This window comes from Protomyctophum bolini (genome assembly GCF_963924005.1).
Source record: "Protomyctophum bolini genome assembly, chromosome: 6".
Taxonomy (NCBI): Eukaryota; Metazoa; Chordata; class Actinopteri; order Myctophiformes; family Myctophidae; genus Protomyctophum; species Protomyctophum bolini.
In genome coordinates, this window is record NC_137867.1 from 7163281 (window position 1) to 7235369 (window position 72089).

The following is a 72089-nucleotide window of genomic DNA, read 5'->3' on the forward strand; positions in this document are numbered from 1 at the left end:
CTTATTTCTAATTATTTAATCTATCATGGTTAAAATGGCGTTTGAAGTTACAAACGTGTTTGAAAGTGAAGTCTATAGCACCACGTTACGAATTGCCACGCAGATTAGTGGGTAGCATGGGTCCGCCCCAAACAGAGTTTTTTTTTTAGCAAGGCGAAACGCATCCAAAATCCATTGGGAAGAAGATGCAAGTTGGAACATCATCTGTGTAGAGCACTTGAAAATGTTCTCAGTCCTTCTGCAACACAGCGCAACTCCTCTGTGATTAAACTCTCGGGGCGGTGCGAGTGACTGACAAACATAATTGCTAATCTGAATACCAAGGTTATTTTGGCGTTAACCGAGCATCGGGTCCGGTCGAGACCAGACGGTCGGTCAGACCGGGTCTAATACATTTGAATTATCCTCTGTTTGAAATTATTTCGGACCGGGTCCGGTTTTCCGCTGTCCCATGTCAGACAGTATTTAGTGCAGGTTCATTCACGTGCGTTTATCTAAAACCGAAAACGACTTTGACCCGACTTTGTGAGTTTCAGTGATGCAAATAGCCTGCATCCTTGCATCCTTATACTCACTAAATTGAGTAAAGACTCAATCATGTCACCCTCCTGGTCCTGGGATGCAATACTGTACTCAGTAATGTAATTATAGTATAGGACTCATAAAATGTCCCTGGGACCCATCTAAAAGACCACCTCTGGGTCCCGGGACCCATTACATTGAACAGCTATTTACATCACTCGGGTTTCATTTATCCACGGGTCCGTTTCGGTCTGCACCATGTTTATCTACGGGTGAACATTTGACTAACAGCAGATCTACAAGCTCACAATGCTCGCACGATTTGAGCTTGTAGATCGACTATTTTTTGGCCAAGAGACTTGCCGTAGACCGGCCTGGTCAACTAAATAGATACAGTAGAGTGAAGTGTATAAAGTTGGGTCTGAACTTGAAGGCAGATTGATGCACGAATCCAGCTCTTATCAGATCTATGTTTTCTACCTCAGATACCCGTCCAGACCAGGACCTACCTACACCAAGACGCTGCTGTGACCAATGTGGAAAAGGCTTCACTTCAGTTTACAATCTCAAAATCCACCAAAGAATTCACACTGGAGAGAGGCCTTACGGCTGTGATCAATGTGGGGAAAGCTTTGCTAAAAGGTTTACCCTGAAGACACACAAGATAATTCACACTGGAGAGAGGCCTTACAGTTGTGATCAATGTGGGACAAAGTTCACTCACATGTCTAACCTGCAGACACACAAGAGAATTCACACTGGAGAGAGGCCTTACAGTTGTGATCAATGTGGGACAAAGTTCACTCAACTGTCTAACCTGCAGACACACAAGAGAATGCACACTGGAGAGAGGCCTTACAGCTGTGACCAATGTGGTAAAAAGTTCAGCCACATGCATGTCCTCCAGCGTCACAAGAGAACGCACACTGGAGAGAGGCCTTACAGTTGTGATCAATGTGGGGAAAGCTTCGCTTTAATGTCTACCCTGAAGACACACAAGAGAATGCACACTGGAGAGAGGCCTTACAGCTGTGACCAATGTGGGTCAAAGTTCACTCAAATGTCTAACCTGCAGACACACAAGAGAATGCACACTGGAGAGAGGCCTTACAGTTGTGATCAATGTGGGACAAAGTTCACTCAAATGTCTAACCTGCAGACACACAAGAGAATGCACACTGGAGAGAGGCCTTACAGCTGTGACCAATGTGGTAAAAAGTTCAGCCACATGCATGTCCTCCAGAGTCACAAGAGAACGCACACTGGAGAGAGGCCTTACAGCTGTGACCAATGTGGGACAAAGTTCACTCAAATGTCTACCCTGAAGACACACAAGAGAATGCACACTGGAGAGAGGCCTTACAGCTGTGACCAATGTGGGACAAAGTTCACTCAAATGTCTCACCTGAAGACACACAAGAGAATGCACACTGGAGAGAGGCCTTACAGCTGTGATCAATGTGGGACAAAGTTCGCCACAATGTCTCAACTCAAGACACACAAGAGAATTCACACTGGAGAGAGGCCTTACAGCTGTGATCAATGTGGGACAAAGTTCACTCAACTGTCTAACCTGCAGACACACAAGAGAATGCACACTGGAGAGAGGCCTTACAGCTGTGACCAATGTGGTAAAAAGTTCAGCCACATGCATGTCCTCCAGAGTCACAAGAGAACGCACACTGGAGAGAGGCCTTACAGTTGTGATCAATGTGGGGAAAGCTTCGCTTTAATGTCTACCCTGAAGACACACAAGAGAATGCACACTGGAGAGAGGCCTTACAGCTGTGACCAATGTGGGTCAAAGTTCACTCAAATGTCTAACCTGCAGACACACAAGAGAATGCACACTGGAGAGAGGCCTTACAGTTGTGATCAATGTGGGACAAAGTTCACTCAAATGTCTAACCTGCAGACACACAAGAGAATGCACACTGGAGAGAGGCCTTACAGCTGTGACCAATGTGGTAAAAAGTTCAGCCACATGCATGTCCTCCAGAGTCACAAGAGAACGCACACTGGAGAGAGGCCTTACAGCTGTGACCAATGTGGGACAAAGTTCACTCAAATGTCTCACCTGAAGACACACAAGAGAATGCACACTGGAGAGAGGCCTTACAGCTGTGATCAATGTGGGACAAAGTTCACTCAAATGTCTCACCTGAAGACACACAAGAGAATGCACACTGGAGAGAGGCCTTACAGCTGTGATCAATGTGGGACAAAGTTCGCCACAATGTCTCAACTCAAGACACACAAGAGAATTCACACTGGAGAGAGGCCTTACAGCTGTGATCAATGTGGGTCAAAGTTCACTCACATGTCCACCCTGAAGACACACAAGATAATTCACACTGGAGAGAGGCCTTACAGCTGTGACCAATGTGGTAAAAAGTTCAGCCAAATGCATGTCCTCCAGAGTCACAAGAGAACGCACACTGGAGAGAGGCCTTACAGCTGTGACCAATGTGGGGAAAGCTTCGCTTTAATGTCTACCCTGAAGACACACAAGAGAATTCACACTGGAGAGAGGCCTTACAGCTGTGACCAATGTAGGAAAAGCTTCACTCAACTGAATCACCTTGTGACCCACAAGAGAATTCACAGAGGAGAGAAGCCTTTTGGGTGTGATAAATGTGGAAAGTTTTTTACTCAGTATGGATCATTAAAAACTCATCGGTGCATCCATGCTGGATAGTGAAGCTTTCTGCAAAAGGACAAGGCTGTAAAGGACAGTCTGAACTCTAAGAAAATCACACCCATGTGCCCAGTTGATGGGCGCTCTTATCATTATACATCTCATGAACAACAGAATGTATGTGATTGTTTAGGCGATTTCCTCGTCTACATATTCATTGTCAATGGCATTTAATGTTCGTGTTGCCACAAATTTATGCCATATTTGGTGGACATTTGACCTAATTTCTCCTTTCATTGTCCATGGCAAATATTGAGAATTGTGAGGACAAAAGCTGTATATAGAAATAGGATAGTGATTTGATGCTTGTTGTTATGACACTTTGTATCATTCTTAAAGTGCATTTAGATTTGTGTTGTTCCTCCCCCCCCCCCCCCCCCTTGATGTTTAAAACTTTTAATACTCTATAAACTTTATACTCTATAAAGGGACACACACTGCAAAGTAGCTTAATTTCACTTCACTTGACCAAAAGAGAAATGAGTGTGGAAAATTTGGTTTGCACAATTTAGGAAATTGTTTGCCCTCTATACATCCACTCCTCTGACACTTTGTCTTTGTTTGTTTGTGAACCTGTTAAGATTTTCAAAATAATTCAAAAGATTCAAAAAGAGTTTCAGGTATATATTCTGTAAGTAAAACTTAGTTTGTGATGTCTCTGAAATGGTGCATCCTGTCAGGTATCAATAACAATAAAGTGTTTGGTGAGGTTTGTATTAACAGCTATATTTGATTTGCAAGTTAAAGTGCCCATTTCTATTGCCTCTAAATGTACCCACATTTTAAACGGCTTCATGCTGCCCGTTGCACTAAATTGATATGGGCAATATTTTCAGGCAAAGGGGTTTGTTTAGTATTGTCTTGAGCAGTGATGGCTTAGTGGGCAATGATGACCCAAATCAAATGCATGAGGATAACGTAATAGGCTGACAAACGCAATTGATCATGAATGTTTAGGAGATGCGACATTTTATCAGGCTTTTTCATGTAGTTGAGGACTTTCTTAGCATTCCCATTAACCCACGCACCGTGAATTAGCACTAAACTACACTGAGTGACACAAGCCATAGGCTAACTGTCTAGTATTTGCTGCAACGTAAATTCTGATAAAATATCTTGTTCACTGTACATCTGCTTGATTGATCTTTGTCTATTAACATAATATCATTGATAGATTGCATAGATTGCTGTCTGTGTATCTTGGCCTTAACTCAGTCCTGAATGATGTCTGTTGATTTGAATAAAGCAAAAGTTCATCTGTTTGTACCAAATTATTTGACTTATTAAGGTTCCGTATGATCTGACATGATCTGACATGCTAAAAACACTGTTTGCTTGCTATTTGCTCTGCATTATTCCAGCATAAGTATGTGATTTTTAAAATGGTGGACCCTGTTGTAAACAAGTGTAATGCTGTATGGTAACAGTGACATGTACCCATACATGCATACTGTCACGAATGGGGGTGAATTAGCAGAGAGGCTGTTTACAACCAGAGACACAGGCTCTAATAAAACTTTATTGTACAACAAAGGTGTTACAAAAAATGTCACTAAATTAGTATTGTGTGGCTTTTAATGCTGCTGTTCATGTTCAACAGTATAGGCGGTTTATTAGCTAGGCTACATTCAAATATGCATCATAAACGTGTGATATTAATTTTAAACGTTTTTTTTTTTTTTTCATAATCGGCCTTTTAACACCCCTGGTGGTCCGCGGACCTTACGTTGAGTTTCCTTTGTTTAGCCTATGTTGTTTCTTTTCTTAAAAGGCTAGGCAAAATAAGCTTCGGCTTCAGCCGAGACCCTTTCGGTGCCACCTTTTTGTAATTAACTTAAATGCAAATGATGAAACTTATCATGTAACTGTACAGCACCGAAATAAACTATTCATTCATTCAGACTAAGAACCACTGTTACTATTAAAGGAGAATTCCATACTAAAAGGCTTTCTTACCTTTCTTTGTAGTTGTTACGTCCCCATCAAAGAGGTCCAGGTGTTATTTTGTGCAAAAGCTCCTTATTGGCTATTTCCCCTACCATAAGCCCTAAATGAATTGCATTGAATTGAATGGGATGTATGGGGTGTTGTGCTAATTCGCTTATTTCCATCGCTCAAAATTATAATTTCTTTGTATATCCTCTCTTCATAATGTAAATAATAACCCAAGCGGCACACTTTACTACTTATTTCGATGGAAATAAGGAAATTAGCACAACACCCCATACATCCCATTCAATTCAATGCAATTCATTTAGGGCTTATGGTAGGGGAAATAGCCAATAAGGAGCTTTTGCACAAAATAACACCTGGACCTCTTTGATGGGGACGTAACAACTACAAAGAAAGGTAAGAAAGCCTTTTAGTATGGAATTATCCTTTAATGCATTACGCATTTTAACCTTCGTGCAGTAGCGCTTGTCAACCACTAGGTGTCCTACCAGACTACAGCATGTAATGTCTCAGTAGAAGAGCAGGGAGACTTACAGCAGCACCTTTCCAAATAATTAGAATATCATTGTAAAGTTGGTTTATTTCCATAATTCCATTCAAGAAGTTTACCGGTAACTTTCATAGATTATAGATTCAGTGCACACAACATAAATTATTTCAAGTATTTATTTGTTTATCTCAACAGGTTCTCAACCCCAACTCGTCTTTTTATGCAGGGTTGTCACCCTACCCGACCCGTCAAATGTTATTTATGTGGTTGTATTCTGTGATGTGGTCCTATACTGTGACATGACTTTCTGCCCTGGTATGAAGTGGTACGTGCGCCCTGCGCAGCGCCCTGTGCATCGCCCAGATGGATGGCACCGTGAGCCTGGGCGGATGCAGAGCGCGGTGGACAGCCGTGATTGGTGGAGAAGGCCTGAGTCCACACAAGACATCTCAGTAGCTAACGAGGGTGGCCTTTCCCCTACTTAAGAGAGATGAGCAGAGGAGAGTGCGGCACGCAGGGGACAGACCTGTCTTCCTCGGCTCCCAACCGGCCACCGCCCTTCCTTAGTTATGTTTGGTTAATATGAGTTTTGGTTGCGTTGTTGTCCAAGCCTGAATAGGGGATTTTGAGTTTCGTTGCCCGTTAAAGTTCTGTTTAAAGTTAAGGAGGTAAGCTCATGTTTTGTTTCGTTAGGGAAGATAATTTTGTTTCTAGTTATTTTCTTATTTAAACTTGTTTTCTTATTTAAACTATCAGTTGCTTTAAACTCCTTTACCCCTTTTGTAAATATCATTTTCGTTAATAAATATATATTTGCTTTTTCAACCCTTGTTTGAGTGGCTGCTTGGGAGTTGGGGAAGGCGGGAGCGTCATATTTCATGTTGTGTATCAGACCCCTAGACTGGTGCATAACAGTATGCCTAACAAATAACTCCATATAATTGGCATACAAGGGGACACAGCTAACATATGGCCTCTGCCCGGGCCAGACTCCATATTTGGGCATGCCTAAATACGGGTTTGTGCCACCGACTTCTGCCATCATTCTGACATCTGTATAGACTCCATATTCACCCCATATTTGGCCAGACTCCATATCGCCACAAAAGGCCTCTGCCAGGGTCAGACTCCATATTGGGCATGTCTAACAAACCTCTCCATATATATGGGCATAAAAGGGGAAACAGCTGACATCACATGCCTCTGCCCATGAGGCCAGACTCCATATTTCGGCAAGCCTAAATACGGGTTCGTCCCTTTTGTTTAAGTCCTCAAAACAAAATCTTTATTCTCTTTATTCTCTTTATTGTCTATATAGCGTTTTCTTAAACTAACATCGTTGAAAGACAAACATTAAAGCCATATATAGAGAGAGGCTAGCGCCCCTCAAAAATAAAAATAAACAGACATTAAAACCATACTGTGGCAAGTTTATTCATATACAAGTAAGACGTGCAAACGCGGGAAGCGAACGCAGCTGAGACCCTGCAGATCATGTCTGTCTGTCTACATGTGTCTGTCCCGCTGTTACTGTATATGTGGACCTGGCCCCTTTTGTGCCCATATATGGAGCTGAGTGATTTGTTTGTGATTGATGCAACACACTCCATATTTTGGACGTATAGCGGGACAGACACACACACAGACAGACATGATCTGCTATAGGTCTCATAGTTCGCAATCACTGCGTTCGCAATTATGTCACAGAATCGTGGTGGATGGAGGTTGAGGTTGAAGGTGGAATATGAGGCCCGCGGTCCGTTGGTCATTCTGTGGCCGTCAGCGTGTAGGCGTAGTGCAGCGTGCCGCCGCTCTCCAGGAAGCAGTCGTGGCGGTGCGTGCCGATCTGGATGACGCGCTGACACACGCCCAGCAAGTCGTCGAAGCCGTAGTCACTGTCGTACATATCCAGCCTCAACACCTCTTTCTCCTGCATGGGCCAATTAAGAACAAGGTTTATCGCAAAACTATAACCAAATAAAGAAACTCGAATATTTGAAAAACAAACAAACAAAAGAACTGTCTAAAAATGTCATTAAAACCAACTATACAATCATACACTGGAAATGCCCTCTAATGTTTTTAGTCTTTACTTGCGCAAGCAGAGCGCGCAAGTAATAGTTTCGCTTGGTCTCTTCGAAGTGAAGCCAAGTTTTCTTCAACGGTAAATCTGTGCCTGGTTTGCTGGGACTAGTTACAACATTACGTCATCCTTGAGAGAGTACATGGTGTGTATATGACGTAATGTTACAAGTTACAAGTTACAAGTTACAACATTACGTCATATACACACCATGTACTCTCTCAAGGATGACGTAATGTTGTAACTAGTCCCAGCAAACCAGGCACAGATTTACCGTTGAAGAAAACTTGTCTTCACTTTTTGGAACCAAGTAACCACAGTATACTGCTAATCAAATTACAACTACATACTAATCAAATTAATCAAATTGCTAATCAAATTACAACTACATACTCTGTATGTAGTTGTAATGTGATTTTTAATTTGTAAATCTGTGCCTGGTCTGCTGGGAACAGACTACACAGATGACCATATCTCTTACGTCATCACTGAGAGCTAGTCATACATATACACACACCATGTACTCTGGTCCCAGTTCTCAACGATGACGTAATGTTGTAACTGGTCCCAGCAAACCAGGCACAGACTTACGGTTGAAAAAAACTTGGCTTCACTTTTTGGAACCAAGTAACCACGGTATACTGCTAATCAAATTACAACTACAGATTTCGGAAGTATTTTAGATCATGTATATTTCAACAAATTTGAAAGTATTATTACAGAAATTGAAGTTAGAGACACATATTACTCTGATCATGATTTAGTATTAATATCACTATAGTACAAAATGAAATACATTTAAAACAATTGACAATTTACAATAAGTAATAAAATAATTATACTGTATAATATATTTTAATTCAGTTTATATACCTTTTCTTTTTCATCACATATCAATGATTCATTTTTCTGTAAAAAAGTAGTTAGGTAGCAAATAGTTACACGTAATGATTATACATTTCAAACGTTCCTTCACAGAGATACTGAGATGTGATACTTTCCAGCGGTCGAAAGTACTTGCACGCTCTGCTTGCGCACTAGTAGGCCATTTATGGCCTACTAGTGAGCAACAAGCAAGTATGCACTCGGCAGAGTGCAGTTCTAGTTGTTATTGTATTCCATACATTCAGAATGTGCCAGTTCTTTTTTTCCCCCTTTTTTGACAGCTTTTGTCCCCACACGTCTCATAATTGCCATTGACAATGAAAGGAGAAATTAGGTCATAAGTCCGTCAAAAATGACGTACATTTTGTGGCTACACAAACATTAAATGCCGTTGACAATGAAGGGAAAGTTTACGTCATATGACATATGTAGACGAGCAACCAATCACAAAATTCAGTTGTTGAGATGATGTATGATGATGTAAAATGATAAGAGCGCCCCTCGCTTCACAGGTGTGATTTTTTTTAAAGATATTTTTGGGGACCTGTGTTACTGCCTTTTATTGCAGAAGACTGACAGGAAATGGGGAGAGACAAGGCTACGCCAGCCGTCCGGGCTATAGTTTAAAATAAATACATAAATGAATGGTTTCCCTTATAGAAATACCCTATTGTGAATTAAAAAAAATGCTTCACAAAATAAAATCTATACCGTACAAAAAATATATATATATTCTGAAATTTAAACTATTGAAACAAATGAAACAATGAAACAAAAATGATAATCATGATAAAAAACCTGGGCCATGAAGTGGGTGAAGTCCTCCTCCCACCACGGGTTTTCGTTGTCGTTGCGAACGGACGTTGTGCCGAGGTCAGCGGGACCGCAGAACACTCTGACGTAACCGTCGGTGGTGCCCAGGATGTTGCTGGGCAGGTCACTGGCACGCAGGTCGAACACCTTCAGCTGGGCATGGGCCGTGACGCTCAGGGATAGCAGCAGCAGGAGGACCGCAGAGGATTCCATGCTGTTCAACTTATAACAACAAAGAAAAGAACAAGGATGGTTGGTTGTTGGGACATACCAGTAAGACGCGCAAACGCGGGAAGCGAACGCAGCTGAGACCCTGCAGATCATGTCTGTCTGTCTGTTACTGTATATGTGGACCTGGCCCCTTTTGTGCCCATATATGGAGCTGAGTGATTCGTTTGTTGATGCAACACTTTTGTGCCCATATATGGAGCTGAGTGATTGTTTTGATGCAACACACTCCATATTTGGACGTATAGCGGGACAGACAGACACACAGACACACAGACAGACAGACAGACAGACAGACAGACAGACAGGATCTGCTAGGTCTCATATAAAGTGCTCAATGCGTTCGCAATTATGCAATATGCATATGTTTTTGTTGCGACTGTAGGTCGTGTTTACTGTATGAAAACCTGCATTTCCCGCCTCCATATGATGATTACGCCTTGTGACATCACACCTCCATATAGGGTCACGCCTTGTGACATCACACCTCCATATATGGTCACGCTTCGTGACATCATGCCTCCATATATGGTCACGCCTCGTGACATCACACCTCCATATATGGTCACGCTTCGTGACATCACGCCTCCATATATGGTCACGCCTTGTGACATCATGCCTATATATTTTACTTTCTGATAGTGCTGGTCACGCCTTGTGACATCATGCCTCCATATATTTTATACATTCTGATAGTAGTGCTGCAGTCAAACAAGTCTATGAATCTATCTATGAAAGGTAAGTCCAGGGCTGCTGCATAATATATTTGGAATTCATCAATATCACTTGAGTTTAACAACTTTGATCCTCTCAATACTGAATAAAACAGACTTGCGTTAATTGCCCTTTCCTCCAGTGCGTTCTTTTTCAATCCACACTAAATCTCTTCACCAGAAATAGCTGATCTACAAACTCAAAATGAGCTTGTAGACCCAGGTCCTGGGTTCAATTCCCGCTGGGGACGCTGTTGGCACTGGCTCCTCCGCGTCATCAGTGCCCATACCCGAGGCAGGGTTGGTGAAAGGGCATTTCTGTGTGTGGAGTTTGCATGTTCTCCCTGTGTCCCCTAGGGTACCCTCACAAAAAAAGGAACTGGTTGGAATAACGTGTTCCTTCCACGCGCTACGTCCAACCATGGAAACTCCCCCCTGTCAGGTGTAAAGGAGCGAAGTTGGCTGTATTTTGCGTGTCTTAAGTACCAGGTCTTATTACCTAACTTGAGTAAACTAAAGACCTGGAGGCGTGATCAATGCTCTTTGGCCACTCAGAATAGCCAAAGAGCATTGATCACGCCTCCAGGTCTTTAGTTTACTCAAGTTAGGTAATAAGACCTGGTACTTAAGACACGCAAAATACAGCCCTCAGTCATGAAGGAAGCATGAGTTCAAGTCCATTGCTCTCCCCATGTCCCCCATATATGGGGACTAGGTTGGCTGGCGGAGGGTGTGTAGAGCCCAGGATCACATTAGATAATTGACACGGGTGAAAAATGGGTTACAAAATCGTGGGATAAAAATTATAGATAAAAGAAAAAGCTGCTATATAAAGTATAGCAATGTGATTCAGGGGTGCCTTGGATTAAAGCGTTATTCACAGGGGATCCCTGAGCCAACAATGTTTGAGAACGACTGAAGTAGAGGGTGGTCGATGCTTCATGCCTATCGATCTCTCAGCTAAGATGAGAACGACTGAAGCAGAGGGTGGCCGATGCTTCATGCCTATCGATCTCTCAGCTAAGATGAGAACGACTGAAGCAGAGGGTGGTCGATGCTTCATGCCTATCGATCTCTCAGCTAAGATGAGAACGACTGAAGTAGAGGGTGGTCGATGCTTCATGCCTATCGATCTCTCAGCTAAGATGAGAACGACTGAAGCAGAGGGTGGCCGATGCTTCATGCCTATCGATCTCTCAGCTAAGATGAGAACGACTGAAGCAGAGGGTGGTCGATGCTTCATGCCTATCGATCTCTCAGCTAAGATGAGAACGACTGAAGCAGAGGGTGGCCGATGCTTCATGTCTATCGATCTCTCAGCTAAGATGAGAACGACTGAAGCAGAGGGTGGCCGATGCTTCATGTCTATCGATCTCTCAGCTAAGATGAGAACGACTGAAGTAGAGGGTCGATGCTTCATGTCTATATCGAATCTGATATTTTCCAAATATATTTATACATTTCATCGTACTTTAAGTACATTTTGATAGCAATACTTTGAATTCCGGACTTTTACTTGTGACAGAGTATTTCAATAATGCAGAATTGATACGTTTACTTACTGTAAGTACAAAAGGTGAGTATTTTTTCCACCACTGAGTGTGTGAAAAGACTCTCCCACAGAAAGTGTTGTGACTGATGTCCAGTATACTGTAGGCCTACTCAAGCACTGTACTTCTAACTTCTAAGTAGAATTTTAAGATATTTTCTTATTTACTTCACTTACTTCCAATGTATTTAATTTACTATTATAAAATGTATTTATGCTTCTACTGCTCTACATCTTAGAGGAAAATGTACTTTTAACTTTAATCACAAGTTACTTAATAGATTCCGATTATCATATACACAAAATACTGTACACAGTACAAATTTGACACTTTGCCTTTAAAAAATTGCCGATCTGTACAACGGCTATTTTTGAAGAAAAAAAATAATTCCTTGTAGTATTTCTACATGGTGGTATTTGTACTTTGACCTTCTGACTCCACTGCAAGCAGAGTTGCTGTGAAGTCTCCAGATGCAAATTGTATATCATCTTCTATGCTATGGAAACAGGTGGGAACATTCACACACACTGTAAAAAAACATGTTCTAAAAATATATACCTCTGGAGCAGGGGTCTTCAATGTTTGTTTTTTTCCACCCTCAGGTCAAGGACGCGCCGGGGACCCTCCCTTGGGCCTTACTACATATAGGCTATTGTACAAAATTGTGTTGCAGAATTGAGTTGCAGATTAAACGTTTCCATATACTGTAGGTTTCATAGACAGCTCATAGACTTGTTTGACAGCACTGTCAAGCGTTGTGCATGCATTCAAGTTAATGTGTATTTTCAGACATTTAACCACTTAAACCATTAATACTTACACCTTTCACTCTGTACCTGGTCTGCTTTTCTTCGTACAACAAACCTCTTCCCAAAAATAGTCGATCTATAGCTTGTAGATCTGCTATTTTTTGGGTAAAGTTCTCCTCAAAATTGGGATGCAGGGTTCAAGGGGTTAATGCAAAAAAAGAGCAGTGGCTCTCAAAGTGGGTTCGGAGCACCCGTAGGGGTCCTTGGGGGAGTTTCAGGGGGTCCCCAGCAAAATGAGTTCATATAGCATCAAGTTGTGACCTTGCAGATGGAATATTAAAAAAATTACACTCGTGTGAAGTGCTTTTGTAGGCCTACTTTTTGCTTTTATCCATCCTGGCTTGTTTCTTGTTTGAAAGAAACATTTATTACATGACGTTTAGTGCCATAAACCAGCATTAAAGTCCATAGACTTGGCTGGCAAACGATTAAGTGCCCTTGGTAAACAAACAATAAAATCCATAGACTTGAAGTGATTTACCGGTATACGTCAGAAATGCTCTCAAACAAACGTGAGGGACTATAGTGCCCTTTCAAAAATATATTTTCAGATGGGGGAGTTTGCAGCCTAACCCATATAGATTTGAGGTCCCGCAGCCAAAACCATATAGATTTGAGGACCCGCAGCCAAAACCATATAGATTTGAGGGCCCGCAGCCAAAACCATATAGATTTGAGGGCCCGCAGCCAAAACCATATAGATTTGAGGTTCTTGAAAAAGCTTGAAAACCACTGCTCTAGATCATAAAGTCTGCGATAGCTATTCTCATTAAGTTTGGGGCCCGGGTCGGGATGCTTTCCTAAAAGAATATATACTGGATTTGAAAACAAAAACAAATACTCAAAAACAAGTAGCATATACATTGCTTAAGTAAATGGACTTTGTTACTACACCACTGCTTGCATCTTTTCACACAGCTATAGCATCAGCAATAAACCTCGCCGGACAAGTATTTACATTATTTGAGCATTACCTGAATAGAACTCTCATTGCTCAACAATTGCCTACTGTTGAATTACAATGAAAACCTTCAATTTTACACCCGATAGGCTACTGAATGTGGAAATGTGGAAGTGGAAAAGCATTTCAGAACAGTGGAGGGAAATGAAATGAAAGATTAAAGCTGAATGAGGTTCCACTGAGCGTGTTTACCTGTGCTGTAGTGGTCCTGCGTTGAACGACAACTCCTCACAATCTGTGGCAAGTCTCTTTAAAGCCACTCACGCACGCACGCACGCGCACGCACGCACACACACGCACACGCACACACACACAGTCACACACACACACACACACACACACACACACACACACACACACACACACACACACACACACACACACACACACACACACACACACACACACACACCTCTAACTCTCTCTCTCTCTCTCTCTCTCTCTCTCTCTCAGTTCTGTAATTGAATGTGGTGTGACCGGACAAGATGATGTTCTGCCAAGGTGAGCTGATAAAGTAAATATGTTGCACATATTAGTGGGACAATGGCAGTGGTTCTCAAGGTTGCAACGCAGCCCTGAGTAATATAGTCAATTAGGAATTTAGGACTGTTGAGATGTCAGCCCATCCTATACAGTATCTGTCTGTCATGTCTGTCTGAGGATCTCCTTCTTACTGTAAAACTGTGAGGGCTCTATAGCTCCTTTTTGAGTGGTGCAACCACTCCTATACAACCATGCGCCCCAACCAGGGGGGCAGTCAGACGGATATTTTGTGAAGCCACTAAGGAAATGAAAGTTCATATAATGGCCTGTTGTGGCGCTCTCATTGGGCTCAAAAAAACCCATAGCCCCATAGAAGTCCATGTATTTGGGCCCAACTTCACCTAGACTGTATTACCTTAATAAACATGGTCATGAATACTTTTTGCTTCCAGTCACTAGTTTAAAGTCTCATTTCTAATGTCATAATATTCTTTTTGGAAAATTATGGTCCCATTTATTAGAAAAATGACCATAAAGTCGCGCATGTTCTGAGGGGCGTGGCTACCGTTACAGTCTATGAACGGGATCCCCCACCCACTCGAGTCAAAATAAAAACCAACGAAGAAGAAGGGAGAAGTCCCGCCTCGTTGTCTGGGCCAGCCAATGGGCCAGCTGGCCTGAACTGGGCCAAAACGGATCTAGAAAGATGGCGACTTCCATTGCAAGGACTGACAGGCTTCATTTTACGTTCACGTTAGACCCGCGGAACGCTTTGTCCATATTTTTTACAGTCTATAGCCCCAACACAATTTTGCCTTGACATTTAGTCTAAATTAACTTTAAGAGGATTTGATTTTTAAAATGCTGTTATACAAATTAAATGCATCATGATTAAATAAATGACAATTTGAATTGAATGTCAATAAATCCATTACAATTTTTTGGGGCGGTTCTGGACAACTGAATATACAGAAATATAACTTATTTGGCTGCATATTTTGTGCACTGTTTTATGTTTGACTATGAGAAAGGAGGAGAGACCCGCACACCGCCACTTGCTGGTTCAAGAAGTTTATTTTGATAAGAGTCTATATACCACCTGATGAATTTATCATGGATTTAGCTTAATATGTCTTGAAGTATACAACTACTTTAGTTTTGCCAACAAATTGTATTTGCAAGTATCTGGTACATCTATGGGTTAGATTTTTGCTAACCTGTTTAAACATTATTAAATGGTATCGATTTGTTGATGATATTTCCTGTGTCTTTAAAGGTAATTCAGATGAAGTCCAACACTTTGTGACATTACTAAATGGCTTTGACTCCAATCTAAAGTTCACTATGGAATGTAGTCAGTCCCGGGTACACTTTTTAGATATGTGGATAAAGTTAAACGATGGCAATCTGTCGACCACCCTATATCAGAAAGAAACTGATCGAAATACTCTATTATTGGCCACTAGTAATCACCCCCCTGCTCTCATCAAGTCTCATCACGTCTGAGACGTGTTTGTTCCGACCTCTACTGAGGACTTTATTGACAAATCGTCACTTCCATAAATGTTGCCCAGCTTGTTCCACACCTGCACTTTGCTAAACTGTCACATTTATGCCACCCCAGACACATGTGTATGAGTGATTGATTGATTGATTGAATGAATGAATGAATTAACGAATGAACGAATGAACGAATGAACGAAACTCCACTTGTAATTTTCTGACAGATACTTCAGGCCACTTTTGGAAAGAAAAGCCAGAGATTCACATGGTTGCATTTGTTGTTGTGCTAAATTTGGAGGCAGACATGTTCTGCTGGAAATTCCTTGCAGATTATTTTTTGAGTGGTGCAACCACTCCAAGGAACAGCAATGTCTGTGACGTTCACCCACCCATGCACCTACAGTATGTGACTGTGAGCACGAGTATGACAATTAGTACCAGTAGGGGCGCTCTTTGCCAGAAACAGAGAGAGAGATAGTGCTGCACTTTGGCTGCTAATGAGAGAGAGAGAGAGAGAGAGAGAGAGAGAGAGAGAGAGAGGGGGGGGGGGGGGGGGGGAGAGGTGAGTTGCACAACTCAGTTCACACGGGTGTGATTTTTCGAAGTGCTCGTTGACTGTCACTCAACGGCCCATGCGTACCACCTGTTTTGAATGCACATAATGCAGGAGGCAGCAGGAGGTTGCTTTACTGATAACGAGCGCTTCCATGCTCTGATACTTAGAAAATAATAATCTGCAAGGAATTTCTTGACAGGAAGTAGCTCATAAAATGTCTACGGTGGATTTTTATTATACAAAAACTTTACAGATTGAAAGAGAATAATTCAAGCTTTCCCTACAGCTGTAATGTTAGTGATTTTGACGTTGTTTAATATAATTAGAGAGGTAAGCAAAGCAAAGTTACCATGTTTACCCAAGGTAACTGGACTAAGCTCAAGAACTTGTTTACAGCCAGGCCCTGCTCATAGAACATTTCATGGTAGGGGTTCAATGCCTTGCTCAAGGGCACTTGACTGTCTATATGGTGTGTCTATGGTGTGTCACCTAGGTATCACCTTGCTGGCAAGATGGCTGCGGTCTGAATATGGAGAATTGCAATTTATTTTGGGTCAAATCTATAGATTGACTGGCCTACATCTGGCAAAACCTGCTGAGCTTGTTGTCAAAGGTCAAAAAATACCCTGTGTTACTTGTACAACAAGGGACGCACTGCGCACGCGCGCGACACTCAACGATGATGACCGCGACGAGAAGATGGCGGATCGTGAGGAGCTTCGGGTAGGCGAAAAGAACAACACAACACTGCCGGGCCGTTCCGATCCCCTAAAAAACACGGACATAGTGCCAGATAACGTAACGCGCGGCACGACAACAACGTGTGACATTTTCGACGAGCCAACGTTCATGTAAAGTAAACGCACGCTCAGCCCAGACGACCGCTAGCTAGCCGCCTAGCTGTTGTGCTAACAATATTCCTGTTATAGGTTCACCAGCGGCTAACCTGCTAGCTAGTCACCGAGCTGACGATGTTTGTTGTTGCTGTATTTGCACTTGTGTATGTGCCATTTAACTAATCCTAGTTAACGTCGTTGCAGAGTATAGGCTAGCAGGCTACAGTTGCGTAACTTGTGTTGCAGAGATGTTGAAAAGTGGAGGAGAAGGATATGCGACAGTGATGTCACAACTAAGCGTCATCTGTAAGCGGGAGTATTTCAAATTTTGACAGCAAATTCTATTTTTTAGTCTTGCACAACATTTAGTTTTAGTCCGAAAATGTTCAACTCAACATGCTGGTGTCCCTGTTTTGGGCATATAATTGGAGGACAAGAATTAATAGGTACATAATTAATAGATACAGCAATAAAACTTTTCCAGAATTAGCTGGGACCCCATGGAAGTTCAAACCCCCTAAAGGACTCCCAGACTCAGCCAATCGATCAATCAAAAGCCATTGAAGACGACAGAGTCTACATAGTCTTCCATTGGCGAAGAGCATTGCGAAGAGTGACAAAGTTCTGGACCAGAAGTTGGCAGAATGCACTAGACTCAGGAAACAGCCCAGCTTTAATGATCTCAAATCCCTTTATTTTAGATCGTTTTTTAGTAATAGTACAACATAAACATTACGAAGGATTTTGTTGTTACTGTACAATACTCTAAAACTGTTGCCAGTTGCCTGTCTCACATGCCTACAATTGCTGATATTCGCACTGCCCTCCTTTAAAAACAATGTATTTCAAACTCCAGCTTGTCACTCCAGGGCTGCATGAGCACTCGAGCACTGTTTTCTGCATAACTCAATGGCTCTGCCCAGACTATTGACAATGCAATTAGGACATCACTGAGTTATCCTTATTTATTATATCCATATTGAGTATTGACCTTAAGCTGCTGCCATATGATATTAAACGTTGCTGCTAACAACACAACGCTTTAATCAACACTTGTCTTAAATACTACGTTAATGTCTAATTTCCTAAAGTCAGAAACCACAGATTCAAATCTATATAGCTGCTGGCTATATTAAACTTAGCTTGGGCCTAAACTCAAACATTGTATGGGGCAAAGGTTGAAGTGCTTTTTTCCCCCCTTTCAGGAAGTTCCCAGGTTCACAGATATCGAGTTATTAGTCTTTAAGACTTAAACCATCATTAGTTTCATGAACATTCAGTCGTGTCACGTGTAATTCCCCTTTTCTATGCACTGTTTATATTATGATTCTAGCTCTGGAAACCTTTGCAGACCCCATAATACGATTCCGTCTATACACTCTGTTTTTAACGGCGTAGTATTTAATTTAGTACTTTGCCCTGTGTTACTCTGCTTGCATAATAAAACGATAAATACTTTTTTACCCATCAGTTTCCCTCTATGCCAGCAGTCAGAAGCCGCTGGAGTAGTGTGCGCGGTGTTAACCTTTTGGTCTTTCACTGTTTGTTGTGGTAGCCCCCGGTCTACCAAAACAGTGAAAAAAACCAAAACACAGAGAGACGGCAATGTGTTTTGTGCAGGTTAAAACCCATTTTGACCTGAGATCAGATTCTAACAGTTCTAATCTAACGATTTTTCAAAAATAGAAGACCTACAAGCTCGTAGCGTGCTACTCTGTGGCACGCTATGAGCTTGTAGATCTGCTATTTTTCAATAGCTAAAGCATAACAATGCCAACACCAAAAAGGTTTCCTGCACAAAATTGGTTTTAACACCGCCACACTACAACTGGCTGATAACTGCTGGTATAGAGGAGAGGGAAACAATTAGATTTATATATATATATATATATATATATATATATGTATGTGTGTGTGTATATATATATATATATGTGTAACACAAGGCAAAGTTACATACTGTGCCCGTTTCTTGTTGCTTATAACTATATAATACCTGTCTTTTTTTCACCCCCAACTTTAGCTGCTCCACTGCTTGTCATTTATCTGCCTTGTCTCATGCTCCATGTTTTTTTTATTTTTATCTAATGGGTCTCGATATTATTCTCAACATTTTAGATTCGTAACGGGCACATATGTTAAGGATTTGTAAGAGAAAAAGGATATTCACGTAAGACCAATCCAGCATGGACCATATAATGAAGGGTCAGTAGGGGTTTTCTTACCTTTCTCTGGGGTTGGTCACTCTGTGGGAGGTTGTTGACTTGATCAAATATTGCTTGGTACATAAAATTGCACGAGCGGTTTTTGCTTAAACTCTTGCTAATTCCATATAATTTAAGGTTAACTGGCATTGTTTTCTTTATCGGTTCATCAGTCATTGCTGTCCCGCAGAAACCTTATTTGTTGCATACTTTTCTTTTCCAATCCAAGCGATAGTCTCTCACCTAGTCAAGACTATCAGAGATATCCTTACTGATACATCTGGGGTAATCGAATGACATTGAATGGGCTTGGATGGCAAAATACACACACACACAAAATCTACCCCAATGTGTTTGCAGTTTGTATTGGTTCTGTAAAGCTGCTATTTTTGTTTGTTGTATATTTTTAGTCGATCTGGTGATCCTCTCGCTAGGTGTGCCAAAGATGACATGAACTAGCAGCAAGTAACAAAACGATAGAAGCAACATACAAATTTGCTTTTAGAAAGTGTCATTACACCAAGGCTAATCCAATATATATGACACTAAGCCAGATCTTCTCCAGTACTGGACATACAAGGTTTCTGCATGACCAATGTATCGGGTTGTTATATTCTTTTTTGCAATTGATTTGTAGCTTCTTAATTGGCTTGCTAACATAACCTGATTATTTGAGCACATACTACAAAGTAAGCTTGGACTAAACCTTTAACTTGGTCTGGTTGCTGCTGAAGCGTTTTTTGTGTTGTTGCTGTAGCTTTTTGCACTTTTCTGTAGTATTCAACAGTTATTTTTAATATACACGTGCCGCACATTTTTGCTGTACCTAATCATTCTGTTGCGGTTTTCTTTCTTCTCCCAGAGTATGGTATCAAGTTTCAGAGTGTCTGAATTACAAGTGTTACTGGGCTTCGCCGGCCACAACAAAAGCGGGCGCAAGGAGGAGCTCCAGGTGAGGGCGCTGCATTTGTTGAAGAGCGACTGCAGCCCTGCGGTGCGAGGCAAAATCAGGGAACTGTATCGCCACCGCTACCCCAGGATCCTGGACGCCTGCATCCCCGACTTGGCCACCATCAAGTCGCTGCTGTTCGCCGCTGCGGAGGGTGCCGGCGGAAGTGTGGCGAACTCTGACGTCCCTTCTCGAAGTGGGAGACCGCTCGTCTTCCACGAGTCCAAATTCAGCATGAATCTGCAGCAGCCCGCGCCCCTCATCCCCCCGGTCCACCCGGATGTCCAGATGAAGTCGCTCCCCTTTTACGACGTCCTGGATGTTCTCATCAAACCGTCAAGCCTAGGTCGGTTTTCTTGTTTTAGGCTTGTTGCAGCAGGGTCCTCCCCGTCCCCAAGAGATGTGTATTTTGCCACGGACAGCGAACGATTCTGTACCAGGGGCAGATTTGAGTTGTATGTTTTTGTTGTTTATGTTCAAAATGAAACGCTGTTTCACGTTCAAATCTGCTGCCGAGCCAATGAAACGAAGCTTCTACAAACCTGAGGCTACAATTACGCACAGAGCCTATTCTGGGTGCAAACATTTGGTCAGAATAGCATTGTGAGCTTTTTTTTGCTTTTTTTCATTCAAGTGGTTTAAGCATAAACAAATCACCAATCTTGTCACCCTTTGAACAAACTGGAGCACCTTTATATTGATGGCTGATTTCCTGCAATCATACAAGGATTGAGCTTAATCTGTTCCAAAACGAGAAAATGCATGATAGTGTATAATTTTGGAAAACCAAGGTGAATGTTCTCAGTGAATTTGTGCTATGTCATAGAGAAACGACATTTCTGAGACGTTGACGCTCAATGGAATGAAACCTGCAGAACTGGTCAAGGTGTGATTGTGACTTTGGCTGTTTTTCAGGAGCGAGCCAAGTTCAGAGATACCACCAAGAAAAGTACTTCATCTTTGCATTGACGCCGCAACAAGTCCGAGAAGTATGCATATCCAGGTATATTCACACCACTTACTACCTAATCATCTAATCTATGTCATTACTAGACATGCAGCAGCCAAATAATTGATTATAAAAAGAATTATCGCTAAAATAATCACATTGAAAATAGCCGATCTACAAGCTCACAACTCATCATGATTCGACCTGTTGTGTGCTTATAGATATGCTTTTTTTCACACCCTTGTCCAAAGAAAAGATGTATGAAATAGGTCGCAAGTGTTTAGACTAGGTGGTCTACATAGTCAATAAATTATGAAATATCCATTCCAATCTTTCTGCGTTGATTCACTATTAGACAAAGAAAACAATCTCCCCAAAAATGTGCTCTTCGATTATTCAATTAATTGATAAAGTAATTGATTAAATAATCGCTATCGTTATTTGGTAGTCAAGTAGCCAATCAGCATCTGCGCTCACTGCCCTGTGATTGACGTACGCTGACTGGATCTTCCACTTTTTGGTTTCTGTAAAAATGCCCACCCAGCACTCGGGGCCAGAAAACCGGTCTGCAGAAAACAATGATACGGTGAATTCACGTGACCGGGATGGTTTACTTACTAACCGGTAAGGGTATGTTAAGTCTGAAATGTACGTTTCCTTTCTTTTTTCAGGGACTTCCTACCAGGTGGCAGGAGGGACTACATGGTTCAAATTCAAATGAGGTAAGAATGTGTTAAATGTTGACTGCTGTACATATCCACGGTCACCAGCCTTAAAAACCTTCATAGTTGTTCACAGGCCACCAGGTTTGTTTTCGTAATATTTGCATAATGGGGATTTGACGTTGTTGTCGTCTTGAAACTGACATTATATGCACTACAGCCAGCTCCATGTAAGTACCATGGATTTGTAGAGCTCCTTTCACAAGCCTTGACAGTTCACATTTCTACCATTTCTAGAACCTTGAACTTGATACTAAAATGTATTGGGAGCCAGTTCAAGGAGGCCAGAATGGGGGTGACTGATCAGTAGCCTGGCAGCAGCATTTTGGGTTTGGCTGAGTGACATATCGGCCATTATTTGACATCTGTGTCCGCAAGTGTGCAGCCAACAAATGCGGCTAACAAATGTGATTTGTTAGCCGCAATTTGCAACTCTAGAGTTTTTGAAAGGTGCAACCACTCCGAGGAACAGCAATGTCCGTGTTCACCTATGTACCGATGTGGCATGTCCGTGTTCACATATGTGGCCATGAGCACCAGTATATGACTATTAGTACCAGTAGGGGCGCTGTTTGCCAGAAACACAGAGAGAGAGAGAGAGATAGTATTAGTGCTGCACTGTTGCCTGCTAATGAGAGAGAGAGAGGGGAGTTGCACCACTCGGTTCACACGGGTGTGATTTTTTTATAATGGGATGAATCTAGAGTTGCAATACCCTCCATTGACTCCCCACACTCATCCAATTTGGTTTGCGATCTGCTTGTCTTAAACAACGTTAAACTCTCCAACATTGCAGCTGTAGTCCAAGCTTGAATTTTCCTATTTCAATCTGCCGAGCTTGTTTTTCATCAAAATCCACCGTAGACATGTTATGAGCTACTTTCTGTCAAGAAATTATGTGCAGGTGATTCTTTTTCTAAGTGCTGGAGTTTGGAAGCACTCGTCTTATGTCACTGAACGGCCCTGCGTACCACCTGTTTCGAATTCGCACATAATGCAGCAGCCGCGACCCGTTAACAAAAGCGAGTGCTTCCAAACTGCAACACTTAGAAAAAGAATCACCTGCAGAGGATGTCTTGACAGAAAGTAGCTCATAACATGTCTACGGGGGATTTTTATGACAAAAAAGCTTGGCAGATTGAAAGAGGATAATTCAAGCTTGGACTACAGCTACATACATTTTGTAACCGGCGATTCATATCGTTTAGACTTTAGAGAAATGAGACGCAATTCAAGCCTTTGATCCAAAAAGAAGAATCCGAGATATTACGATTTCTAAAAACTGCGTTCCCATACTTCACTTCCGGTGTTCAGGGAAAACATTTGGTGTCGAGGGGAATGGCCTAGTGTGGGTCTACGGCGGGTGGGGTTTAGGTGGTTGAGTTGTTTGTTTGCTTGACCTGCTTAAAGTTTCAGCACATTTCTCTTCTATTTTTAGATTTTGCCTGTCGGAGACGAGTTGTCCTCAGGAGGACAATTACCCAAACAGTCTGTGTATAAAAGTCAATGGGAAACTCTTTCCTTTGCCAGTAAGTGCTCACATTGGCAAAGATTGGACTTAATTCAAAGTACATTTTCATGCATATGCATACTAACACTGGGGACATGTGTGTGTGTGTGTGTGTGTGTGTGTGTGTGTAGGGTTATGCACCGCCACCTAAAAACGGAGTGGAACAGAAGAGGCCGGGAAGACCTCTGAACATCACCTCATTGGTCAGACTGTCGTCTGCCGTACCCAATCAGATTTCGGTTACGTGGGCACCTGAAATTGGAAAAGTAAATACTAACCACTCATGAAATCAACTCTTCTGCAGTTTGGGGTCAAAGTAGGGGAAATGGCCAGTCTACATGCTCGCACAGCGTTGAGAATGTAGTGTGTTTTTATTTCCTGCAGACGTACTCCATGTCTGTATATCTGGTGAGACAGCTGACGTCACCGCTGCTTCTACAAAGACTGCGAATGAAGGGCATCAGAAACCCTGATCACTCCAGAGCACTGAGTAAGTGCTCTTCAATGTGAGGCCACCGCCGCCAGGGAGGCCAGTTAGCCCATTCTGACCTGAGATCAGATTAAAAAAAATGTCTTCTATGTCAAGTCGCTCTTCGATTTTTCAAAGATAGCAGACCTACAAGCTCGCTGTGAGCTTGTAGATCTGCTGTTTTTCAATAGCTAAAGCATAACATAATTCTAACACCAAAAATGGGTTAGAAAGGATGGAAAATTATATAAATAAATGAAGGATATTTCAATTCATATTCAGTTTTCACTTTAAAATTGAAGTTGTTACATTATATTTTTTCATAATTAAACGTTTTTGGAAATGAGATTTGGTGTAGAGGTAAAATGCAAAGAATGCATAAGTGGATATGCCCTACATACTTTTTTTAGACTAGCCAAACTACAAGCTCACAAGCTTGTTGCTCTAGCTATTGTTTAGAAAGATGAAAAAACGTTTTTATATGTAATATTGTATTGTCTAATATTGGGTCTAGATAGAATAAATGGCCGTTGTTTAATTTTGACTAACCATGAACCACAATGGTGACATAGTTTTCAGTTGCATTTGGGTACTCTGATCACTGAACAAAATCCTACCTCTACCGATCTCATGTTTTTCCTAAAGTGTATTTTCAATTCCGTTCACTTTGTGTTTCAGTTAAAGAGAAGCTTACTGCAGACCCAGACAGTGAGATCGCTACGACCAGTCTAAGGGTGTCGCTCATGTGCCCGGTAAGACAATTATATCACATTCTCTACAAATGTAAGTGGTTGACAGTGAAGTCACAATTTAAGGCCTTTATAATGAAAGAAAGAAAAGTAATAAGACCGTCAAACCATCAAAAGCAATCAACAGATACTATACTATAAAAACTGGTCAAACATGACCAAATTGTCAAGTAATCTAAGAAAATAGCTGATCTACAAGCTCACAGTCACAACCCCTAGCCTTGCAAGCAATGTTCCCTCTAATGTTTTTTCGGTCTGAGCAAACACTCAAACCTCCTGATCAGCAACTACTGAGCAAACATACGTCCCCTTGACACCAACTATCCAAACGTTAGATAATGTGAATTGAGCGCCCCTCACTTCACACAGGTGTGATTCTTTCCCCCCAAATTGGTTTTGTTATAAGAGTGAATCAATGAATAGTTACATAAGGTTACGCAAGTTAAAACATTTTTATTTTATATCAAGGTGGTAGGCTAGCAATTTTAGGAATATTCAGTTAGTCTACAGATCAGTGGTTCTCAACCTTTTCAGGCTGTGACCCACTAAAGTAATCATATTTGAACTGGGGACCCCCCACCCAGACAAGCAACAGAATGGTTCTACAGATAAATACGGACGGACGACAGACGGACGGACGGACGACACCTTTTTATTTTTTACACCAGCGTCCTGTGCGCGACAGATCTCAGTTGTGCGCGAGAGCATTTGGCCATGTGCACCTTGGGGGGGGAAACATAGCTTGCAAGCTATTTTCACCATATTTATCCGTGGGACTGAGACAATGTAATGTCCCACATTTCCAAGTGATTGTTGTTCAAATGTTTAAATGTGCACTATAAATATGATCATTTTGGGGCCGGTCCCCAGTTCAAATATGATCATTTTGGGGCCGGTCCCCAGTTCAAATATGATCATTTTGGGGCTGGTCCCCAGTTCAAATATGATCATTTTGGGGCCGGTCCCCAGTTCAAATATGATCATTTTGGGGCCGGTCCCCAGTTCAAATATGATCATTTTGGGGCCGGTCCCCAGTTCAAATATGATTATGTTGGTGGTCTCGCGGCCTGAAAAGGTTGAGGAACCACTGCTGTAAGTGACGCTTTTTTGTTTGTGGACTGTGTGAGCGGTCCAGCTGGGTAAGATGCGTCTGACGGTGCCATGCAGAGCGGTCACCTGCTCTCACCTGCAGTGCTTCGACGCTGCCCTCTACCTGCAGATGAACGAGAAGAAGCCAACGTGGATATGTCCCGTCTGCGACAAAAAGGCAGCGTACGAGAGCCTCATCATCGACGGGTCAGTGGGCTCGTTCACTCCTTCACGAGCTTTGTCGTGGCGGCCATTTTGAAACTTGGCGTCCCCGATTCCGAACATTAGGTCAAACATAGACAAAAGACTTGATGAAATTAATGATTATTCACCACCAGTTCCATTAACACGATCCGTGCCGGGAATTCCTTCAAAATAGAAGCTCTGGGGTGCCGGAAAGACATGGCCGCTTTTACTCTGAAACCCCCCCCCCCCCCCGGTTAAATGATTATCGATTATAATTATTCATTAGGTGATTGATGTAACTGTCTGTCTTCAGCTTATTCATGGAGATTCTGAATGAGTGCTCGGATGTGGATGAAATCAAGTTCCAGGAGGATGGCAGCTGGTGTCCCATGAGACCCAAGAAAGAGTCGGTCAAGGTGTCCTCCCAGTCCATTCCAAAACTGGAGCGTAAGTGCAACTTTATTTGTGTTTTGTTGAAAGTTCTCAGTGGCCATTCCCTAGAAGGCGCCTCACACACTGAAATTCTGCTATCTACAAGATGGCCTATCTTGGGTTAGTGTGTGTGTTTTGTTCTTTTCTATCTGTATTGATAGTAGAGAGAGACAGGAAACTGGGACAGATGGGGAGTGGCACACAGCCATGGTCGTCGGGCCCGGAAATCGCACCTGCGACTCGCTATCGTGCTGCTTTAGAACCTATATATATGTGGTATGCGCCTTAACCGCTAGCCCAGCGGTGCTCCAGTTATTAGTTATTCTTTACATAAGAGTATTTGATGTGGTGAAGGTTTAAGGTCACAGTCTGCATTTGGCTGGTTGCATGGCTACCAAAACATCATCATTTGACATATTGTGCTCATTGTTTATGAAACGGGAGCACTAATGTGTAGGCATAGGGTCTCCTAGGGTCGCGTCGTGAGATTTTACTTTGCTCTCGTCCATGGAAACTTTAGTCATAGTTGTCTTAACCCACTAAGACCTGGAACGCATCTGTATCACCTTAGCGACCACATGAACCATTATTTTATACTTTAGCTGTTGAGAAGAAAAGGGTCTGTTGAAAAAGAACAGATCTACAAGCTTGTAGCTCTGCTATTTTTGAACAATCGTGAAAGTGTGAGCAAATCTTTGAATTTATATTCTTTCACTTGCTTCTGGGGGAACAACGTATGTTTAGATGGCGGTCGGCGGCCGAATCCATATCATTTTCGGAGTCCTTGACATGAAATAGTTTCCATTACCGCTGAGAATAGGAACGTGGGTCTTTCAGAAAACTGTCACGATTTAGAATGGCATTTGTAGAACCTGGTCTCGGGGCCTTAATGGGTCCCACATACCTCACTCCCGTCACCCCACAGCGTCCACTCCCGTGCGACAGTGTGCGGTGGCGCTGCCCGGGTCCGGCGAGTCCGGCTCCGCCAAGAAGGCCGACGTCATCGACCTGACGCTAGAGAGCTCGTCGGAGGAGGAGGACGACGAGGAGCCCGACCCGCCCATGAAGAAGCGCTGCGTGTACATGACCAAGACGGAGGAGATCCACAGCAAGGGGTCAGTGCAGTGGTGTGCATCGTTTGTCTCCAGATCAGGTCTGACACAAACGGGCAATATAGACCGTATTCACACAGCGGCCATCTTGCCGTTAAGTTAATAGCAGGGTGGCGAGTTGGCAACTCGCCCACCCTGCTATTAACTAGGGATGCCAGAAAGTGACCGTCGGCCCAATCGAATAATCGACGGCTCTGCCGATTTAATAATCGATTAATTGAAACCCCCCCCCCCAAAAAATAAATATATATATTATGCACATGCCATGGTCACATAACCATTATATGCAGGCATGCTTTGATGGTTACAGTTTTATAATGAGTTTTGATGAGTAAACCTTTGTGTGGAGACCTTCTCAGTTCTCATTGTATGCTAGTTACTGCCATTCAGGATGGAAGATAAAATCCATTTGGATTTGGGGAGAAGTAGTTTCATATAAGGGGCTGGTATGAAGTACTTGATATAAACGGAGAACGTTCAGTTCACCAGTCTACACACTCTACAACTGCCTTCATTTCATCCGATTGGCTGTCTGGCAGGCACTTGACAAGCGATCGTTAACTGTGTCTGTTAGAGAGAGGGGCAGAGAAGAGTGGCTTTGCTCAACTTGATTAATACTTGTATTCTCCACTGATTATGAAGGTACATGTTCGATATATCATGCAGCCTAGATTTCAGAGGCCCCGACAATTCATCGGTGGCATCCCTACTATTAACTTGATGGCAAGATGGCCGCCGTCTGAAATGTAGGAATATGGACTGTTGGCATGCTGTACAGAAACAGACCGCAGAGTCACACTGTTGTAGCTGTTGTAGCTGTTGTAGTAATCAACCACTTCCACACCCCAGCTATAGGCTCAGGCTGCACTAGCTAGTTGGCCTGGAAACTAGACAAAACTGCCGGTGCAAAGACAAAAATGGCCCATGGAAGAATTACGTTTTTCTAATGTTTTTTAATGGTTTTTTTAAGGTAGACCACACCAATGCAACTCATTGCAACTCAATGAGTTGTATTGGTGTTGTTTAACCTTAAAAAAACATTTTGTCCCGACCTGACCCTTTGGTGTGGTTTGGGCTTTAGTCTGTCGAGTTGCATCGGTGTGGTCTACCTAAAAAAAAACATTTTGTCCCGACCTGACCCTTTGGTATGGTTTGGGCTTTAGTCTGTCGAGTTGCATCGGTGTGGTCTACCTCAAAAAAAACATTTTGTCCCGACCTGACCCTTTGGTGTGCTTTGGGCTTTAGTCTGTCGCCGCTCTGTGATTAGATTTAGCTGCCCCCGAAATTGTGTGGGGCACCAATCGGGGACCAGTGTGCAATGTTGCGGCGGGTTTATCACCAGAGGCCTTTTTGTTACTCCGCCCCCTGGAAGGTTGCAGGTTTCACACAGAGATTCCAAAATATTAAGAAACTCCACGCAACACTACACTGCCAAAATGACAATTTAATAGCATTCTAGGGCCAATTTCCCCAGGTGTTTAATCGGTTTATACGATGTGGTTCTTTTTATACAGTTATACCAGTTGTAAAGGGTCTGGTGATGTTGAGCCAAACTCGTTGCATACGAGTTGCATGGCATACTAAATAATTTCCTTTATTTCTACTATTGGACGTCTGAGCTAAAGTTGGCTGAGACCAGCATACGTCTGTGCAATCCACAGTGCATAAACAATGGACGATTCAATCGGTGCCATGTCTTTTTACCCACAACACATCTTATCGTTTGTCTGTCTCTCCAGGGTGCTGACCTACCAGCCCTCCACGGTGCGAGTGCCAAACGTCCAGACTTTGGACACGCCCTACCTGACGTCCTCGCTGTCGGACTACCCTTTCCACCACTCCACCCTGGCTACCATACCTGCTGACATGCAGAGTGAGTGGCAACGTAACCTCATGTGCTGACTGCATGTCTCCCACGGGAATAAGGAGTTAAATATGTGACCCTCTATGCCAGTGGTTCTCAAAGTGGGTGTCAAAGTCCAGCGGCACCGCAGAATGCTCTGATAATATTTGGAATTTTATTAATATATTACCGGTATCTTCAGTTGAACCACTTAACACCCTCTATAACCAGGGGTGCTCAATTCTCTTGCCGAGTTGCCACTGGAACTCCCTCAAGGACCCCTGTGGGTCCCCGGATCCCACTTTGAGAACAAACTGCTGTACAGAATGCGGCACAAGACGGGCATTAAGTCCTTGGATCGCTGGTTCACATCTGCTACCGTTTGCAAAAGATTTTTTTATAATCCTCGAGTAACATTTCATAATGTCTGTTTTGGTTTCTCTTAGGTCTGGATCTGCTTTCTTTTCTTCAAGCAGATTCTCAGGTATTAATCTTTGTCTTGAATTTAGAACGTTGTCATTATTTAACCTTGTGAAGATTGTGTTGGTAATGTCCAGTCCAGGGTTGGTATTGTGTTAGTTCCACTAACAGAGGACTATCAATTAGACGGTATTTATTAATAGACACAGGAAGGTTATAAAATCCCTGTAACTAGCTCTATATCAGAAACTGTGTCAGCTTTACACAACAAGCAACGTCTAACAATAGACATGTAGGCAGAAATGTGCCGTGATGTGGAATAATTGAATGTCATCTGTGTCATGAGACGAGCGCATGGGCACTTGCACATCATTTCCAGGAGATGGTGCAAAAACACCCTGCATTCTATTTACTGCTACTTAGTTGTTTGTTGAATAACCAGTTGATGTACTGTGTCACTTGGAAGTTTTGTTTTCAAATTTAAAGTGCACTATGAACCGTGACGACTATTATTGAACGTATGAGTTTTATTAAAATTATTTCAGCATTTAGTGCCAGACAGCAGAGATATACCGATGGTAATGCTGAAATAATCGTCCAAAAATACCGATACTCCCTCATCAAAGTCGATACAGTGACTTTATACCAGGGGGGGCAGTCAGACAGATATTTTGTGAAGCCACTAAGGAAATGAAAGTTCATATAATGGCCTGTTGTGGCGCTCTCATTGGGCTCAAAAGAACCCATAGCCCCATAGAAGTCCATGTATTTTGGCCCAACTTCACCTAGACTGTATTACCTTAATAAACATGGTCATGAATACTTTTTGCTTCCAGTCACTAGTTTAAAGTCTCATTTCTAATGTCATAATATTATTTTTGGAAAATTATGGTCCCATGTATAAAAAAAATGACCATAAAGTCGCGCATGTTCTGAGGGGCGTGGCTACCGTTACAGTCTATGAACGGGATCCCCCACCCACTCGAGTCAAAATAAAAAGGGGGGAAGTCCCTCATCGTTGTCTGGGCCAGCCAATGGGCCAGCTGGGCCTGGGCCCGGATATAGAAAGATGGCTGCCTCCATGGCAAGGACTGACACATAGAGACAGGCTTCATTTTACGTTCACGTTAGACCCGCGGAACGCTTTGTCCATATTTTTTACAGTCTATGCTTTATACAGATACTTGAATATGTCCTCATATTATCGTCACTTTATGATGCATTACATGTCCCATGTATTTCCAGCATTACCGTGCTCCCATGTTCCTGGACAACCTGAGCAGCAGCCTGCAGAGCTCGGCCTCCTCCTCCACCAGCTCGGCGCTGGTCTCCTCCTCCACCAGCCACTACGAGAGCTCCGCCCACGTCGCCACCAGCTCCTCCACCCACCACGAGACCCGCGTCATCACGGGGGGCGGGGCCGGCCAGCCGCTGGGCGGCAGTGGCGGCGGCTCCGGCGGCATTTCGGACATCATCTCGCTGGACTGAGAGGCCACGAGGGTCTTTGAGGGGGGGGGGGGGGGGGTTCAGAGGGCCCTTGTACACTCCAAGTCAAATAGGCTCTATGCACACTAAGTCAATAACTCTTCCTACTTCCGGACCCCTTCCCTACTTCCTTCACAGGTGTCACTGATGATGACTAATGAAGGCTCTGTTCCATTCTGGTCAAACAGAGTCAGAGTGCTGCTATTGTGCGTTGTTGGCTCATTGGAAGCACTCTGCTACACCCAGTGGGTCTCAAAGTGTCCTTGCGTTTGTTCCAAATGGCCCTGTATGGTTCTGTGACTCTTGAGTGTACAAATTGAACCATTTGTACACTCAGTTATTGGGGTCCATTTGTACACTCTTGGGAGTCATGGGGGTCCTTGAAATTAAAACGTTTGAGAACAACTGTACGCTAAATGGAACGGAGCCTTAATTGCTATCATCGGTAACGCCTGTGAAGGACGTATGGGGAAGCGGCCCGGAAGGAGGAGATCTTTCCAAAATGGCGTCTGTGCATAGAGCCTATTGGAACTGAAGATTTTACAGTGTGGATTGGGGGATCCCAGAGATAAAAAACGGGGGTCCGCAGACCTCCCAACAGACCTCAACCTCGGACCCCCACCCACCACTACCGCCAGGTGATCCTTGTGATCCTGTTAATTTAACCCATTCTGACCTGAGATCAGATTCATAACGAGGTTTCCACTGGACACACACTGGGTCTGATTAACCCATTCTGACCTGAGATCAGATTCTAAAAATGTCAGTCGTTCTTCGAATTTTTCAAAAATAGCAGACCTACAAGCTCGTATCGCGCCACTCGGTGGCGCGATATGAGCTTGTAGATCTGCTATTTTTCAATAGGTAAAGCATAACATGATGCTAAACACCAAAATGGGTGCCCGGTCAGAATGGGTTAACCACATGAACACTGAGTGTCCTTATTCTCATGCTGTGAGCTCAATAGTGCGCACAATACGAGGAATTTCGGCAGAAGAAATAGGCGAAAAACATTCGGCAAAAATGTCATGATAAAATGAACAGGCGCCGTTGTGGTCACTGGAGCAGAAGCCGTTTGTGCGGTCTTCCTTTGCTTTTCAGTTCATTTATTTTAGTATTTTATTTAAGTACATTGTTTGAGTATCTGTACTTTTTAGAAACGTATGTACAGAAGTACATTTAAATACTGAGCGTAGACAAACATGCCAATTTAGCTCCCACAGAGTGAGCTCCCACACTGATTTTTTTCTATGATTGAAATTATGTAATTAATAATATTTCGTGTCGATAATGAGCAGCGATTATCAAATCCTATCAAGTGGTCAAATTGACACTCGATCACTGGTTCTCAAAGGGTTAAAAGTGGACCCTGGCTTACAGCTCTGTAACTCTGGTTGAGAGTGTACAAATCGATATGCACTTTCTGATTTTAAATCAAACCCAGGGATGAACGATATATATCGGGGCGTCCGTGGCCTATAATGCATAAGGAGCTGTGGGGGGTCCTTGAAATTAAAAAAGGCTGAGAATCACTTCACCACTGAAACCCTTCAGCATCTGCATGGTAAAGGGAAGCTTTGGCAGAAAATAGCAGATCCAACAAGCTCCCCAACGTGTTGCAGCGCATCGTCGTGTGAGCCTGTCGATCTTAAGTCATCTAAAATCGCGTAGGCGTGAAATAATTGGCTTTTACGAATGCAACAAAAATCAAGTCTACACTGTAAAATCACCAGCGTAGACTGAAGAGTGTGTGCAAAGTGGGACCAAATGGGCCGGTTAAGTTATGTGTGTGTGCGTGTGTGTGGGGGGGGGGGGGTCCGCTTGGTCTGTAGGATGGTCTCGACGTTCAGAAGCAGTGAACCCCCTCCCCCCCCTTCTCTGCTTTTGCCCCCCGCCGAACAGACTTGTTGTCAAAGCAACACCTCTTCAAACTGTTGATACTGTACACCCACACCCTGTGTGGATCGGGGACCCATCCATCCGTACTGTTGTTGTGCACCCTGTAACGGACAGAGTCAAGACGGGTGTTCTTTTTTTAACTCACTCCACTCTCCTCTGCCTCGCCCCCTTGGACCCAGAGAAATGGGGCGAGGGAGGGAGGCGAGGAAAAAGATACATTTTGTGTTTTTTTTGTTTTGTGGGGTTTTTTTTTTGTTTTGTTATCGGCTACGACGACGGCGGCTGTCAGTCGGAACGGGCGATCGATCCCCTTTGACGGAGTCGAATCACGTGGCAGCTCATTTGTTCTACTAACTAAGAGATCTATTTATGTTTTCCTTAAAACCCATTAAGACCCGAGGGCCAATTCTACAAATGCCTTCTAAACCACGCTTTACACGGCCATCGAAAATAGCAGACGTGCAAGCTCCCAGCATGGCACGACGTGTACGAGCTGTGAGCTTGTATATCTGCTGTTTTTGAATAGCCCAATGCAAAAAAATGTAAAATCACACAGATCCTTTCCCAGTTTTAATGGGTTCATTCACCTGATCTGGGGGGCTGGCTATATCTTTAGGACATTTTGTGGTATCGGAACCTTGAGTATTGTTTAATTTTTATTGTGCAAATGATATGAAAGCAATTGAAGCAACTTAAAGGTGCTGTGAGTGATTTTGTTTTGTTAAAATAAAACTGTTGAAAACTATATTCTAAAGGTAATCATCGCTGTAGACTATAGAGTTCTTTCAGGAGCAAGGGTCTCTCCGGCTAGTAAACATGCATTTTCTAGTCGGTATACCAATTGCGTCTACCTGGGAGAGAACACTCCTACAGGGTGCTGTAAAATAGACGTTTATTGTTGCTGAACAGACTAGCAATGATTACTGTTATAATATAGAGCATAACCTTAATATCACTTACACTACCTTTTAAATTCTATTTTGTTTTCCTTTTTAAGTCGGATATAAGTTAATATGGAGGGCTAATCTTTAGAAAAGCCTTTAATCGTGCAATTATCATCATTGTGACATTTTAACTGATTAACCATCTCTTGAACAAAGTTGTTTAGATGGAGTTAATTTAGTTCGAATATACTTACTAGACTCAGATGCCACTTTGAAAGCTCTCCGTCCCCTCAGCTGGGTCCCGACTCTAGGAATGCATGGCAGTGGTTCTCAAAATTAGAAAAATGATCTGATCTACAACGTGTCACTGCAGCACATTTCTTGTGAACATTGTAACAGACGCAAATCTTTTATGGGGGTCACGCTGGTATACGAGATATTTTCAGATGGCTAATTCGGGGTCCTTGACACGGAGAAGGTTTGATAACCACTGCTCTAAGCAGACTTGAGACTATCGGGATCTGGCTACGGAGTCCACAGCTGCTGCTTTTCACAGAGGACGTGAACGCCTGCCGGAGGGACACGCTATCCCTCCCAGGTCTGCGCCCCGCTTTGAGTCACCGGCGTCTGGCATCCGAGCTACACGAAGCACGGCCGGGTCGGCTCTGTGACTCCCAGGTTACCAGAAGGTGGCACACGCATTCCCTGATCCCAGTTCAGTGTTCCATAGCTTTGGTTTGATGGGCTTTGCAGCGGCACCTTTGTGCGTCCACTGTTCAAATCTACTGCAGAGCCAATCAAATGAAATATCAGGAAAACGGAATGTATGCCACCTAGTTCGTCTGGGAAATGGGCCCCGAGATCTGTTTAAACTGATATTTGGAAATGGAGGAGGAATGGACCCACAGACTCGACGGTGGTGGGCAGGTTTACCCCCCTATACCACCCTCTCTGTAAAATGAACACTTTTTAATTTGCTGTGCACCATCAAGTGGCCGAGCCGTTGCTAGCATGTTGGTTGTAGCGACCTGGCCTGGCTGTGGTGTTGACACATGTCACAGTACCGTTTCAAGTTTAACTCTTGGTTACCTTTTTGTTTTGATACCGTCTTTTGTTATAAAGTATCTTTAAAATTCGTTGTCATCTCTTGTTGCTTTTTTTCCTTTTTTTGCTTCATGGACATCTGACATCCAGTAATCACAGAAGCCCAAATGATACCATGTCATACAACGGTGACTGATGCCGAGAATAGAAGACAAATGAAGCTCAATGCAACTGCACTGACTTTGACGAAGGGCTGGGCGATATAACATTAAATCAATATGACGTTATTTCAAACCTATGCCTCGATTGCAATTAATGCATGATTACTTTTGTTTTTATTTTAGAAAAGGTGAAAATGGCAGATCTACAAGGTTAATATGCAATACATTGTCACCTTGCAGATTGACTATTTGTATATGCCGCCATTGTGCCCAATGAATTATAGCACTACAGGGTCAAGTTGTTAATCGATTCTCCAAGGCTTATTATTCAATTAACCTACATGAGCAAGATTAAGGTGGTTATTGCTCATACTTATTGGTTTCTATATATATTTCCAGCCCTACTGGAGGAGTAGTCTGGCATAGTCTGAGCATGAGTCCTCCAACAACTGATACTCCATCAATACAAGGCTTCATGGGGTGTGTAATTGACAGAAAACAAGTGGTTTTGGGGTGAACTAACTATCCCTTTAGTGGCTCAGGTGTAGGTAGTAGTTTATATTATGCAACGGCAAAATGATGGGTCGAGTACCTTGTTTGGGGTTGCAGGAAGGGACGGTGACTGTGGTCCACAACTGAACATGGGCCAATCTCTCCTCCTAGCCTGTGAATGCATTAAGATTACAGACACAGTATATCTTTTCTATTTACAACTGTGTACACGGCAACACTTCCATAGCCTTTAAACACTGACGGGACACGCATTCAGCTGTTTTTTCTTTAAAGGCTGTAAAAGCTTTATTTGTGGATGTGCTTTATCTCTTTTGATTGTGAAAAGAAAAGGCTGGAAAGCAAAAAGGCTGATTTGATATTATTATATCCTGGTTGGATATTATATCCTGGCCAAGGCTGGAGGTCAGAGAGGTGGAGCTGTGGAGGTTCCGAGGATTCCTGCACGTCCTGCTCCTGTGAAAATACCATTATATGGACCATAAGTTATAACACCAGATACACCAGTTGATTTAGAATCTTTTTGTTTCCTTTTTCCTTTTTAAATTTTGAATGGTTTTTAGTCATAGTAATTTGAATAAAAATCTGTTAAGATTTAGTCATACTTTAGTACTTGAGTTGGATGTACTTTTGTCGATTGCGCATGTTGTGAGCTTGTAGACTGGCCATTATAACTATTCAAAAGTGTTTAGGGATAAGGGGTTTAGTGGTGACCAAAATGGAGCCCTATATGTCCACAATTCCACACTGCATTTGATGTGGTGTAGGGCTGTAGGCGCTATATAACCTGACGCTGCCAGATCCAAGAAGCTTGCTAAACATGTTTGTTTCACAGCTTATTGGTGTTGGGGAACATGGTTACCCAATACCGCCCCCAGCTGGCAAAGTCAGGTTAGGCGCTATACCATAGGAGAGAGATAACAAGCAAACGTTGATCAAAATAATACTTCTTCTACATGTTCTAATGGTAATGGTGTATATACTTCTTGGAAATAGTAATGCAAATGTTTAACAATAATGTAAACTCTTGAGAGTGTAAAAAATAAACCAAATGGACCCATTTGGTTGCGTTTTACACTCTCAAAAGATCTATAGCCTAAGGGGCCATTTGGTTAGCAACTCTGCATCATGTATACCTGGGGACCACCTGGACCCCCTCAAGGACCACTGGTGGTCCTCGGACCACTGGTTGAGAACCACTGGGGTAAAGTGTTCCAGTACTGTCAGTGGTTGGTGAACCATGCAGTGCCTTGTTTAACACTCACTTCATTCCTTTTTCAGCATTCTGTTTGGTTTGGAAGACAATCAGATTCTAGGTGTAGCAGTATGGGCGTCGACTTCTACTCTGCCCATCCTCCTCGCAGTAATCAGTGAGCTGATTGCTTGCAGTATTTAAGCAGCACACACTCTGCCCGTGTTAGATTCTCCTCAGTCGGTGTGTGTTCACGAACAGAGCTGGCCCTTTGGGCTTCAGCAAGCCACGCAGTCCCACAGTGTGTCATGAAGGACCCTTCATGACAATTATCCTTCAATCTTATTGAAATGGCCTGCTAACACTGCGGCTTGTGTTTCCAGGGCTTGGTGAAAGGAAGCCACGCTGCTGTGTTTTGCCTTGTCTGAATTAATCGCTCAACACTGACCAACCACTGATCCACTACTCAAAGGGAAGAAACATTATAATTATGTATGTAACTGGGAATGTTCTATTGGAACCTGTTTATAGGAGACCTGTGAAACCCTGTGTTTGGATACGACTGGGCCCTATAGGCCAACTATAGGCTGGAGAGAGTATTGTCATGTATGATTGATTGATTGATTGAAATCTTTATTAACAGTTTGCAGAATTACAGTACATTTCAAGCACAAACTCAATACAAAGACTGTTAACTGTGAGTGGACGACCCAATTAAGCCTTACACTTGTTTACAACAGGGTCCACATTGTTCAATTCATCAAAACATTTAGAGACAAACAAATAGACACTTCTATGTAGTTAAAGAACAGAACAGGAATTCATCATATAGGAAGCGAAAAGGGAAAAAAAGTATATATACAGTGAGGGGAACAGGGGGATAAAAGAAAAGAAAACGAAAGACAGAGTGTAGGGCGCCTGCACACAACACCATGCGTTGATGCCATGTGTGCATATGTGCAGGCACCCAACACCACGTCCATACAGAAACATAGTACAATCCATAGTACAAAGACAGAGTGTAGGGCGCCTGCACACAACACCATGCGTTGATGCCATGTGTGCATATGTGCAGGCACCCAACACCACGTCCATACAGAAACATAGTACAATCCAGATACAAATTCAGCTTTTACAGAGGCCAGTTTCGAATTGCAGCCATCCGTAGGTGCCCTTTGAGAGCAGTTTTGAAGGAGCCAAGGGATTCACATGTCTTAATGACTGTTGGTAGGGCGTTCCACATTTTGGTCGCATAGGAGCGAAAAGAATTTAGTCCCTTGTTTGTGCCGAATCTGGGTTGTACATGGTTTGTTGCACTCCCTCTGGTGTTGTGGGTGTGGACTTCGTTTACATTAAGGAAGTATTTAGACAGGTACATGGGTATCTTGGTGGTGTATCTAATCTTGTGGACCAGACCCATTGCAAGATGCTGTACTCTGTCGTCGACCCTAAGCCATCCCAGCCTGTCAAAGTGGGCAGGGGTGAGGTGGGTTCGGGGGGTGAGGCCAAGTAGGAGCCTGACCAGTTTGTTTTGGGAGGTCTGGAGCCTTGTTTTAAGGGCCTTTGAGGTGCTGTGGTACCAGGAGGTGGATGCATAGTCAAAGAAACCTTGTACAAGGGCTCCTGTTAAGGTCTTCAAGGTGTTTTTGTCGACCAGTGAGGAGATCCTGTAGAGGAATCTTGTTCTTTGATTGACTTTTTTGATTACGTTGGTGGCCATCTTATCACCGGAAAGATTGGCCTCCAGGATGGAACCTAGGTAGGTAATTTGATCCTTCCGTGTGATAATATCATCACCAACTCTAACCAAGAAGCCATCTGCCTTTTTGAGATTACTATTTGATCCGAAGAGAATGGATTCAGTTTTTCCCAGGTGTAAGGATAGTTTGTTATCAGCGAGCCAGGTGCAGATTCTACCGAGTTCAGAGCTGAGGGTCTTTTCAACCTGCAGTTTGTTCCTGTCCGAGACCAGCAGTGCTGAGTCGTCTGCGAACAGGAACAAGTTGCAGTCACAAGCTGAAGTCATGTCGTTTACATATACTAGGAACAGTAAAGGCCCTAGTATGCTTCCTTGTGGGACGCCACAGCTCACTGGGAGGGGGGGGGACAGTGTTCCGTTCACCGTCCACTGAAGTGCTCATACTGTGTATCTATCCTTCTTGCAGGACTGGTGCCGGGGACATAGCTACGCTGGAGCAGTGTACAGCCGTCCAGTGGTGGTGGTAAAGCCCTTTCCTTTGAGTTTACTATTGTGTTGTGTGGTTTATTTTGAGTTGCTGTGTTGTGGTTGCATTACCACCACCCTGGATAGGTGAGCCTGCCAGCTCCTCATTCCCCCGGTACTGGCTTGTATAGGAGTGCGATATTGATATATATATATATTTACGTATTATCTATATATATAATATATATACATACTCTAGGCACTTTAAAGCACTTTAAATAGCACTTTAAACCTCTTGGGAGCCTTTATTTATTGTTGAACTGTCTTCTTGCTGCATGAAATATCTAATTACTTTAATTGTTTGATAACTTATATATTGCTGACCAATTCATTTAATAAAGACTTTTGTATATTGGTTACACACGTTTCTGCCTTGCCTATCTAATATCTATCTATATCTACTGTATACTGAATCTGTGTTTGGGAGTCATTACGTGCTCCGGGTGTCCAGTATTGCATTTAGTAAATATCTCCTGGGGCGCAATTCCCCAGGTGGCGTAGTAGGCTACCTTAAGCAATACCACCTTACCACCACATAGGCAATCAGCTTGTAGGCCCCCTCCCCACACCACACCGTCCACCACCCCGGAGCTTTTTTTATATATATATTGTTTTTTTTTTATCCCACGATTTTGTAACCCATTTACACCCCTGTGTCAATCATCTAATGTGATCCAGGGCTCTACACACCCTCCACCAACCTAGTCCCCATATATATGGGGAGAGCAACGGACTTGAACTCATGCTTCCTTCATGCCTGAGTGTCCAAGTTGTTCCTTTACACCTGACAGGGGGGAGTGTCCCTGGTTGGGGGGGGGGGGGGGGGGGAAGAGAGACTTTTGAAGATAGGGAGTGGGAGTGCCATACCGTTGGTTGCTCTGTGCAGTAACGTAAAATGTTTCTTGGTCTTTGTCAAGTATGACAAATATCTTATCAAGACCTTATCAAATATCCCCATTATGCAAGTGAGTGTACAATGACCTTCCACAGGCCCCCCTTTTGAGATGCCGACCAACTAAAAAAAAATAATAACACTGTACATCTTCAAACTATGAAACAAGAAGAGATTGTCATGTAAGGAATGAGGAGTGTCAGGCGTGTGTGTGTGTGTGTGTGTGAGACGTGTGTGTGTGTGTGGGTGGGTGGGAGAGAGAGATGGAATTTGGAAATGTCTCTCTGGAGATCCGTTGCCCCCAACAGGCCATTTTAACGTATAGCTACTGTACCATTTGGCACGGTTTACTTTATCGACACCGTCCATGTAAACGCTCATCCAGAAGTATTTATTCGGAATGATCATAGCCTGCATGTAACCACGGCCACTGACTCTGTTTGACCAGAATGGAACAGAGCCTTCATTAGTATCATTAATGACTCTGTTTGACCAGAATGGAACAGAGCCTTCATTAGTTATCATTAATGACTCTGTTTGACCAGAATGGAACAGAGCCTTCATTAGTTATCATTAATGACTCTGTTTGACCAGAATGGAACAGAGCCTTCATTAGTATCATTAATGACTCTGTTTGACCAGAATGGAACAGAGCCTTCATTAGTATATCATTAATGACTCTGTTTGACCAGAATGGAACAGAGCCTTCATTAGTATCATTAATGACTCTGTTTGACCAGAATGGAACAGAGCCTTCATTAGTTATCATTAATGACTCTGTTTGACCAGAATGGAACAGAGCCTTCATTAGTTATCATTAATGACTCTGTTTGACCAGAATGGAACAGAGCCTTCATTAGTTATCATTAATGACTCAGTTTGACCAGAATGGAACAGAGCCTTCATTCATTAATGACTCTGTTTGACCAGAATGGAACAGAGCCTTCATTAGTATATCATTAATGACTCCGTTTGACCAAAATGGAACGGAGCCTTCATTAGCATAATCGGCAACACCTGTGAACGAAGTAGGGCATGAAGGGGCCCAAAATGGCGTAGACTTGCCAGGTGTGTATAGTCACTAGTCAACCCATATTGATTGCATACGATTGCCTACACCGGGCCTGGCTCCGTGGATTAGTCTATAGTGCACCGGGAGGAGGCACATTTCTAATGCAAATGGCAGAGATTCACAACATAGTGTGCACCCGTAGATATATGCATCTTTTACTATCAATATAGGCTACATTTCTGGAAAATGTCTAGAATACTCAATTTAAAAAGCATGCACTTCGATGCAGTGGGCTACTTTTAACTCAAAGTACAACACATTTATTTTATATGACCCATTCCAGTCAGGATGTATAGAAGACATTTTTATAATCTGATCTCAGGTCAGAATGGGTTATCTTGTGACAGTGAAGGAGCCATGTTGGTTTCAGGAGATGGGCCAGGATGCATGGCGGCATCATGATTGGGGCTGTCCCATTCGAAACACTTGACAACAGAGTTGCAGTCCTTGGCCATGTGGGAGGTTGATGAACAGCATTTATAAAAGATAATATGCCTCTCTCCTTCAGAAAGGCCTTTCTGTCATCAATGGATTTGTGTCTAAATGTTCTGCATCTTTTGAGAGGATGCATCATGTTGTGAATTGGGCAGGTTTTGTCAGGGTCATTGTTTGTTGTAGAAACACCTGTTTGGTGAACTGAGATATTAAGTAACAGTTTCGGGGCGTACGGCGAGGTTTCTGGAACGATAACACACGTGACCGCAGCAGCGACGCTGCCCATTTTCGAGGCTTGTAGTTCTGCTACTTTTGATGCGGTCGAATGCGAGTCCTGGAAAAGTAACAGTTTTGGGACATGAGGTTTTTCCACCACGAGTCACGACAAATAAACAAGTGACAGCATTTTTGTTTCCTGGACATATAGCCTACTATTACTCCTAGTCTCCTACTGTGTAAAAAAAAAAGACTAAATGTAAAAAGCGGCACTCCAAAACAAAAGATGCAAGACTCGCCCTAAGCAATTTCACTTTTTAGTCGCAAAGAAACGTGAGAAACAAGCTGACCTCAGTTCAAGACTGTTTTTTTTTTAAATAATTTGGGGATCCCCCGGGCCCAAAATAATTCCAGGACCCCCTTAGGGGTCGCGACCCCCAGGTTGAGAACCCCTTGCTCTAGTAGGCCTACAGTGCATTCAGACCGTTTGTCACAGGCTGCACCAATAGAGAGAGCAGAGCGCCTGGAAGCTCCCATCAGGCTTGATTCCCGGCCCTGGCTATATATGTGTCCCTGCAGCAAGACGCTTAAACATTTAGGCCTGACGTCGAAGTAAAATAAAACCGTTCGCTCTGAAAGAATATATTTCAAAGATTTGTGCCGCATTTTCACGATTTTTCAAAAAATAGCAGACCTACAAGCTCGTAGCGTGCCACTCGGTGGCGCGCTATGAGCTTGTAGATCTGCTTTTTTTCAATAGCTAAAGTATAACATAATGCTTAGTTAAAACACCAAAAGGGGTTCCCGTTAGATTTTCTGCCCGAACCCGACCCGGCCCGACATTTTAGGGCCGGGCCGGGCCCAAAAAATATGCTAATTAGTAGGGCCGGGCCGGGCCTCGGGCTCTGTGATTTTCCGTGATTTTTAATTTTTCTTTTTTCAAGAATGTTATTATAATAAAAATAGCAATTCTGTTATTTGTGTAATGTGTAGGCTACAGCAGGGATACTCAAATAGATTTACCTGTGGGCCACATTACAAAAATGGCAAGGGGCCAGGGGCCAGTAGATGAAATTACGACATTAATGATACTTGATAACTTCTCTCTTTCAATTGCTTTATTTTCGCAAAATGTATCAAAGTACAATGTGCATGCACACAATATGTAAATATATAAATGTGTTACATTTTCTTGCATAAACACAAAGAGCTGTTTCCATAACTGCACAAATTATTGCACATAACATGAGTAGCTGTTATAATAACATAATAACATAACATGAGTAGCTCTTTGCCTGCCTGCCTGCCTGTCTGTCTGTCTGTCTGTCCATGAGTAGTTATTTGTCTGTCTGTCAATGAGTAGCTGTCTTACTGTCTGCCTGTCTATGAGTAGCTGTCTGCCTGCCTGTCTATGAGTAGCTGTCTGTCTGCCTGCCTGTCCAATTGTCCATGAGTAGCTGTCTGTCTGCCTGTCTGAGTAGCTGTCTGCCTGCCTGCCTAATTGTCCATGAGTAGCTGTCTGTCTGCCTGTCTATGAGTAGCTGTCTGCCTGCCTGCCTAATTGTCCATGAGTAGCTGTCTGTCTGCCTGTCTATGAGTAGCTGTCTGCCTTCCTGCCTGTCCAATTGTCCATGAGTAGCTGTCTGTCTGTCTATGAGTAGCTGTCTGCCTGCCTGCCCAATTGTCTATGAGTAGCTGTCTGTCTGTCTATGAGTAGCTGTCTGCCTTCCTGCCTGTCCAATTGTCCATGAGTAGCTGTCTGTCTGTCTATGAGTAGCTGTCTGCCTTCCTGCCTGTCCAATTGTCCATGAGTAGCTGTCTGCCTGCCTGTCCAATTCTCCATGAGTAGCTGTCTGTCTGCCTGTCTATGAGTAGCTGTCTGACTGCCTGCCTGTCCAATTCTCCATGAGTAGCTGTCTGTCTATCTGCCTGTCTATGAGTAGCTGTCTGCCTGCCAGCCAGCAAGTTGGTTAACAGAAAATAAATTGTTATGGCTGAGTAAAATAAAATACAATAAACACAATTTGCCTGAAAATAGATTACCCAGCTATGACCTTTTTCATGAAAAAAAATGAGTAGTGATATGGCTGACTGAGTAAAATAAAACAATATACCTGAAAATAGATAGCTATAAGTGAAGAGCAATTTCCGCAATTACCATTTCCGCAATTTCCATTTCCGCAATTTCCGCAATTTCCATTTCCGCAATTTCCTCAATTTCCGCAATTTCCATTTCCACCATTTCCACCATTTCCGCAATTTCCGCAATTTCCATTTCCGCAATTTCCGCAATTTCCATTTCCACCATTTCCGCAATTACAATTTCCGCAATTTCCATTTCCGCAATTTCCATTTCCATTTCCAACTATTAATGGCAGCTGGGTTTCATCATTCAAATAAAATAGAATTCTGTCCGTTTAGCTATAAAATTATGTCAGGGAATAGGGATACACAGTATATGTCTTTCATTTGCATTGCATCTCCCCCCCCCCCAAGCTTTTATTTTCGTTCGAGTAATAGTACAACTCTAATAGTATTACTTATAATAATGTAATTAAAGATAACTTCATTCAGATTTATTTATTTTTATTTCATTTTCCAGATTTTTTTTCTTCTTTTTTTTACATTTTCATTGGTGGGCCAGCCATAATGGTCCCGCGGGCCTGATGTGGCCCGCGGGCCTGAGGTTGAGTATCACTGGGCTACAGTATATAGCCTACAAGTATGTATTTATTATGAAGAGGGCTGCGCTATGGCGATTCACTTGTCACAGGAGCAGGGACGGATTAACCCCCACGAGGGCCCCTGGGCCGGTAATATTTGCAGGGCCCCCCCATAGTGCGTGTGAGCACAACATTTTCGTGTTTTTCCAAGTTTCTATCATGTTTTTGACCTAAATTTAACTAAATCTTTGGCCAATGAAGTACTGTGCGGTCCAATTTCCCCGAAGGGCCCCTGAGAGCCAAGGGCCCCTGGGCCATGGCCCCACTGGCCCAATGGCTAATTTGTCCCTGCACAGGAGGAAGACGGAGGGGTGGAGGCGGGGGGCTTGGAATGGATTACTGACTGCGCGCAGCCATGAGCAGAGAGAAGTGAACGGTGGGGTGGTTGTTTAAAGGCGCAGTGAAATGAAAAATAAGTTTTTCACACTTTTAGACCATATCCGTGGTCACCATATGGGCATACCTAACAATGGATGCCAAAACAATGGGAAAATTCTCATTTCTGTGTGTTTTTATATCAAAGGTCCATAAAAACGATTGTATTATTTATTTATTAAAACGAAAACGTGCTGCGTGATGACGTGTAGAGGTACACATCGATAAAAGCCAATAAAAATGAAGCTCACATGTTTAATTCCCCATGTCTGCGCATCCATGCAACACAGCTGCTTCTGATTACAGATTTCTCCGTTTTTATTTCCATTCAAGATAACATTCAGACAGTGTATTACTCGGTTTCAACTTAATCATCACGCTAAAATATGTTTCTGAAAACATTATAGGGTAGAAATAAGCCACATAACAGTAAACTGGTTGTGCTGGGCGACCGTCTGATTTATAAACAAACAACACCACGCTGTTGCGCATAGCATTAGCCACCGTCCCTAGCTACCGTCCCATCGCCTGAAGGGATGCGACACTCTGATTGGTTCAGAAACTTCAGACCGGTGTTTCATGTGGAAACACCATTTTCATGTTATTCACCATTTCCGTTTCACTGCGCCTTTAATGTTTATACCACTGGCTGGCCTCTGTTTTGCGGCGCACCAAATGAGCTTCAGTTCATAATGCTAAATGTTTTATAAATCAATCGGATTATCACACGATAGACTGCAACATGACAAAAACAGTTGCACTGAGCCATCTCGTTAAACCCAGCTGGCTGCGATGAATAACCTAATCATTAGGCCTAATCAACGTCAGTCACCAACCATCCATATAATTCTGTAGTGTATGATCTGACCACGCAATGTTACAGTCCACTGCAGGCTATTTGATTTACAAAATGATTAGTATTATAACCGCCGTCCCTCAGTGCGGCAGCGGCGCTCCTCGTTTCGTTATATGCCCGATTTAAAATAACAGATCTCTAAGCTGTCGAGACACGCCATGAGCGGGTGCGTGGATGGTTTGTAAACTTTGTGTTTGTTCTTTTGGACACCGAACGGGGACGATACTTGGGGTCTTGGACATAGCTTCACTTCAGAGGAAACAGGGAGCTACTCACCAGTCACCACCACTGGAAATGGAATCCATTAGAATGATATGGAAATGGTACATTAACAGTCTAACATGAGCTACATAAATCCTTTATTTCGGCGATAAGTCCATTGAACTCCGTTCTCACTCTCACACAGACACACACTGAAAGAAAAAAAAGAAAGCCACTTTATTGCATGGCCAGCGCAGCAGCATGCTCCGCCAGTGAACCACTGACGGCGCATGCTGCTGCGCTGGCCATGCAATAAAGTGGCGTTCTTTTTTTTCTTTGTCAGGCTTTATAGGGCTTCGGGCCTAACATTATGGTAGGGCCGGGCCGGGCTTCGGTCTGACCCAGTTAGAGAACTCTAGTTCCCGTCCAGAATGGGTTAACCAGGGTTAACCCCCCCCCCCCCCCTCCAACAATTCAAATTGACCAGCTCAGAGGCCTTGTGGTTAGAGTGTCCGCCCTAAGACTGGGAGGTTGAGGTTCACAGCTGTAAGACCTCTCTCCAGTGTGCGTTCTCTTGTGTTTCTTCAGGGTAGACATTTCAGCAAAGCTTTTCACACATTGATCACAGCCGTAAGGCCTCTCTCCAGTGTGCGTTCTCTTGTGTTTCTTCAGGGTAGACATTTCAGCAAAGCTTTCCCCACATTGATCACAGCTGTAAGGCCTCTCTCCAGTGTGCATTCTCTTGTGTGTCTGCAGGTGAGACATTTGAGTGAACTTTGTCCCACATTGGTCACAGCTGTAAGGCCTCTCTCCAGTGTGCGTTCTCTTGTGACTCTGTAGGACATGCATTTGGCTGAACTTTTTACCACATTGGTCACAGCTGTAAGGCCTCTCTCCAGTGTGCATTCTCTTGTGTGTCTTCAGGTGAGACATTTGAGTGAACTGTGTCCCACATTGGTCACAGCTGTAAGGCCTCTCTCCAGTGTGCATTCTCTTGTGTGTCTTCAGGGTAGACATTAAAGCGAAGCTTTTCTCACATTGATCACAACTGTAAGGCCTCTCTCCAGTGTGCATTCTCTTGTGTGTCTTCAGGGTGGACATTAAAGCGAAGCTTTTCTCACATTGATCACAACTGTAAGGCCTCTCTCCAGTGTGCATTCTCTTGTGTGTCTTGAGGTGAGACATTTGAGTGAACTTTGTCCCACATTGGTCACAGCTGTAAGGCCTCTCTCCAGTGTGCGTTCTCTTGTGACTCTGGAGGACATGCATGTGGCTGAACATTTTACCACATTGGTCACAGCTGTAAGGCCTCTCTCCAGTGTGCATTCTCTTGTGTGTCTTCAGGGTAGACATTTGAGTGAACTTTGTCCCACATTGGTCACAGCTGTAAGGCCTCTCTCCAGTGTGCGTTCTCTTGTGTGTCTTCAGGGTAGACATTAAAGCAAAGCTTTCCCCACATTGATCACAGCCGTAAGGCCTCTCTCCAGTGTGCATTCTCTTGTGTGTCTGCAGGTTAGACATTTGAGTGAACTTTGTCCCACATTGGTCACAGCTGTAAGGCCTCTCTCCAGTGTGCGTTCTCTTGTGTTTCTTCAGGGTAGACATTTCAGCAAAGCTTTTCACACATTGATCACAGCCGTAAGGCCTCTCTCCAGTGTGCGTTCTCTTGTGTTTCTTCAGGGTAGACATTTCAGCAAAGCTTTCCCCACATTGATCACAGCTGTAAGGCCTCTCTCCAGTGTGCATTCTCTTGTGTGTCTTCAGGGTGGACATTAAAGCGAAGCTTTTCTCACATTGATCACAACTGTAAGGCCTCTCTCCAGTGTGCATTCTCTTGTGTGTCTTGAGGTGAGACATTTGAGTGAACTTTGTCCCACATTGGTCACAGCTGTAAGGCCTCTCTCCAGTGTGCGTTCTCTTGTGACTCTGGAGGACATGCATGTGGCTGAACTTTTTACCACATTGGTCACAGCTGTAAGGCCTCTCTCCAGTGTGCATTCTCTTGTGTGTCTTCAGGGTAGACATTTGAGTGAACTTTGTCCCACATTGGTCACAGCTGTAAGGCCTCTCTCCAGTGTGCGTTCTCTTGTGTGTCTTCAGGGTAGACATTAAAGCAAAGCTTTCCCCACATTGATCACAGCCGTAAGGCCTCTCTCCAGGGACGGATTAGCCTCTCAAGGGCCCCTGGGCCGATCATTTTTGAGGGCCCCCCTGCGCAACATTTATCAGGTTTTTATTAGCAATTTGCACAGCGCACAGATGAGAACACAAAATACAGTGCGCGACCGTGCGCCGGTGCGCGATAAGGCATGCAGCATAGCATTAGCATGATAGCACAGATTCAGAAGGAATTGCTTGCAAAGTTTGTTTGTAATGTTCAAAGTTTAAACGTATCTTACTTTTAACCAAACGCGGGTGAAACAGCGTGCAGCCGTGCACGCACGCGCGCGCACACACATGGAGTGGACGGATTGATGTTTATCAAAAACAACCCTTGTTTAGCGTTTGCTTACAAAAGCGTGTGCCCAGCGTAAATGATAATGCGAATGACCGAACTGGCTGGATTACCGTATCCCTCCAGTCAAAGCCAAGGAGAATGTTACAATACTAATTCACCATCGAGCAGCCTCTGCACTGTCTGAATGTCACACTAACATGATAGCAGGATAAAAACGGATAGCCTGTCTATCCATCCATGAGCAACATATTATCTATCTAGCTCTGGTCCATAGCTCTAATGTGTTGCACGCACGTATTAGAGGTATGGAATGGAACAGAGCTACTATCGATCTATCTACAAAGTATTAGCATAAAACAAATTGATTATATATATTATATGAAAAAAAACATAACAATGATATGATGAATATCACTATTTTGTGATAATTGCTGAAAAGATAGTGATATAATATTTTGACATATTATTTCCACCCCTACCTCATATCACTTCATTAAAGAAAAATCACACCCATGTTAAGTGAGGGGCGCTCTTGTCATCATACATCAGATATCATCTCATACTGGCCAATCAGAATGCCTGTTGCCTGTGATTGATTAGCTGATTTGCTCGTTTACATATGACATACATTTTCCCTTCAATGTCAATGGCGTTTAATTTATGTCATATTTAGCAGAATTTTGACGAAATTTCTCTGTTGATAATTTTATTCATTTCACTAAGGTCCAAGGCCAATAAGGGTAACAAAATACAAATACAAAATATGTAATTTTCTCAACAATTATGACAACATTTATTTAAAGTAATAAGTGATGATAGCCTATAAAGTTTTTGGTGCTGCACAAAAAAAATCACAATATTTAATTATTCATAATATATTTGAGCATTTTGAGGCAACAACATATTAATATTTGCAAATCTGTCTGAAACAAGTAATCAACATAATAATCCATTATATTTCTAGTCTTTATAGCTTCAGGATATACCTATAACTCCTGGTGGTCAGGGACGGGGTGGGAGTGACTCCCATTAACTTACAGCCTTCAAGGCCCCCGGCGGCCTGTGGCCCCTCTTCAATGGGACCTCCAAAGTGGGCCCCACTTTGGACCACAGCTTCACAGTATGGTGGAGCAGTGGTCTGCAAAGGGCCCACTTTGACGCCCAGCCTGTAGGGCCCCAGCCCCCAGGATCCTGCGCTGCGTTTCAGGCTCCCCTGTGGCCCCTCCTCAATGGGACCTCTCAAAGTGGGCCCCTTGAGGACCACTGCTTCACAGTACGGTGGAGCAGTGGTCCTCAAAGGGCCCACTTTGACGCCCAGCCTGTAGGGCCCCAGCCCCCAGGAGCCTGCGCTGCGTTTGAGGCTCAGACCGAGGGAGAATACAGAGCAGAGGAGGGGCCCACACACATTTGAAATTGGTCCTCAAAGGGCCCACTTTAAGGGGTCCCCAGTAGGGGACCTCCATTCTGGGGGGTGTTAGAGGCCGGGCTCCAGGGGCCCTTGTCAGTGCCTCAAACCCAGTACTGCGCGACGCGGTCCAGTTTCCCGCGAAGGGCCCCTGGGAGCCAAGGGCCCCTGGGCCGCGGCCCAACTGGCCCTATGGCTAATTTGTCCCTGCCTCTCTCCAGTGTGCATTCTCTTGTGTGTCTGCAGGTTAGTCATTTGAGTGAACTTCGTCCCACATTGATCACAACTGTAAGGCCTCTCTCCAGTGTGAATTATCTTGTGTGTCTTCAGGGTAGACATGTGAGTGAACTTTGACCCACATTGATCACAGCTGTAAGGCCTCTCTCCAGTGTGAATTCTCTTGTGTGTCTTGAGTTGAGACATTGTGGCGAACTTTGTCCCACATTGATCACAGCTGTAAGGCCTCTCTCCAGTGTGAATTCTTTGGTGGATTTTGAGATTGTAAACTGAAGTGAAGCCTCTTCCACATTGGTCACAGCAGCGTCTTGGTGTAGGTAGGTCCTGGTCTGGACGGGTATCTGAGGTAGAAAACATAGATCTGATAAGAGCTGGATTCGTGCATCAATCTGCCTTCAAGTTCAGACCCAACATTATACACTTCACTCTACTGTATCTATTTAGTTGACCAGGCCGGTCTACGGCAAGTCTCTTGGCCAAAGAATAGGCGATCTACAAGCTCAAATCGTGCGAGAATTGTGAGCTTGTAGATCTGCTGTTAGTCAAATGTTCACCCGTAGATAAACATGGTGCAGACCGAAACGGACCCGTGGATAAATGAAACCCGAGTGATGTAAATAGCTGTTCAATGTAATGGGTCCCGGGACCCAGAGGTGGTCTTTTAGATGGGTCCCAGGGACATTTTATGAGTCCTATACTATAATTACATTACTGAGTACAGTATTGCATCCCAGGACCAGGATGGTGACATGATTGAGTCTTTACTCAATTTAGTGAGTCTAAGGATGCAAAGATGCAGGCTATTTGCATCACTGAAACTCACATGTTTAATTTATCTAAAACTAAAAACAGGTGGTCATGTCATGTCAAAGTTGGGTCAAAGTCATTTTTGGTTTTAGATAAACGCACGTGAATGAACCTGCACTAAATACTGTCTGACATGGGACAGCGGAAAACCAGACCCGGTCCGAAATAATTTTAAACAGAGGATAATTAAAATGTATTAGACCCGGTCTGACCGACCGTCTGGTCTCGACCGGACCCGATGCTCGGTTAACGCCAAAATAACCTTGGTATTCAGATTAGCAATTATGTTTGTCAGTCACTCGCACCGCCCGAGAGTTTAATCACAGAGGAGTTGCGCTGTGTTGCAGACAGACTGAGAACATTTTCAAGTGCTCTATACAGATGATGTTCCAACTTGCATCTTCCCACTGGATTTCAGATGCGTTTCACCTTGCTAAAAAAAAACTCTGTTTGGGGCGGACCCATGCTACCCACTAATCTGCGTGGCAATTCGTAACGTGGTGCTATAGACTTCACTTACAAACACGTTTGTAACTTCAAACGCCATTTTAACCATGATAGATTAATTGAAAACACACGTCATTGGTTCAAGTGAAGTTCTAATGATTATAAAAAATAAAAATAAATCACACCTGTGTGAACTGAGCGGTGTAACTATGCTGTTATTGTTACTGTACTGAACGCGTGCAAACCCAAGGTCACACAGCGCTATAGCCATAGATGCCTCATTGGCCGCTGCAGTTCGTTGGAGCGATGTGTGTTGAAGGAGGGGCGGAAGAATTTACACTGGGGGAGGAAGTATGCCGGAAGTTGCCACTCAAGTGATTACTGGTCAATCACAGCGCATCTTTTCCAGGGGAACAGAGCGGCATTCCGACGCATCGCCATTCCGACCATTGACTTCTATTGATCGGAATGGCGGGGTTTCTCCACTTTGGTAAAGACCCCGCCACTCCGACGATTAAACACACCGCTATTCCGAACCGCTATTTCGACCGCTATGTGTGCATGACGTGCGTGCGCGTCACTATAAAGTCACAAGGCCGCCCGGCCTATCTGTCTGTGCGTGCCAGACTCTATCTCTCTCTCTCTCTCTCTCTCTCTCTCTCTGAGCGCATCTCGCTCGTTGACAATTAAGCCAGCCAGACATCCTTCACCGCAAGTAACAAGTTCACCATTCTGTTGCTATCTATTATACATTGGAGAAGTGGTACCCAAAAAGCTGTACGCAATACGTTGTACCCAGAAGAAACCCAAAGCCACAACAGCTACGTCGCTATTGCAACGCCCACAACACCATCTTACACACTACACCCACACACACTCACACGGGCAGTGACGTCACACACTTACCCTTCGCAGTGTTCAAAAGCTATCTCCTCATAAGGCGCCCGACGCCAAAGCAGACCACCAGCCGTCAAACAATAGTCTTTGCACTGCCAAAATAATGCCTCCCTTCCACACTCACGCCGGCAATGCATTTGTTTAATACAAACATTCTCGCCCCAATCACCCACACCCCCGAGGCTTCCCTACACGGAACACTAAGCACTGCTGCTTATGCTGTTGCCCCAACAGGCCCAGAAACAAGGCCTTTAACCACGCTACTTACATACACTACAACTCGCTTACAAGTCGCAAACCTGGCAACACTGCCCCTCGGCCTGTTGCCCCAACAGGCCCAGAAACAAGGCCTTTAACCACGCTACTTACATACACTACAACTCGCTTATAATTCGCAAACCTGGCAACACTGCTCTGTCTTCTCTGTTCTCTCGGCTGCAGGAGAAGAGAATCGGCTCTCGCAGGACAACAGAAAGAAGGAAGGGGATGAATTATAGGCTCACTATTTTGCTTATTCCTTCTAAATCTCTGTATTTACAAAATAAATGACTCAGCGAATCCCTTAGTTAAATCAACATTGCTCATTGTCACTACTTGGATTGTGCCTAAATATTTACATTACACGTATAGCTTTTGCTATTTTCGCCTGCCAGCCAACTGCCGACTACACACGCCTGCACACACACACGCACACGCCTGCCTTGCACACACACACACACACACACACACACACACACACACACACACACACACACACACACACACACACAGAAATAGGCATGCAGGCTATACGGCGGCGAGACAGCACGTTATCATTTTCAGTTTCATTAAATAACTGTGTTTCTCCACACGTGCGCACACAACATTATTCAAGTGAAATGCGTAACGCCACACACACACACACACACACACACACACAGGAATCGGCATGCAGGATATACGGCGGCGAGACAGCACGTTATAATTTTCAGTTTAATTAACTAACTGTCTTTCTCCGCACGCGCACGTGCGCACACAACATTATTCAAGTGAAATGCGTAACGCCAATATTGGGCTAATATAGGCTACCAATACAGGACGAAATAACTGACAGGAGTGACGGTGCTGTGCTGTGAGTAAACTGACAACGCTTGGCTTTCAAATCCCTTTCTCACAATCTACAACAGCACGTTATCATTGTCATTGTGCTATAATAATAACTAATAACCCATCCGTTACTACATGTGGAGTCAACTCCCGCAATTTCCTTCTTCCCATAGTGCGTGGCGAAGTAACTCTGGGATGAAGTGACCGCGAAGCGGGCACGAAATTCTAGTACAGCTACAAATTACAATGATACAAAAATAGAATAGAGAAACAATAATTAAGCATAGGCTATAGCATATAGCCTGTTCCAGACAGACATGACAAATAAAACAAAACAAAATATGCAGCTAAATTCCAACTTAGTCAGTAGGCTAGAGTTGCAGCCTCATCGACTCTGTGTGTATAGCCTACCATACCAAATAAATAGCAATGTGAAATTTCCGACATGGAAAGCAAAAGGCAGCACAGAGCAACCACTGAATATTCCAACAACTGTCACTCCTGTCAGGCGTCAGCGCTCCCGTTCATTAAACAAGCTTAGCGTGTTTTAGGGCTCTGAATCTTTTTGTTTTGATTTGTTTTGCACGCTTTTACTTCCCACAACAAAACACAACAGGAGTCAGGACGAGGTGTCAAAATAACAAAATTCAAATCACTTAAACAGCTCTGTCCTGCCTGCACTGACTGCTGAACAGGGCCGTGCTTAGGAATCTGGGGGCCCCCATGGACCCCAAATGCATTTCCACTTTGTTTACAATGTCCACCATTGTTCATTTTCCAAGCTGGCATAGAATGGAAACAAGCCTGTGTTTATCTAGCATCAGTACTACAATGACAATGGTTTTAATAATTAGAATATCAGCACCCCCACAACCTCAGGACATTGTGATACTGCAGCTAAAACTGCTTCACAGTCCAGAAAGAAATGACATGGACTGTTTATATCAGAGTGGTGATTGAGGCTCAAATAATTAGAAATAAGTTTGAGGGACATAGACAATATGATACTACAGAGTAGGCCGACTGTAGAATACAGAGTAGGCCGACAGCCTCAATGGGCCTGGTTGATATGTACCTGTCTAACTACTTTACACTTCAGCCCCCTGACTGTCTTACTTCACACTTGAGCCCCTTGACCACATGTTGGATTGTTTTTAGGGGCCTTGAATGGATTAGAAAGCTAAATATATGTATTATTAAAAAAGCCCCCTGACTATTTGGTGCCCCAAGCGGCCGCCTAGTTTGCCTATTGAATAGGCACGGCCCTGCTGCTGAATAACAGCGCTACTGCCGTAACTGCAGCATGGTTATTTGAATGAATGAATATTTATAATAGGCCTAATATATCGGCCTATAGGTGAATATTTTAATTACCCCTTTTCATCTTAAAGAAAGGCAGCATAGGCCTTCTTGTGTTTAGTGTTCATATAAGAACAGACTTCTTTCAAATAACTATATGAGATTTGAGCTGCGCAAGAAAATGCCATGACCAAACACAGTTTAAGGGTCTCTCTCTCTCTCTCTCTCTCTCTCTCTCTCTAACTCTCTCTCTCTCTCTTCCCCTCTAACTCTCTCTCTCTCATGTCATCCCGACTCCCCGAGTCCCGAGCCCGACCTGTATTCAAAAACTAAACTTCTGACTTTGACACACACACACACACACACACACACACACACACACACACACGCACACACGCACACACGCACACACGCACACATGTACGCACGAGCAAATGGAGTGAACGCCCGGAGGGTGCGGGTGTCCTGCAGTGCTGGACGCCTGGACTCATTATAGCCTACCGTATGCAGTCAATTATTATTATTTTCTCTCTAATAACAACCTAAAACACTAGAAACAAAATGTCAAGACATTTTTCTGGGTGCCTGAAGCTCGCCAAGTCTGTGCAGCATTTGAGCCACGGACCACCATTTGATGACATTTAGCCTCTCAGACCCTGTAAGGGTCCAACATGCTAACACGCGTCTGAAACGGTCGAGAAATTACAGAGTTACGTGTTTCCCCGATTTTCTCCATTGACTTTCAATGTGTGTGTGTGCATGTTCGTGCATGTGCGTTCGTGTGTGCGCGTGTGTGAGAGGTGGTCAACTTGACCTTGAATCATTAAAAAAGTATCAATTTCACCTGGGCTAGGGCTAGTCTATGCGAATGCAAACACTATTGAAAGTTAAAAGCACACTGACTCAGTGAGAGAACGTATGTCCGAACAAATTGCTCTATCGCAAAAAGTAAACGTCGAATGCGATTTTTGTTGACACATTATGATGGTACACCTGTCGCTTTCAGGGCTGTAGTTCACGTACCGTATGTATCTGGGCTTTGGTTGTGACATTGGGTGAAAGAGGACGAGTGTGGCTACAAAATTACCGAAACCCATGCGTGTAAAGTTAATATTTTGGCCGTGAGGACGATTTGTTCGGAGAATTTCGGTACAGTCTTCACATTGGCTTCTCACTCTGAGCCGGTCTCTCTCTGGGCGTGTGACACTCTAAGTCGAGATTTTTGCTCAGACCACACACACTTTGAACTGCGATAGTGGGCAAACCGTGCAACGTATTCGAATTCCGTCTGAACCACGACAAAGTCGATTGCCTCGTGTGCTGTTTGACGTTTAAATCATGTTTCTACGTAACAGTATGCCAGAGCAATGTGGCTCCAAAGTAACGTGTCGTTTTCTGTTTTTACCCACGTTTCCCCATTGACTTTGAATGGGGATTTTTCGTCGGCACGGTAACGCAAATCGGAAAGTAAAGCACAAGCACACCATTCCCGGCCAAGCCGCACGTTTTGATGTATATATTGCGGGGCTTTGGTAAACCGTGCGGCCGGCCATATCGGTCAAAGTTTCGGAACACGATTACGATTAAGTATGTGTTTCGGATTTCAACCTGTGTTTCACCCAGAATGAACCTTGGTTGAAAAAAACTAAAGTTGTCCCTTAACAACATTCAGAGCCAGACCCCCCCCCCCCCCCCCCCCCCCCCCATAGCCCATATTTTAATCAAATGCATGTTCAGGTTAAACATATACTTCACTGTGTAGCCTACTTACCAGATTGCTTCTGTGATTGGTGGTCTTTTTCCTCAGCTGCAGCCAGAACATCTTGAAGTTTGACTTCAGTCAATGTCTGAAGCTCAATGTTGTCAGAACGTGCCACAGCCATGTTGACAGCTAGTGTAATTCAGTCTACCACGGTCGCTCTGTTAGACTACTTGTGTGCTTTCTTATCAGACAGCGTGGGCAGCATCTCTCTCTCTCTCTCTCTCTCTCTCCCTCTATCTAACAATGGTCCTTTCTTTTCTGTGGATTGCTCCAAAGGAGTTACAGTGTATTTCTGTCTGATAACAAACTGATTATTGCAAATTATTATGCCCCTCCAAAAAAGTATATTCCCACGGAGGAACTCAAGGACACTTGGACACATCGCTGAGAGCTGAAGAGTCCTATAGGCAGGCTCACTAACCATTCAACCAATGGGATAATGTCATATTGATTATGCTTGCACCTCTTGGTTCTCCAACACCTCAATGTCACTAAAAACTTTGTCTCGCGTTACCAGACTGTTGCCTCTCGAGATTGTGGAATAGTAAACTCCAGACCTCCAAAAACAAACTGATATGGATACTATACTACACTAAATGCTAAATAATGCATTAAAACAGTGCTAAATAAATAAACCTAAACACTCACTTAGTTTGGGATGGTTCAGGGTTAGGCAAATATCAATGGGATTCGGCGAATGTGGCTCAAGAGGTAGAGCAGGTCGTGCAGGACCTCTGCTATCTGTGTGGCTGTGTTGCCACGGGCCCCCAGCAGCACCATGGCCAGAGCAGAGGAGATGCTGATAGGAGAGTAGAACACATTACCGCTGTTGTCATCTTCTGTCAGCTGCTTGAACAGAGACAGGCAAAATGTGTTGCAAGCTACCGCCAAGTGGGGTGATGGACCTGTGTCAAAGCTCATCTTGTTGGAATGTACAAAATAGTACCACAGACGAAAAACAGTCCAAATTTCATTCTGACCCCTCCACGAAAAGGCCTCGTTGTCCTGAACCCGTATCTATCATTTATACATTATGGATCAATAGTGTGGACTTGGACTGTTTTTCGTCTGTGGCATAATGATGGTGCAGAATTTGGTTTACAGCTTTCAAAGGCTGCTCCAATATTTACTCTTCAACTGGTGTTAACGGTCTCAGTAATGAAGCACGGTTTTAAGCTGATCTGCCTACATGCTTCATCACTATGATGTCACTATGATGTCAGCCATGCCCACATAATGGAGATCTGTGTCAGTCTTGCCCAAACATACATACATATGTAAGTCTCCCTGCTCTTCTACTGAGACATTACATGCTGTAGTCTGGTAGGACACCTAGTGGTTGACAAGCGCTACTGCACGAAGGTTAAAATGCGTAATGCATTAATATGTCCCCCGAGAAGAAAGCGAGCAGGCAGGCTCTGGATCCAACATTGAGGAACCACATCAGAGCTGGAATGTGGACTTCATGTCGGTTATACAATTACAATACGGGTGGTTCTAATTCCAAGAACTACCATAACTGAGTAGGCCTACATATGGAAACACATGGGCCCGTAATCGTCCGTAAGCTCCCCCCTAAAGTAACCCAGAAGGTGCTTTGGACCTCACTTTGAGAACCAGTACTATAACATGTACAGTATGCAATACTGTATATATGATTGTATGAATCGTTAAAATCTTTAAAGGCGCAGGTAGCGTGTCCCTAGCAGATCTATACAAGCTCTACAACAAACATTTTGAGCATTCAGATCTGCTATACTTTTTTGCTATTTAAAAAAATAAAAATTATAATCCTGATGAAAACACTTTTGGCCTTTTCAGGTTTCAACTTGACAGTGGTGATAATAAGCAAGGTTAGTTCTCACTGTGTGTGTGTGTGTGTGTGTGTGTGTGTGTGTGTGTGTGTGTGTGTGTGTGCGCGCGCGCGCATGACTGTCATTCATCATCATTCCCATGGGGACCCCATGGGCTGGTCAAATTAATCCCACACATAATCATCTATTCTACATTATGCGTGTGTAAAATAATATTACATATGCTAATATTATGTAATATATTATGTTTCAACTTTGAACTTTCAATGCATATCATGATCATCGCGAGAGAGAGAGAGAGAGGGGGGGAGAGAGGGAGAGAGAGAGAGAACAGCAATGACGTAATGAACCCAGCGCCAGGCAGTCAGGAAACCACAACTCCCAGAATGCACTTGGAATGAGACTGTGTCCAGTGGACGGGGGAAGGGAAGGAACTAAGCACAGATTGGAGGGAGAGAGAAACAATCACATAAACTGAAGGTATTAGTTTCTAAATGATTCACTGTTTAGTCAAAACATATCCCGGACAGTGTGTTGCATGCAGCGCTGTTGCATGCATTTGTTTAGTACGGTGTCACGCACGGTGAGTGTTGTTACAGAGATGTGGTTATGATCGGCGCATAGTGCTGTGGATTGTGGAAGAGATTTCCATCAGTGATAGTCAGTGTACACAATAGCTCTGGACGGAAACGTCCGCTAAAGTACGAGGTCTAAACCGTAGTAATACTAGAACATAAAGAAGACGGTTCCACCAGTCGCCGAAACGAAGGGACTTGTGTGACGATGAAAGACTGCTCTCCGCCGTGGGAAACGTCTCAGACCTCCACCTTTTGTGTAAAATCCACTTTGGGCAGAAAATAAAACCTATCAAACGCACCGAATATTATTTTTGTTTGCTCAAATGCGCCGCCTACAGATCTGGTCTATGGTATTTTTCTATTGACCAGAGCCGTAGATGGCGCACTTGAGTAATAAAACTGTATCCGTCTGGTCGATATCATTACATTTCTCTGGCCAAAAAGTGGATTTTTAGACAGAAGCTGCCAAGCTGGGGTTCTCCCACCGCGGAGAATAGTCTATCAACAACACCATAAAAGTGCATTTGTTTCGGTGACTGGTGAAACCGTTTATTTTCTTTTCACTACAGTTTAGACCTCGCACATTAATGGTTACAGTCAGGGAATGGCACTGCGGCTGGCAGAGCAGTGGAGAGTCGCTGGACCAGATCTACTTGGTACATAGCTGAACTGAACTGGTTACTTTGGATTTAATACAGTTCGCAATTATTATTAATTGACTTTATTCACATGTTCACGTTTACCGGTAGTTTAGTTTTAGTTTGACCGGCGCAGGGTCAAACGTGCGTTCAGTTTTAAAGGTCGGGGTTAGGGTTTAATGCTTTGTTGCTGAGAGATTCATTGCTAGCTTTAACTAGCTAGGTTGCAGTGTTGCCAGATGTTGTGAGAGAAACAAGCAACCTAGCCAGTGTTGTTAGATGGGAAATGTAAAATTGTTGTACCAGAGGCTTAAAATGACCATATTCAAAATAAAAGTAAACCAAAAAATAACATTTATTGTAAGAAACAACCTTGTTTGAGACTCAAAAAATGCATCACACATGATGCCTGGAAACCTTACAAAAGTAAAAGCCTGAAACAACACTAGAAAGACTAGGTGTTTTAAATGCCTCCAAGTACATCTAGGGTAAAAGTTACTGATTTCTATGACTTCTTTTGAAAGCCAAACCGGATCCCAAATCAGCACCCAAGGAATTTATAAAATTCCGATTTTTTTTTTTTGTGTCCGGGTAGCTCATTCGGTAGAGCTCTCGCCTTTGGACCACACGTTCATGTGTTCGCATCCTGCAGCCTGCATCCTGCATGCTTAAACTCACTAAAGGGAGTCCTGGGGGATGCAATACTAGTACTGTACTGTCTCTTAACGTCGTTGAAGTAGGACCCTGGGATCCATCTAAAAGACCACGTCCATTACATTGCAAACCTATTTACATCACTGCCCCCCTCCAAACAAGCCCAATTGACTGACTTCTATGGAACTCCTGCGCGTTACCGGCTAATACCGACAATAAGCCACTCCCGGCCTACTTCCTACTTCTTTGTGATATGGTGAAATTATCATACAGTTAAATTGAGCCATTATTGATCGTACCTCGTAAAAAAAAGTGTAAAATTATAGTACAACTACGATAGTTATCATCCATCTGGCAACACTGAATGAACCGGTCTAACGTTGTTTTTAGACTGAGTCCGTCAGTCCAAGAGCAAGTGGTTCTCAACTTCTCACACATATGGGCCCTCATTTATCAACCGTGCGTACGCCAAAATATGGGTGCACGCCGAAATTGCCGACATTTTTGACATTTACCATTTCCGCCAAAGCTTGAAATTGGACGTGACAACGTTGAAAATCCACGGTTGCTCCTCAGCTGGCGTACGCATTTTTGTTCTGTCTTACACAAGCGGAGCAGCCTTGTCTGAACTGCTGACACTGTCACAGGCATCTAAACATATGTTTTCACTCCTAAAATGTTAATATAAAACGGTATGTGTATGTAAAAAACAAAAGAGAGATTTCCAACTTTACAAGTAATTAAAATCGCGCAATTAAAAACAATATAACATGTTTACAATGTATTAGTTTGTGCTTAATCAAACACTTGTTATGCGAGCGCACTTGTGAGATGATTTTGGAGCGCATGCGGACGCGCGGTGATGCGGCATATGCGATTATGATATTATTATTTTTTTAAAGGCATGAATGGACTGCACGCCTTTATTTCCAAGTGACAATGACAAGCATACAATACAGCTTGCCTATTTGTAGTAAGTACTAGCAGGCTATAGGCGTAAGGGGCTGATTAAGCCATTTATAAGTGCTTAGACAGTTTTGACAGTTCAGATAAAAGCGAGATCATTTTCGGGGCTCGGGAGAGTCGGGAGGACGGGACCGCGGCGTGCGTCGCCAACACATACCAGCGCAAGCGGCAAGCCTTCATCCATATGTTTATGATTCGTTCATCAATGATCAAATCACTACATAAACGTTGATTGTGAGCTGCCTTGACGACATGATAGCCTATCTCTCATGCAGGCATGTCACCCACAGGACTTTAATATCACAGCAGTGCGCAGTATCACGCCTTCGCCGTGCACTGCGCACGAATGGGTAAAATTAATATAGGCCAGCCTACAAAAACTAATTCCATTCATGGCGATGCGATGTCGATGTGTCATGTATATGCGTGCATGCGTGGACATGACAGCAAAGCAAGCGAGGTGAGAGGAAAACAGACAGGGTAGGCCTACAACTTTATTAAATTCATGCAGGTGTTCGTTCTTTATTTAACAAGACACCAGTGGGCTTGCAAGTTGCGTGTGCTTCTGCGTGTGTGTGTGTGTGTGTGTGTGTGTGTGTGTGTGTGTGTGTGTGTGTGTGAGAGAGAGGTGCGTGAGGCGGGCAAGGCACGGGAGAAACCTTTTTTCCATAGTAAAAACTTGTTTCCATGGTTCCCACAGGTCGTAATTCATGTGTTCAGTCGCAAAAACGAGGGCGAGGCTTGATTTCATAGGGCGTGCCAGATAGATTTCAGCCGTCACATTTATTAACGTGAGAACGAAATTAAGGAAGGATCAGCTGTTTGCGATCACTTTATAAATGCCGTGGCGACGTGGGTGTACTACGAAACCTGCACTCGAATCTGTGGCAGATTTTACACTCGATTGATAAATGAGGGCCTTGATGTCTAAATAGACCCTCGCATGATATGTAAAATGTATTTGGCAGAGGAGACCCCATCTGAAAATATTTTTGTGCTAGGCAGTGAGTGACACCCCTAATATTTGTGTTATACTGGTAGATCAGCTAAGCTTGTAGATCTGCAAGGGCCGGGTTAAACTGAAGCAATCCCAATTAGGCAACTACACTATAGCCTAAAGTCGCTTATAATAAGCAGACCTGGCAACACTGCTATATCGGTAACGTCACTACTGTACTGATAGCCAGGGCAGTTGTGGTGTTACGCTGCTGTTGGTGGCCTATTGAATTCTGTTACTCGCAGACAGCTAGACGTTCGCTCTGTACTTGATTGTTTATTATGATGTTTACTTTATGATGATTATCACATAATCTATATTAAAGATCGTTGGAAATTACACATACAGTGCATGCATACATAGGCGACTGTACATACATGTATGTCATATAGTTGCCAAATAATTTAGTCCCTTCTCTTGTAGTTCTTCCATTTAAAAAATATCTTTACATCGGTTTAGAATGATAATACCCGTAAACATCCTTATTACAGTTTCAGTATTTATTAATTCTTCTTATTGTACTGTCCCATAGCTATATTAATTCTTACCATTGTCCTCTCCTAGCTTTATAAATGTTTATTATTGTCCTTTTCCTGTAGCTTTCAGATGCGGGACATTTCTTTGGACATATGACAACAACTCTGCGCGGTGACAGCGGGACGCTTTTTTTACCCATGAGTCCATGAACAACTTGTTGCACTAAACGTGTGGTGTTCAACGGCGAGGCCGAAGACCTAAACTACACCGGTGGCCCATTGTGGCAGCCTGCATGTGAAGCAACGGTAGTCCTGGTACCTCTAGGTGGCGCTCCGGTTCCTCCTCTTCGGTGCCAACAGTGATACAGGGCCTTGGACAGGGGGAGCCCAGCCCTGCCAAGTGATGCCTCATCTATCCGCCCTGGGTTCAGCTCCGACAGGTAAGGAAGCCTGCGTGTCCACATTCGGGAGGAAGCCTTATTGTTATACGCTATGTCCTAAACTGTTACTTTGCAGGATTCAAACTCAACAATGGCAAAAAAAAAAAAAAAAAAAAAAAACGTGTCGCTTTGTGCCGCGGTTCGAGAATGTGGATCTCCTTTTTTTCCCCGGCTTTCGCCTTTATTTTATATTTTTTTGATAGAGGGACAGACAGTAGGCTGACAGGAAATGGGGGGGAGTGACATGCAGTAAAGGCCGTCGGGATCGGGAGTCGAACCCGCGACACACTGCCAGGCTCGGGCTACCAGCCAAGGTGCCTGGACCGCTGAGCCACGGCCCAGGCCAATGTGGGTCTACTTTTAAAGCTTTTGTGTGACGCTGTGTTATTTATATCGTTTCTGTTGGGCAAAAACCGCTAACCCCCATCATTTTACTTCAAACTTTTTGTGTTTTAACCATAGACTGTAAAAAATATGGACAAAGCGTTCCCCGGGTCTAACATGAACGTAAAATGAAGCCTGAAATCCCTTGCACTGTAAGTCGCCATCTTTCAAGATCCGTTTGAGCCCAGTTTGACCATTGGCTGGCCCAGACAACGAGGCGGGACTTCCCCCCCTTCTTCTTCGTTGGTTTTTATTTTGACTCGAGTGGGTGGGGGATCCCGTTCATGAACTGTAACGGTAGCCACGCCCCTCAGAACATGCGCGACTTTATGGTCATTTTTTTTATAAATGGGGCCATCATTTTCCAAAAAGAATATTATGACATTAGAAATGAGACTTTAGGGGCACGGTGGCACAGTTGGTAGTGCTGTCGCCTCACAGCTAGAAGGTCCTGGGTTCGATTCCCACTGGGGACACTGTGGGCACTGGCGGCGTGTTCCCTCCTCCGCGTCATCAGTGCCCATACCCGAGGTGGGGGTTGGCGATAGGGCCTTTCTGTGTGGAGTTTGCATGTTCTCCCCGTGTCCCCTAGGGTAGATACCCTCACAAAAACATGCCGTAATCCTGGTCTCTAAAAACTACCTCCCCCTGGCCAGCCGGGGCGCCTGATGGAGGGGAAAGGAACTGGTCGGAATAACGTGTCCCTTCCACGCGCTACGTCCGGCCAGGGAAATTCCCCTCTGTCAGGTGAAAAGAAGCAGCTTGGACTCCTCATGCATAGAAGGAGGCATGAGGTCAGTCCGCTGCCCCCCCAGGTTGGCAGAGGAAGTGTAGCGCCCAGGATTACATTAGATATTTGGCACTGGGTGAAAAAGAAAAACTGGGTTACAAAATCGTGGGATAAAAATTATAGAAGGAAAGAAATGAGACTTTAAACTAGTGACTGGAAGCGAAAAGTATTCATGACCATGTTTATTTAGGTAATACAGTCTAGGTGAAGTTGGGCCCAAATACATGGACTTCTATGGGGCTATGGGTTTTTTTGAGCCCAATGATAGCGCCACAACAGGCCATTATATGAACTTTCATTTCCTTAGTGGCTTCACAAAAAATCTGTCTGACTGCCCCCCTGGTTTTAACGCCCTACACTACTTGACCATACAAGTACAGTATCCCACAAAAGCATCAAAAGTAAGTAGCAGATGGCGCTAACACCTGCCCACCTGCCCCGGGTCAGGTCAATAAAATGGTCGGGCAGATGAAGTTTGCTACTGGGTTGCCTGACCGGGCAAGTGCACATTTTGCGTAGGGATGCAATCGTCTTCAGTTCCCTAGAAATACAACACGAGATAGATCCAGCCACTTTCCAACTTTCCAGCCATGTCCATGTCCTTCAGGCCAGACTGGGTTCCACTGAAGGCCAAGTCCATGTCCTTCAGGCCAGACTGGGTACCACTGAAGGCCAAGGTCCTACAGACCCTCTCCTACAGACCCTCTCCTTACTCGACGAGCACGTCGAGGCGCTCAAGCACCTTGTTTACGCGCGGACGCGTTCCTCGAGGGGGGGGTACTGTCAGGGATGTCGTCACGCCTACCTAGTTGTGACGTCATCCCCTCCTTATATAAGGCATCCACGCCAGCACCAGTCTCTGTCCGATCATTAATTGCCATCCTTGTCTGTATAGAGATTCTAATTCTAAACTTGCAATTTAAGCATTCTTAATTTGCTCCCAAAACTGAAGAACATCCAAGACCTAAGGTCAGCACTTTCCGCGCTTGCGACCAAGACCTCATCCATCCTTACAGTGTCAGAGCGCTCTGCGTGTCTCCCTATCTCTTTACCATGTCCCTCTCCCCACCTCCCCACCACACACACACACCCACACACACACACACACACACACACACACACACTGAGCACTCCGGCGAAAACGGCTAATCTACAAGCTCACAACATCACCAGGTTGCGAAAGCCATTAGTTTTCTCAAGCCAGGGCTCGGAATTGCGAACATTTTGGTCACAAATGGCACCGACCGGAATTGAAACATTTTTACTATGACATCAGGGTCTCCACATCTCCATCCCTGATGATGTCGTCACGAGACCTGGGCACCATATATATTGTGCCTGACACACTGAAGGGGAAATGCTCGATTCCATAGTTAACTGCGACCATCGGTCGCTATTATACAAGTGGCCATGACCTGAGGGCAAGTAGAACATGACCTGTACTTGCCTAACGGGAAAGTGCCTCTGAGACCTTTAGTGTCGAGTGTCAACCCCCATAAAACACTTAATATGTCATTATTTCTGTGACACTGAATGGTCAAGTAAACTGTACTGATACTTGCAGGCTAGCCTCGGTACCCGGGCGTTTATTTTTCCTTCGCATTCTGCTAAAGAAATTAAAGCCCGTGGAACTTCCTGGTCTAGGAAGTGAGAGTGAACTACGGTGCAGAGAGGCGTCGCTCCAAATCTGGTGGCGTCAGCTTTCTCCGCTGTTTTCTATCGGGGGAGGGGGTGGGGGGGGGGGGGGGGGGGGGCGTGCTCAGATGGCTGAACCAATAGTATCCAGCGCCGTGATCCACCAGGTGGTTCCTTAGTTTAATCACGTTACTCGTTTTTCATGTCCATTTATGCATGCGTTGGTTTTATTATTTTGGTCTTATACTGTTTGTTTTATTAATTTCGTTTGATTGTTGTTGGTTATCCCTTGGCATTGTCGAGCACGTTGTAAACATTGTTCTGGAAAAGCGCTTTATAAATAAAGTTTATTATTATTATTATAATAATTAAACTAACTGTACTGATACCTGCAGGCCTACTGCGAGGCCTACTGACCAGGTGGCTCTGTGGAGGACAGGAAGCCGGGAAGATTCCAGGAAACAACTCCTGCATCAACGGATAACGCTGTCCTCCAATCAGCAGGTCCCGGAGGGCCGCTCTCCTCCAATCAGCTCGTCCGGGAGGCCGTGCATCTGCAATCAAACATAAACACACACACACACACACACACACACTGAACACAATTCATCACCTTTATCTCCACTTGAACACAACGTCGAGGCAGCTTCTGGAACACTGAGAGTGAGAGAGAAATAAAGAGGATTATGCTCGAAGAATATGACGATGAGCGTTACCTGGAAGACGCCCGTGTCCCAATAAGGCTGTTCTGAGATCGGACGGTCGGAGACGGCGGATGCTGGGACCGAAGCTGGTGCGCTCGTTATCCTCTGCAGCTGGCATGGTGGCGCTCCTCCTATGGGCTCCTGGGACCGCCGCGGTGGCGACCCTTGACCTGGGAGGCTTTTAGAGGGGCGGGGTCTGGAGGACACGCTTGACGCATACACACGCGCGACACGTATGCAATGGAAGAAGACACTGGTGTCGCGACGCAACACGCGGAGGTAAGGATCTGTCACCTGGCCGCACGCAAACCCGTTACAACCGCGGAAGCATCCGTGTCGTAACTTGTCATTTTAGATTTCTAAAGCTTCGTGCCGCACTGCAGATGTGACTACATATTTTTATTGTACAGAAAATATAATGTAATGATGTTATGCTTTTATGCAATTACGTAGCAGCTCATTGCTGTCCTGACACTTGACCCATTTTTGGGGCGGGAACCCCTTTTGGTGTTAGCATTATGCTATGCTTTAGCTATTTATTTTTTTAAATCGAAGAACGACTGACATAGAAACTTTTTCCAGAAAACTGTCAGGGTTTAGAAGACTTTTTTTTTTAAATCCAAAATGGGTTAAATGTATATTTATTGTGAGCATCTATCTTAATCCCCCGTCCTCCTCAGGTTCTGAATGGTTTCTCCCATGACCCTAAACCAGAGGAAGGGACCACCAACGGACACTCCAACCATAAGTTTGTGAGTACGACATGTCACCTGAAGTGTGTGTGTGTGTGTGTGTGTGTGTGTGTGTGTGTGTGTGTGTGTGTGTGTGTTGGTGATAGGTTTTTATGGCTGGGGTGGTGGAGGGTGAGCAGCAGTTTTAGGCCCATTTAGGACTGACGTCAAAATAAAATAAAAAGTCTTCTAAATTCAGACAGTTTTCTGTATCAGTGGTGCTCAATATTTCATGTCACGATTTTTCGAAAATAGCAGACCTACAAGGTCTGCTTGTAGATCTGCTATCTATTCAATAGCTAAATTATAACATAATGTTTAAAACACCAAACGGGGTTCCCGTCCAAAATGGGTTAAAGACAAACGAGGAATGAGCAATGCAACTTCTCTCGGGGTGTTGTATCATGAAGTGAGTATATGTGATTGGTTGAGATTCCTCAACGGAACGTGCTCTACGATTGGTTGAGTTCCCTGACAGAACTTGCTCTATATGCATGTCTGTACCAAGCACGACGCTCATTAAAACCTCCAGTCTTGAAACGTGAAACAGACTTACAACCACTTTTTCCCCCGTGCAAATCTTGAATTTTAGGTTCAGACCGTTGTACTTGTATACTTGTTCAGACCGTTGCTTGTAGGTCTGCTATTTTTGAAAAATCGAAGAACGACTGACATAGAAACTTTTCCAGAAAACTGTCAGGGTTTTATCCTTTTTAATTTTAGGTTCAGACCGCTATAGAGCGTCGCTGTCCCGCCCCCCTTTCAGAACGACGAGTTTCCACATAGGCTTTTCATGGCGGTTTAACGCCGCGGACAAAGCCAACTCGGCTCGTGACAAATCATGACAATAAACACAATGTTTTGGGGCCGATCAAATCATTAGTATAGGAATTAAAAACTGAACAAAAAGTGTTGTACCCTGCCTTTTCTTTCTTCTTCTTCTTTCTAATTATTTGATCGGGCCCAAAACATTGTGTTTATTGTCAGGATTTGTCACGAGCTGAGTTGGCTTTGTCCGCGGCGTTCTATGTCTTTTAAATAAATACTTTTTGAAAAGCCTATGGGGGAAATGAACGGTGGAAATATTTCCTGGGCCACTCGCCGTTCTGAAAGGGGGGCGTGACTGCGACGCTCTATAAATATAGCCCACTTGGAGAAGCAATAATCTACAGTGTGACTGTGTGTGTGTGTGTGTTTGTGTGTGTGTCTAGATCATGAATGGAGTGCTAACAGGTCATAACATCCAGGACCACACCACCAGCGCTACGGCACCACTCTCATCCCTGCCCGTGAGTCTTTCCTTTTGTTTTTCTTGTTTTTGTTTCTCCTCCAGTTCACACATGGATTCGTGTTTCAACACTTATACCGCCTTGGACGTCGGTGCGGCGGAGAGCTAGCTTTAGGGGCCACTGTCCACACTCAAAATAATAATCTGTACATTCAAACGGATGCCAGGTCAACAAATGAACCTGGCATCTGTCTATACATAACATAATCTAAATTAAAGTGCAAGTGCTAAGGGCTAAGGTGGAGTATGACGAAGTTATCGTCTTCAGATTACAGCGGAGAATTTGAGAGTGCGTCTGTATTTCTAACTGCAATGGGGAGTTTCTTCCACAGTTCGGGAGTCGTAAGGGAGAAGAGTCTGGGACGTGTGGAGCGTTGTCCAGGGTATTTTAGGGAACGTTTACACAGCTTCCTCGTGTTAGCTGGTCTTGATATCTTATCGAGAGTGCTCGCACCGTGCGCGCAACGTTTGTTGACGCCCATAACATTTGAAGTTGATGAATAATTGTTATGCAAATAATTGAGATGAACAATTTAATTGTGTTTTTGACATTGAACATTGGGAACATATGAATATAACTGGTGGTGGTGTTACCCCACAGATTTCAGCTCTGAAGCAGAATGGCCTGTTGCAGACACTGACCATGGGAGGGGAGGCGCCTAAAGCTGCAGGTAAGACACACACACACACACACACACACACACACACACACACACACACCTCTCTCCTTTTAGTCTAGCGCTGTCCTCTGGGTGTCCTTCCCAGTGGAGATGGCTCCTTGTTTCCTAGATACATGACAGGCCTTGCAGGTCTGTACCTCCCTGGGGTCCCTGCAATGTGCCAGGCTACGTATCCTACAGTACAGTACAGTACAGTACAGTACAGTACAGTACAGTACAGTACAGTACAGTACAGTACTCGGACAGCACGCTGACACACTTTCTTGCGAATGAACTTGGCGTCCGCCGGTGGTGACGAAGGCCGTGCCGTTGCAGCCGGTGAGTTGCGTTTGTACTGTGAGGGATTAAAGGGATAGTTCAGATTTTTTTTTAGACTCCATAGCGGTTGCAACTGTATTAATTGATGTCCCGCGTCCCGTGGTGGGAGTTCTGCTCTGGTTTTGGTCAATAAAGAGCCATAAATGTCAAGACGTCTAATTGCCAATTAAGTACCGGATGCCACGGAATTAAGGAAAAAAGAAAATCCTCTAATCTGGTGTACAGGTGATGACATCATGCACATTTACATGCATAATAGAATTGCAAATTCTTTCTTTCTTTGTAATGGGAGAATTGGCACTCGAAGCCTAAACTGGCGCTGAAAGAGTAGTTCCGGTCATTTTTTTTTGGGGGGGGGGGGGGGGGGGGGGGCACAGGGGGCCATGCAGTAAAAGTAAATTAATCCACAAAACTAACGCCATTTGTGTCGTTGACCCATTTCTAAAATATTAGCTTTCGTTCAACTTTGACCCCTCTATCACATGGAACTATTTTTTGGGCGTAGTGATATGCACACAAAAAACATAGTTCCGTGTGATATAGGGGTAAAAATGAACGAAAGTTGCACTAATATATTAGAAATAGGTCAACAATGAAAATTACGTTAGGTTTGTGGATTAATTTACTTTTACTGCGTGGCCCCCTGTGCCCCCCTGTGCCCCCCCCTACTTCATATTTCACCAAAACCAGAGCAGAACTCCCACCACGGGACCTCGGGCAATCAGTTAATACAGTTGCAACCGCTATATTAATGGAAAGTATTTCATACAGCTTAAAGGCTCAGTGAAATGAAAAATAAGTTTTTCACACTTTTAGACCATATCCGTGGTCATCATATGGGCATACCTAACAATGGATGCCAAAAAAATGGGAAAATTCTAATTTCTGTGTGTTTTTATATCAAAGGTCCATAAAAACGATTGTATTATTTATTTATTAAAACGAAAACGTGCTGCGTGATGACGTGTAGAGATACACATCGATAAAAGCCAATAAAAATGAAGCTCACCTGTTTAATTCCCCATATCTGCGCATCCATGCAACACAGCTGCTTCTGATTACAGATTACTCCGTTATTATTTCCATTCAAGATAACATTCAGACAGTGTATTACTCGGTTTCAACTTAATCATCACGCTAAAATATGTTTCTGAAAACATTATAGGGTAGAAATAAGCCACGTAACAGTAAACTGGTTGTGCTGGGCGACCGTCTGATTTGTAAACAAACACGCACCACGCTGTAGCGCATAGCAGAGCTACCGTCCCTAGCTACCGTCCCATCGCCTGAAGGGATGCGACACTCTGATTGGTTCAGAAACTTCAGACCGGTGTTTCATGTGGAAACACCATTTTCATGTTGTTCACCATTTCCGTTTCACTGCGCCTTTAAGTTAAAAAAATCTGAACTATCCCTTTAAAGTTCTCAGTCGCCATCAGTCATTTGGATTCCATAGCAGGGGGAATAGCAGATCTACAAGCTCTCAATGCGACGCTCCTTACTGTAGGACTACTGAAATATTTCAGCGGTGAGATTTTATTTAGCTTTAAACCGGGGTGTTTGCTCGCCGTTTTTATTCCCCCCCCCTCCCCCCTTTTGTTTTCTGTTCTTCCAGAGGAGGATTCTGAGCTGGAGAAAGCCAGAGAGGAGTGGGAGGCTGTGGAGTGCAACCAGCCAGGTGAGACACTACATCACACTGAAGTCTTGTTTCATTTAGAATGGCACTGAAGTCTTGTTTCACTTAGAATGGCACTGAAGTCTTGTTTCATTTAGAATGGCACTGAAGTCTTGTTTCACTTAGAATGGCACTGAAGTCTTGTTTCATTTAGAATGGCACTGAAGTCTTGTTTCCTTTAGAATGGCACTGAAGTCTTGTTTCATTTAGAATGGCACTGAAGTCTTGTTTCCTTTAGAATGGCACTGAAGTCTTGTTTCCTTTAGAATGGCACCGAAGTCTTGTTTCATTTAGAATGGCACTGAAGTCTTGTTTCATTTAGAATGGCACTGAAGTCTTGTTTCACTTAGAATGGCACTGAAGTCTTGTTTCATTTAGAATGGCACTGAAGTCTTGTTTCACTTAGAATGGCACTGAAGTCTTGTTTCATTTAGAATGGCACTGAAGTCTTGTTTCACTTAGAATGGCACTGAAGTCTTGTTTCACTTAGAATGGCACTGAAGTCTTGTTTCATTTAGAATGGCACTGAAGTCTTGTTTCACTTAGAATGGCACTGAAGTCTTGTTTCATTTAGAATGGCACTGAAGTCTTGTTTCACTTAGAATGGCACTGAAGTCTTGTTTCACTTAGAATGGCACCGAAGTCTTGTTTCATTTAGAATGGCACTGAAGTCTTGTTTCATTTAGAATGGCACTGAAGTCTTGTTTCCTTTAGAATGGCACTGAAGTCTTGTTTCATTTAGAATGGCACTGAAGTCTCGTTTCCTTTAGAATGGCACTGAAGTCTTGTTTCATTTAGAATGGCACTGAAGTCTTGTTTCCTTTAGAATGGCACTGAAGTCTTGTTTCATTTAGAATGGCACTGAAGTCTTGTTTCCTTTAGAATGGCACTGAAGTCTTGTTTCATTTAGAATGGCACTGAAGTCTTGTTTCATAGAATGGCACTGAAGTCTTGTTTCATTAGAATGGGCACTTGAAGTCTTGTTCATTAGAATGGCACTGAAGTCTTGTTTCCATTTAGAATGGCACTGAAGTCTT

At 43.7% G+C, this 72089-nt stretch overlaps 2 protein-coding genes across 5 annotated transcripts in view; both read left to right on the forward strand.

Annotated features, from left to right (window-relative positions):
- The first annotated feature begins 16933 nt into the window (after window positions 1-16933).
- On the forward strand, window positions 16934-35121 carry pias2 (protein inhibitor of activated STAT, 2). Of its 4 annotated transcripts, none has more exons than XR_013964157.1 (15): window positions 16934-16970; window positions 20150-20582; window positions 21152-21239; window positions 21857-21907; window positions 23346-23436; window positions 23549-23683; window positions 23802-23907; window positions 24565-24638; window positions 25771-25931; window positions 26224-26357; window positions 27268-27457; window positions 29194-29327; window positions 29744-29781; window positions 30963-31849; window positions 32113-35121. XR_013964157.1 is itself a non-coding variant. In XM_080764998.1 (15 exons), exons 3-15 carry the CDS (start codon window positions 20153-20155, stop codon window positions 31203-31205), a joined length of 1875 nt encoding a protein of 624 aa, XP_080621124.1. In that variant the 5' UTR covers window positions 16934-16970; window positions 19202-19288; window positions 20150-20152; the 3' UTR covers window positions 31206-32100. The 4 variants fall into 4 exon arrangements, 3 of the variants coding, with proteins under 3 accessions (XP_080621124.1, XP_080621123.1, XP_080621125.1); XM_080764998.1 differs by lacking the exon at window positions 32113-35121 and adding an exon at window positions 19202-19288 and having other exon boundaries at window positions 30963-32100; XM_080764999.1 differs by lacking the exons at window positions 16934-16970; window positions 32113-35121 and adding exons at window positions 17007-17389; window positions 19202-19288 and having other exon boundaries at window positions 30963-32100.
- A 23388-nt stretch (window positions 35122-58509) lies between these two features.
- The window catches only part of elmod3 (ELMO/CED-12 domain containing 3), a 20689-nt gene continuing 7109 nt past the window's right edge, over window positions 58510-72089 (forward strand). The window contains 7 exon segments of the mRNA XM_080766457.1: window positions 58510-58578; window positions 62531-62847; window positions 66052-66639; window positions 67041-67112; window positions 68303-68380; window positions 68981-69050; window positions 70993-71055. Of these exon segments, the coding sequence (XP_080622583.1) occupies window positions 66601-66639; window positions 67041-67112; window positions 68303-68380; window positions 68981-69050; window positions 70993-71055 (322 nt within the window). The 5' untranslated portion in view covers window positions 58510-58578; window positions 62531-62847; window positions 66052-66600.

Bases quoted from the DNA above. Each gene is read 5' to 3' on its own strand.
- pias2 (XM_080764997.1), top strand. From the start codon at position 16,947: ATGGCGGATCGTGAGGAGCTTCGG. The intron at 24,639-25,770 runs GTAAGACAATTA...TGAGCGGTCCAG, and splicing joins GGGTGTCGCTCATGTGCCCG to CTGGGTAAGATGCGTCTGAC. The intron at 29,328-29,743 runs GTGAGTGGCAAC...GGTTTCTCTTAG, and splicing joins CATACCTGCTGACATGCAGA to GTCTGGATCTGCTTTCTTTT.